Below are 59386 nucleotides of genomic sequence, written 5' to 3' on the forward strand. Positions count from 1 at the left end.
TTGTTTTACTATTTTTGATACAGGACCACTCTTAATATATTGCACAACACACACTCACTCGTCCACAGCTACCGAGCAACTGGTCATTTACCCGATAAAAATACAGTAAAAAACAGTAAACATGCAATTGTACGTAAATAAACCGATGTATAAATTGGAAAAATAAACTAACAATTCAATAAGATCAAATGATAGATATTTAGTCTAGTCAAGATATGAAAAAAACCCCTTAACCTTAAAAAAATTGCTCTAAAAGGTTTTTTGATGGTTTTCATTTCCAAAAAGTATGTTAAATTACATACTAAAAGTCTAATAAAATTGGAGTCTCGGAAATTGGGTTTTTCCAATATGGCATCCAAAAATATGAAAAAATAATAAACCTTACTATTTTCCCTGTAAATTTTCTTCTGAACATCCAATTTAGACCGAATTTGGTACAAACCTTTGAAACTGTATTATCTATAAACTATTCATGATTTAAGATAAATAATATACAGTAAACGTGTTGTATGGGGTTGAAAATAGGTAAAAATCTGTCTTAAGTTGTTAGTAGTAAATAACTTATTTCAATATTAGTAACTATAGGGAACAAAACTTTTTATCCCTAGTCTGTGCTATACTCATGTTGTAAATCCTTAAAAAATATATGCAATTTAGTATTTTTAATCATTAAATTATCCTAAGTGGTGGTGGGATAGTTATAAAAAAACAATGTAATTCTTATGGGTACTCTGAAAATTACCATATCTTAATTGTTAATTGGTACGCTTGGATAACAATTCATCGTGGCCTGTATCGTCTCCACAGATACAAACACACACATATTTGTCATAAGCGAATTCTGTGTTGAGTCAAGTAATAGAATTTGTTTCAATACTTTTTTTACGCTCATTTAATTCTTTTATTTTGTAATAGTTCACAAGTAGTTTATAAACAAAATATATGTATAAAGTTAACAGGTATATTTTGGTAATACTGTTGTTAATCAGCTGTTTTTAAACTCCACAGGATTCGCTTCCGCTCATTCAATTGTAGTTTAGTAATAAAACACAAATTAGGGATGGACGGGTCCCGAAATTTCGGGAATTTTTCGGGAAAAAAATATTCCCGATTATCGGGACGGGATTACATTTGACTCGGGAATTTTTCGGGACGGGATTTGGTCCGATCGTCGGCGATTTTTCCGCTTCGCGAGTGCCGATAACGCCGTTATTGCGAGCGATAGGTCCGCGAACGCAGGAGACGAAGTCATTTCGACGATTACGCCGTGACCGCGGAGTCATAACGACGATCGCGCCGTGGCCGCGATTATTGGACCGACGATCGCACCGTGACCGCGAGTCATAACGACGATCGGGCTGTGACCACGGAGTCATACCGACAGTCACGCCGTGATCGCGAGTCATACCGACGATCATGCCGTGACCGCGAGTCAAACCGACGATAGCCCCGTGACCGCGAAGTCATACCGACGATCGCGCCGTGACCGCGAGTCATACCGACGATTGCGCCCTGACCGCAAGTCATGACGACGATCGCGCCGTGACCGCGAGTCATACCGACGATCGCGCCGTGACCGCGAGTCATGACGATGATCGCGCCGTGACCGTGGAGTCATAACGGCGATAACCCCGTGACCGCGGAGTCATACCGACGATCGCGCCGTGACCGCGAGTCATGACGACGATCGCACCGTGACCGCGAGTCATGACGACGATCGCGCCGTGACCGCGAGTCATGACGACGATCGCGCCGTGACCGCGAGTCATACCGACGATCGCGCCGTGACCGCGAGTCATGACGACGATCGCGCCGTGACCGCGAGTCATGACGACGATCGCGCCGTGACCGCGAGTCATGACGACGATCGCGCCGTGACCGTGGAGTCATAACGGCGATAACCCCGTGACCGCGGAGTCATACCGACGATCGCGCCGTGACCGCGAGTCATGACGACGATCGCGCCGTGACCGCGAGTCATACCGACGATCGCGCCGTGACCGCGAGTCATACCGACGATCGCGCCGTGACCGCGAGTCATGACGATGATCGCGCCGTGACCGTGGAGTCATACCGGCGATAACCCCGTGACCGCGGAGTCATACCGCCGATCGCGCCGTGACCGCGAGTCATGACGACGATCGCGCCGTGACCGTGAGTCATACAGACGATCACCCCGTGACCCGCGAGTCACAAGTTTCTATAGGTACCTGTAAATTGTTACCCATTTTTTGGTTTTTATAGATCAGTGCCACAAATGGTAAAAATTGATTTCGTATGTCTTTTTTGGTAACTGCAATACAGTACTTTCTTTTTATGCACAGAAAAAAATCCCGTCCCGTCCCGTCCCGAAAATCGGGAAGGAAATAAAAATCCCGTCCCGTCCCGTCCCGAACTAAAAATTCAATCCCGTCCATCCCTAACACAAATAGTTAATTACAAAAATAATTACATGTATAATGTTTACAGGTTTATTTTGGCAATACTGCTGTTAATTAGATGTTTTTTTTTTTACTTCATATGTTTCCAATCGTATTATTGTTCATGTTTACAGTTATTTAGATCAAATTTAGTCTAGCCAAGATATGAAATAAAACCCCTTAACCTTAAAAAATTGCTTTAAAAGATTTTTTGAAGGTTTACATTTCCAATAGGTATGTGAAATAATATACAAAAAGTCTAATAAAATCGGAGTCTCGTAAATCGGGTTTTTTTCAATATGGACAAAATTTCCAAATTTCACTAAAATACTTCCATTGACAAGCAAGCTTTAACACACTATTTATTCTTCATAAGAATAACATGGTCATTTTAAATGTACACTTTTTTATTTTCTCCGTAACCGTTAGGCACACAACAACGCGTCTGTATACTAAATTATTTTTTTTATGATCTCTTCAAAATGGTTTGGAAATAAATTGCAACTTTTTACAGTGAAAAATGGGAAAATCCCATTTTTACCCCGTAAAAATAGGAGATCTTAAGCATACTCAATTTTTTGGCTCAACCTAGACACAAATCTTAAATATACACAAATCATAATACAAAAACTTTCTTCAGGGTTATATGTTTTTAGGCCAGTGTCACTAATGTAACCTGGACATTCTAAAATAAAAATATTTTGTCTTATGGTCTGGCAATCTATGGAGGAACGCCCAAAAAATTTAGATACAGTTCTGAAACTAAAAATGCTATAATAATCATGCTATACTTAGACAAACGATAACTGTAAAAGATCAATTTTCAAAACTACAAATTTTGACTGTCTGATCAATAAATATGTACTACAACTAGTGGCCTCTGTAGGGGCCATAGCCCCTAATTTAGACTACAATAAAAAGCCATAAGACAAATATTCGAAATATGTTTTTAAAATTATCAATTTTATGTTACTTAAAATTAACAGTGTTTCTTTTTTTATATCTTGCTTTTCCTTCTGTTGGAGTCGTATATTAGTTGCTTCTGATGGGTCAATGAAATTCAATTGTAAAATAATGATTAAATCAATAACACAACATAACAAATGGAAACGTGCACACGGTTTGGCCTGAGCCCGGAGAACGACGAATCAGAGCTGCAATCATACTGCCAAACATTGCACATCTTTTCTAGTTTAAAATTGAAGATTTGTTTTGTAATCTTACGAATTCTGTTATAGTTTCCATTTCGAGAACCAAATGTATGTAAAGGTTAAAATTATTATTAATTATTATGAAGGCAACTGCCCTCATACCTTTTCCATTTCACGGTAGTAAGTCAGAAATATATCTATGAATTTGTCCCTGAATTTTAAAACAAAATTTGGAAATTAGGAAAAATGTCCATCCATATGAACTAGAAATAAAATTTATATAAATTTATCAATCTTAGCTTCTATGAAAAAACTAAAAAAAGGAAACCTTCATGGGATCAAAATTTTTGAATAATTTTCCTACCAAATTAAAAAGTAAAATAAACCAAAATTATTTCATACATCTAGTGAATCAACTGCTAAAAAAAAGAACTATTATTCATTTGAAGAGTTTTTTCAATTAATGTAAAAAAATGTCGAGATGCTCTGCTGGAAAAAAATAAACAATAAAAACAACTCGATGACCCAAAGTGCCGCTCCAGAGATTTTTAAGATTTGCTCACTGCAACTACTCTACTGGCTGCAAGAATTTGCAATGCTCCTGCAACAAAGTATGGGTTACCTTGTACTACAGCCAGCTTGGAGAACAATGTGCCAGTTCGTAAAGTGATCATAACAGTGTACAACTTGATGAAAATTATGAATTATTATTTGTATAATGCTCTACTACTAACCACAAGAAAGTGTGACTATATTATACTATTACTAATATTATAAATGTGACAGTTTGTTTGTTTGAAGTTCAATCACGCATTAACTACTGGTCGGATTGGGCTGAAATGTGGCTTTATGATAGCTCAGATTCCCGATTAATACAAGCCTATTCTTATCTAAAAAATCCTTTCGGGCTAAAAATGTATAGATATTTATTTAAGTAAATAACATATGTATGTTGAATTTTAGCTAGCTTGTGATCTTTATTTTAAGACCTATTATTGGATTTTTCAAGAAAAAAAATAGTCATAAATTAAAACACCCCCACCGCAGCAAACCTGCACCCTAAGCGAATTTCAATTTGCCTGATTGAATTTACACTAAAATATCACATTAAAAATATCATATTAAAAATATCACATTTATTCCCTATTTTAATAGCACTAGTTTAACTAGTACTTCAGTTTGCTGCGACAGAGAGGGTAAAAAAGTGTTTTTAGTAAAATGTTAAATAGTTTAGTATAAAACAAATGCATTTTCCAAATTTGATAAAAATATATTCATATACAGGCTAACTACAACAAGTTTTCTTATTCTCCGTAAGAAAAACATAGGAGTTTGAAATTTAATTTTTTTTTTTAATTTTCTCCGTAACTATGTATTAGACCCATGACAACGCTTCAATGTACTAATTTTTTTCTGAGCCCTAAAATGGTTTCAAAATAAATTGCAAAATTTTACGTTTTTAGGGTCAAAAATGGGGAAAACACATTTTTACCCCGTAAAACCCCCCATAATCCCCCGTTCCCATGGTCCGATCATGCTGGTTCGCGAAGTCGTTCAAATAAATGTAGGTTTACATGTTTGTACCAAATTTCATCGAATTCGGATAATTTTTGCTTGAGTTATTGTGCTAACGGACACATTTGACCAACATCTTGGACGCCATCTTGAATTTTGGACTTCCGAGACTCCGATTTTATTAGACTTTTTTTCCTGGAAAATACACATAATTTTAAGTCAAAATAACCAATAAAACAATTTAAAGCAATTTTTTTAGGGTTCTCGTACGGATTTACTCGACTAATTCTAGACTTGGTTGATTTCACAAGAAACGTATATAATTAATTGTAATTGTGTTAATCCTTTTAAACCTTTAAACCCCTTGATGTTCCTTGTTGCAGGAATATCACAGTGGTGTGCTGGTGTCTGCCAATCAAAAACGTAGCATGAGATTTAACGCAGCTGGATCCTGCCCCACGTCAGGCTACTCGAACACTTTTGTCCCTTGAGGTAACTATCATACACTTGATTTACTATTTGAAACAAAGAAATAAATAGTTGTCAAATACATAGACACTTTAAAAGGTGTCTTAAGCTTTTTTTAGTTCTTATCATATTGAGCTGATTTCTTTCCAGTATGAGGTTCAAGAACAATCTTCTTGTTACAAGTAGAATTGAAAATATATTTCTAACAGTGCATTTAGAGTGGAGTCAATATTTTAGTGGCCCCAGTTACCAAGCTTTTGTGTTTTAAAAAAATACACAAATACCAGCTGCTTTGAAACAAAACAGCTGTTAGATTAGAACCCTATTTGTGGTGCCACTTCAATGGCTGTGGCCTGGAGTTAAAGGGGGCATGAATGTAAAAGAATATAAAAAAAAATTCAAAAAGGTAAAAGGTTTAAATTACCTGTATCCGTCACGTTTGTAGTTAATTAACTACAGCCGTTTCGTGTTGTAAAAACATATCTTCAGTTCAAACGTACATTGATTTATTCCATGGTCGTCATAAGGTTTAAAGTTCACAGAAATAACACATACACGTACACAAAACACTAAACATAAATTGGCCAATACAAAACGTACGAAAACGCCTATGACCTACCTTCTACCGGCACCGTACGTGTCCGATGTCTATTACGTGTTTTTCGTATTTTTTGTTTTGGCCAATTTATGTTTAATGTTTTGTGTATGTGTATGTTATTTTTGTGAACTTTAAACCTTACGACGACCATTCCATGGAATAAATCAATGTACATTTGACCTGAAGATGTGTTTTTACAACACAAAACGGCTGTAGTCAATTAACTACAAACCAGGATCACTTGACGGATACAGGTAATTTAAACCTTTTATTGTAATATTCTTTTATCCAGAGGCTATAGGCTACCATAAAAATGAAAAGAATATTCATTGAAAGAGACTATAATTAATTAGGTCCCAGGTCCTAATATCAGAGTAGTATGTATTATATAGTATGTATTATGAGCGACTTATCAGTATTCAAAGTATCAGGTAGTATGTCCCTGATACTAGTGATGATGTTGTCTTTCTTCTGTTAAGATGGAGGGAGAGTACTAGATGCCGACATGGACCTGCTCTGTGTCGCCGTCACAGGAACAGTACAAGCTGTGCAGACCGACTCGCCACTCTGAACGACTTTGGAAAGCGAAGAATTGGCACATGCTCTGTATATTTCTAATCTTTTTTTGTATTAAACTCCGTTTACAAAATTTTGGTGGTTATGGGGGTTCTTTAAATTTAATTACCTATTAACAATTCATTAGACTTGACTTGATGAAAAAGTATATTTTTAACTGAGATAAAATTACAATGAATGAACATTAAAAGTAAAAAAGTGTATTTTATTTATTCATGCAACAAAAGATTATAAACAAAATACATTTCATAGAAAGCTTCAAACGCCTCAGTAGGCTTGTTTGCTTGTTTCACTCATATCTTTTTACAGGTTTCACTAGTCTTTCAAACTTTGTTCCAATTTCTTCATTAGGATGACTAGATCGTGAAGCAGGATGATTATTGTTATTATTATTACAACAGAAACAAATAGCTGGACAGATGTCAATAAGCTCAACCGCTTAATCAGCTGTAACATACATTTAGAGAAAAGTGGTAGGGAAACCCAGAAAAACTTCCCCTTAAACCGCCTGCATTTTGTAAACGGACTATTCTGATGTGATTATTGTTTTTATTGAATTATTGTTTGGTACTGTGTTGTCCATTTATGTAATTGTATAAAAAATATGCTATACTCTAACATCGTTTGCACAGAGTGTTCCGTTTTTTTGTTTGTAACAATATTTTGGTGCTAGACTTAGTTAAATAGAATCGGAAAAATTCCCAGATGTATGGCTGGAATGGAGGAGCTACGAAAAGGTTAATACAGCGCTGTGCCTCACTAACTCCCAATACCCTTTCCTAACTTACCTGAAATAACAAGACTGGATCGTAGTCTCCTCTATTCCCAGTTTGAGCTCTGAGAGGTAAAATATAAACAATAAGTAAAATGTTTAGGGAAATAACTGGCGTAAGCCTAGATGAATAGATTGTTTAGAGAATAGCCGGCTCTCTAACCCTGGCTACTGAACCGGAGCACTCCATTATGTTTTTTATTATTTTTATTTTTATTTTGTGTAAGTTGTTACACGAGTAGTTTTGGGTTACCCGATGTCTTTTATGTAAAATAATCATTTGTACGGTCTCATGTAGCACATATACAATGTATAATACAGTACTCTAGTTTTTTGTGTTATAGTGTATTTATGTATGACTGTTTTTAAGATAATCAAGTTGATACAAAAGGGACTTAGTAGACTAGCCATGCACATGAGTCCGGTGAAAGCTCCTGCGGTGTGTGTGTTCTTCACAGAGGGAACAGATAGCTTTCAAAATATAAACTGAAGCGCTCGAACTCACCCATTAAGTATATCTTTTCCGACTGTTGCCAAATTTCCGTTTTCCAATATAGGGGATAAGCTATTACCGTAATATCCGGACCTGGGACAGGTTGACTTATTCGTTTTGATGTTCCCAGAGAACAAAAACACCATACGTTGAAATGCATTCATTCCATTAGGATGATAACCGATAACTTGAGTAACTGTAACCCGATTTTGATCATATTTGATATAAATAAACATTTAGTAAACCTTACGTTTATTCAAATGAGTTTGCGAATCAGCATGCTTAGGCTATGAGGACGGAGTTCTAGGGAGCCGCGGTAAAAATTGGTTTTTCTTTTTCATTCCTAGAACATAAAATGTTTGAATTGTTTTTCAAACATTTTTGTAAAGCTTAGAAACTCAAATGATGATTTAGTAGATTAAAGTGTACTTTATATGGTTCTAGAGAAAAACGGTAAATCTGAAATTTCCATGTTATTTTAAAAATAATAAATAATCTTAAGTAATTTTCTTTTATGGCAAATTGATTTATTTCATACTCGACTTTTAGTGTTTCTCTAAAAACACACTTTACTGTCCTGTAGCAGCAAACCTAAGCACTCACTAAACTTAAGGTTTGATATAGGAAATACATTTTACAAGGTAAACGACATATTTTAAATATCTTTTGCCATCCCAGATTCAAGAACTTGAATTATACGTATTAGATTTACGTTTGTTGTAGTTGCCCGAGTTCTTCTAGGTAAGAGATTTTTATCACCCCATGAATTTCTCCACCTTGTGTTTCATCTTCAGGTGTCTTCTTGAATTCATATTCTATAACTACACTAATTTATATTTACAATAATATTTACACACATGGTCACTAGTACTGCGGTTGGGTCAATCGGACAGCGACGATGTAGACTTGGCGGAATCATCGTGGATGGTCTTTCTTCCTCAGTTTCATTTCTAGACTTAGGGATGTCGGCATTTGGGCCGATCGACGGTTGAGGTTAATTTGACTCTCCTGGTTTATGGTCGGTGATTTGATCTCTGTTGTTGCTGATGGTTTGGTGCTATGTTTCCAGTTTTGTTTGTTTCAATGTCGCTTTTGTATATTAATTTGAAAATTGTAGGACTGGTGTAGTCTTCTTTTTTGTTTAGGAGGGTGTTCGATCCATTTATATTTTGTAGCTTTCTTTTACTTTTGCCATGGGATTTTGAGTCGGTTTTATTCTGAATTGTGAGGGAGTCGGGAATCGTAGAGTTGTTATGATGACTTGTGTCATGCTCTTTAAATAGTTGATAAACTGTTCTGTTGGTATAACCTGTGGTATTGGTTGTTAGATGGTGGTTATAGGAAATATTTTTGTGACTCTCCCATCTTTAACTAGCCTGTCTTTTATATAAGGAATTTTGTAATTTGGAATGAGGTTGGTTTTTACTTTATAGGTAGGTGGGTGTCCAACTCTTTGGAATTTTTAGGTTGATTTGTCTATATAGTTGGTGGATACGTACGTATCTTTTGGTTGGGTCATGTACGTCTGGTTGTATCCTTTTTCATTTGGCTGGTAATCGTGTCAAACCTCGAATGGTCTAATGCTGACAATCCCAGTCTAAGAATTGAAACGGAGGAAGAAAGACCTACTGCCATGATGACTACGCCACTTATTCATCGACGTGTTGTCCGATCGACCCCTACCGCTATTGTACTAGGGACCGTTTATGTATCAATATTTTTGTAAATTTAGACAATAGGTTAGTAATAGGGAGATAAATTCAAGAAGACCCCTGAAGACGCCGCACAAGGTGGAGAAATCCATAGGGCGACACAAACATCTTACCTGCAAGAGGTCAGGCAACAACAACAAAGGTAAATGGGACAATTTTTTGTCAAACACCAATCAGGCAAATAAAAATGTTCCTAGTCTGTAGGTTTGCTGCGGCGGGGGATATTTATTCCTCACAATTTCTTAGCGATTTACTGGTAAGTCTACTGGTCCTTGTGGAGTGTAATTCAATTCCTATCTAGATTTGGGGCATATATACGTTTTTCTGTTTTTGCTGTTTTTCTGTTCTGTGTAATGTAGTTATTTTTGTTATTCGTTCACAATATTTAGGCAGTTTTTGGGGAAGAATCCCCTCTACTTGATCCTTACCTTTGAAATAATAGCTTAACAGCTGATTAAGTAACATACTGTACATTAAATACAAAAAAGTAGTGGGGGAACTTCCCCTCAAACCCCTTAATTATTGTGAACGGAGTAGTAATGCAGAGTCAACAATCATGTACACCATGTAGTTATAAGTTTCTTTTCTCTTCGTATCATTCTGTTAACATTTTATGCTACATGACGGTGCTAGGAAAAAGTAAAGTTTGTAAAGTCAGTAAATCTTAATGTGTTATTGTAGTCTTGTAGAATATAAATGTTAAGAAAATTGTTCTTGTTGGTTTATTTTTTGTGGTATTCAAAGGAAAGAGTAAGGGGTGTAAATTCAAAATTTGAAAGGGGTCAGATATTTTGAAAGAGGGCAGAATTTTAATCTGCCAGGGGCATACATCATATACCAACCCTATCCAGAGGTATTATTAATTAACTTCATATAAGTATCCCAAGTAATTTTTAAAACCTTCCAGCCTAAACTTGTATATAAAAAAACTTTTGCAAATATTATGACAGCTAGCCTACTACTGGACGGAATTACACGAGGGTTGTACCAAAAGAAAGGTTATCGGTCCTATGCAGATGGTAAATAAACAGTACTAACATCCACCGATGGTCGTGATAGAGGCTCATCTTCAATAGCCATAAATAGCGACTCTGCCATGTTCCGTTTCCTCCAATCCGGTTCTTTGTATAGAATTTTGCTGGAATCCCATTTTACTGTATGATTTGTCTCTAATACATGTTCACAGATTCTCGAGCCATACCTATCCTTATTTTTAACCTTTTTAACGTGTTCGTTAATCCTCACCGTCACTGGCCTTGACGTTTGCCCTACGTAGTTTCTACCACACGAACAAGGAATTGTATAGATAATATTTTATAGAACTTCGTATCGCCTAAGTTATAGGTTTCCCCTAAGACAGACCGATGGAAAGAAAGTACCGTTACGTTTAATTTTCAAGATGATCTCGTTCGCATCGCTCAATCACGTCCTGGTTGAAGTTCGTTCGCTACGCTCACTCACCTTTGGGTTGGAGCTTGTTCGCTACGCTCACTCATCTTTAGGTTGGAGCTCGTTCGCTGCGCTCACTTGCCTTCAGGTTAGCTCGTTCGCTACGCTCACTCGCCTCCAGGTTGAAGTTCGTTCGCTACGCTCACTCACCTTTTGGTTGCAAATTAGCTGTTGTCATAAATGTAAAAGAAATAATAGTGCTGCACCCTGTTGGTAATCCTTGTAACTTTAATGCTATTGAACATCATAGAACAGAACCAACTTGTTTAATTGAAACAGCTGTTAAGATTCATTAATTCCATTTCTGATAAGGTTAACATGGGAAACTCCAGAGCCACTGGGGCGAAGCCCTTTTAAGAATTTCGAAACGGGAAATAGTTTACTTCCTATTCGCATACCTACAGAATTTACACACCAAATTTCATAACGATCGGTGAAGTCGTTCCGGAGGAGTTTGCAGACAAACACTGTGACACGAGAATTTTATATATTAGATTTTTTGTGTTTTGCTGTTCATTTTCAGGTTTTAGTTTGGTGAGACGGCTACGAATTCCTAAATTGCATAAACCAGGCATCCCTTTGCGTCCGATAGTAAGTGCAATTGACTCACCGTACTACCAACTATCTAGGTTCCTCTTACCATTGCTGACACCTTACTTTGGTCAATCTGATAGTTTTATAAGAGACTCAAAAGATTTTATTGACAAAATAAACCCACACAAACCCAGCAATAGCACTATGCTCGTCAGCTTTGATGTGACGAACTAATTCCCTAACGTTCCGATCGACCCTTGTTTGACAATTGTGAGGGAAAAGCTTGAAAACGACGTCAATCTAGAAGATAAAACTAAGATCCCCATATCCAACATTATGGAACTACTAACAGTCTGTACTAAGTCAAACTACTTTCAAGTTGAAAATGATTTTTTTGAGCAAACCCAGGGTATGGCGATGGGCGGGGTTCTAAGCCCCATCTTAAGCAATATTTTTATGGATAAATTTGAGCAGGATGCAATTAGATCATTTCAAACCAAACCAAGAATCTGGCTGCGCTATGTAGATGATGTGTTTTGTATGTGGGAGGATTCAATGGAAGAGCTTATGAAATTTAAAGACCACCTAAATAATCAATTAGACTCCATACAATTCACTATTGAACTTGAAAAAGACATTAGGTTACCATTTTTAGACGTACTAGTTGAAAAATTGGATCAAGGCTGGCTTACTAGCGTCTACCGAAAACCCACTGCTACAGGACAATATCTAAACTTTGCTTCTAATCACCCAACTCATGTCAAAACAGGCTTGGTTATCGGTCTTATCAAACGGGCTAAATCTATTTGCAGCAACGACAGCATACTTAAAACAGAACTAGACAGTATAAAACAACATTTAAACAACTGTGGCTATCCCCAATCTATTTTTAATAAGGCCCTAAACAAAGTAAATAACTCCAGATTAGAAGTGATTAGAAGCAAAGTTTAGATTTTGTCCTGTAGCAGTGGGTTTTCGGTAGACGCTAGTAAGCCAGCCTTGATCTAATTTTTCAACTAGTACGTCTAAAAATGGTAACCTATTGTCTTTTTCAAGTTCAATAGTGAATTGTATGGACTCTAATTGATTATTTATAGCCCTCTATATTATAGCCCTCTTGGCATTGAAATAATCAACCCCAACGTCAATACAGTATGATTATATAATTTTACATTTAATTTAACAAAAAAATATTATATTTGAGACCGGAAGGGGGGTTCGGACCACCAGTGTTGCTATGCTGAGTGCATGGAGTGCCTTGATTAGATTTTTATGATGGTTTTGCCCTTTTATGAACTCTTTTTACCCAGTAGAGTGGTAGTTTAATTTCAACCTAACTATAAAGTAACCTATGAACTGGTAAATTCAAAAACAAGATACAAAATGCACTTAGTAATATTGCAAATCACTTGAAGTTTAATTTGGTGTAGTAAAACGTTCAGTTAACCTTGTTAAATAGAAGTAGGTAATTTTTACATTTAGAGTATTATGTATCCATCTTTGCTACACATATATCACTGAGATGGTACATTTAGGTTAACTTCTAAACTTTCTTTAATCGCAAGTGTTAACAACACTTATAATCCTTTGGAAGCAGAGTAATAAATTATGAAATGGGAAAGAATAAAAAATAAGCTGTCTGAGTAATCGAGTGGCTATATAGTGCTTGCCTTCAAATCAGGCCCCTTACACAAAAAGGTAAAAAAGAGTAGAAACACAAATAAATAAAATAATGAATGTTTATTAGGATAAAAAAGTAAAATCACAGTATTTACAAAACATCAGAGAGCATTAAAAAAGTGTAGAGTAATAAATATACAAATAGGCTACATTAACCACATTTCACAAGCAAGAGATAAAACTACATTGATACATTTTTTTTTAATAATAATATTTTTTCAAACTTAATATCTATTAACTATTATTATATAAGGTTTTGTACAGATTTTTCAGGCAAAATTTTGTGCAGGTCCCAGGATATTCTTCTTCTTTGGAATGGCAAGGTCCGGTATTTTGGATTTGGTTGGTCTCCTTGCACTCCTAGTTCTCATGTTTTCTTTATTCTGTAAACACAAATAACATGTTAGTTGTGACAGATTACACAGACAGGCTTACACACAACTACTTTGGGTATAACTCAGAAAACAAACTCATCACTTGCTTACAAAACCCGACTTTTTCGTTGTTTTTTAGTATGGCGTTTATTGAAGGTTGTAAAATATCGTTTTTGTTGATGAAGTTTGTTTGTTTGGTCATTGTTTCGTTGTTTTATAATGCATTTTTAACACTAAACGAATTAAAGGTGCTCAGAGATGTACTGCACTACCGACTGACTACCACGACTCAAATGTCAGCGACCCAATGTCACAGAAATCGGTAACAACTGTTAGCATTATCTGGCCTCTCTTATACCTGTACTTGATGTCCCAATATCGAAAACCCTTAAAATTGTCGTACCTGGATCCACTTCAACCCCCCCCCCCAAACCAGGCCCTTTCCGCCACCACTACACACAAAACTAACCCCCTGAATCGAGTACACTGACCTACTTAAAGTCACAGCCTTCTGTAGATCAGCACAAGAGACATTTCCTATGCCAAAATTCACCGCCGGTGCAATTAGTGAGTGAAAAGCACCAAAATGGGTTAGGGAGTGTAGAAACTGCTGTGAAAACCTTTTTCTTTGTGGTCTTCTGTGAGATGTCTGGGTACCCAAAAAAACACAATCCCTTGACATTTGATGGAAATATTCCACTCTTTAACCCATTACTGCACTTTACCTTCTATCATTTGCATTAGGACCATAAACTATCTAGTCATATGCCGCTGAATGTCTGAAGGCCTTATTTAAACAGCCACTACTTAAAAAAATGTATTTATTTATGAATGAAGAATTTTCATACGTACAGCATATTTGTTTAAGCAGTTTTTAAACTATGTACTTACATCGACGGGTGAAGGAACGACAAACTTGTCGTCTGTTACATTCAAGTCTGGCATGGAGGTAGACCTGCGGCCCAGTCCTGAGCCAGCCCTCGGCGTGGAGTGGGTGGAGGAATCGGTGCGTCTGTCTCCAGTAGATCCAATACTGCCAGTGGATTTTTCCTAGAGAAAATCAATCGAAACGGTTAGTTTGCACTACAAATTAAGACGACACAAGGAAGATTACGATGGAGTTTGTAATTGAAGACAATCTTTCTCTGTGATTGACAAAGTGGTCTGTGGTCCCTGACCAAGAAAAGTCTGAAGTTTGAGAGTATATTTGTGAGTCACAGTACCTCAAAAGACTAACCAACAGTGCGGGTAAGCCTGTTCCTACTATAAAAAAATTTAAAAAATACAGTGTGATAACTTACAGTTGTAACTGGAATGTCTCCATTGAAAAACGGGTCTGCAGGCAAATACTCCTTAAAGTTCAGGTTTTCATTGGGTACAGATTCAGCTTCTGGGTACTTCTCTCTCAGTTTCCTCACCAACTCCATCCTCGGTGCAGTGGCGACAAACTTCCTCGGATACTGGAGTTGGTCCTTGCTGATCCTCTGAGGAGTCGATCCTGAAACACATGTGAAAACTGTGTTTGAAAACATCCCTGTTGTGTATTTCGTCAAGCATTCACAGTAGAAACTTGATTACAAGCCTATCATGGGGATTACCAAATATGACTTGGTTATCAAGGTCTTGTTAACGAGGTTCCACATTTAAGTGGTCAACCAAAAATGATTTTACTCAACAAAGTACTAATGTTCATTTAACTTACATCATTAGATAAGATCTTATGGTATCGTATCAAAATGTAACAGAATATTTATTTATTCATCTCGGCATTACAGTAAATACATGCAGTTTCAACAAATCAGGTTCCTGTGTCAACAGTGACCAGTGGTAACGAATCAGTGTTTCTCCACAACAATAAAATTCTTAAAACATCTTCTGATGGAGATGGATGTATATTAGGGAAGTATATCATCCAAAATGTGAAGCTGAAGAAAATGATAAATGATTCTATCAGTACGGACAAATTAAACAAATTTGTCAAATATTCAATTATTAAACACATATAGTAATATTTGAAGAAAGGTTATAGTGCGAAGTAAGTAAAGATAACAATTCATTCTATTCAATTTAAAAAAGTAGTTACACGAAGCAGAACTGGAACAAAACGACGAGCGATTTCTATTCTTTGATGACTTTTGTAACATAACTTCATAGAAGGAAATAAAATAATAATGCTTGAACAGAAAATTATTACAGAAATGTGTACATGAAATAGGGATACAAACCTTGAGGAACATATTGTTTATAGCTGATCGATTTTAAATTCTCCTCCAACGCCTGAACCACTTGAGAAAGCTCAGGTTTTTCATTCATATTCTGCAGTTTAGTTCGAGCCACGTTATTCTGTTCCCTTAGCGTTTTTTCAAAACGTGTTTCATTCTCAATAAGTTTATCTGTGATTTGTTCAACTAAATTCTCAACTTTACTTTCAGACGCCTGCAAAAAATTCAATACTTAAGTATAAAAAACACATCTTGATTTCACTACCATACAAATTGTTGATATACTAAACGAGTAAATAAATACAGTAAATTAATGGTAAGTGATAAGAAAATTCTGGAAAGAATAGGCAGAAACATTAAATAAAGCAGTATAGTACGCTCTAATTTATACAGATTTCGCTTTCAACCCAAACAACCATTAGATAGAAGCTAGCTGTTACCCACGGGCTTCATCCCCGTTTGACTTCATAAGTATTAATAAAACTATTGATTGGTTAAGTTAAGGGGATTTGCCACTGAAAATAGGTAAAAATCATGAAAAATGGTAAAAATATTTTTTTACATTTCTTTGTACATTGGACCCTATTGCATCCAAAAAGTATGATATAATCCATGTATGAATGTTATTATATGTTATAACCAAGGGGTTTCGCTCTTTACGATAGCTACAAGATCATAGGACACCTTCTCATTCAAACGCGGTTTTCCGCAACATTGAAATTTCACATTTTTCAATACAAAATTTTATATATCTTGAGAGCCACTAAAGGTACATTGTTGAAATTTTTACTACTTATTCTAGACAATATTAGAAAAATATTTAGGTAGAATTAGGTATCTAAGTTAATTAGGTACTGAACAATAACGTTTTTTTTTTCAAACTAATTCTTTTTTCTGAAGAAAAATTATATTTAATGTGTCACAGCAAAAAAAGTATGTGAGATATTACTATGAATCTACCTAAATATTACGTTTAGATAACTGTCTTTAAAAAAACACCAAATTTATCAAAATCCATAAAGAACTCTCTTCAGAATATCGATTTATAAAACCCCTAACAAATTGATCGAAAAACCTCTATTTTTTTTTTTTACCACCTATAATTTATATTTAGAAGTAGCCTAAACCAAAATTTTTCCATTTTTTGTTAAACAGTACCCTAGTAGAAAAAAAAATAGTTTCACGACTTTCCTCATTAAATAAAAAAATTCACCCTTTTCAGTGGTGAATCCCCTTAAGCTGAAATAAACATAACAGAATACAGTACAAACAAATAATCACCCTTTTAGAAAGGAATTACGATCTTAACACTAATCCTGAAACCCTACCCAGACTGACGCTAACCGAAACATCCGGTCTGTGAGACCCCATTTGAAAATAATGGACCCCGCTTAGAAACACAAACCGAAACACTGGGCCTGTGAGACCCTGCTTTAAATAAAATACACTAACACTGGGCTTCTGAGACGGGCATGTTATGAACAGACAACCTGTCAAGGTGTCGGCACCCACACAAAATGATGAACAAACAATATATCAACAGGTAGGGAAGGAAAAGGGGTTGGGGGAATGGAATCCTCCAAGTAAACAGTGTTGCCAACATACGTTTGTGAAAATTCCCATGGGGTTGTGAGACCGGGGTTTGCACAAGGTTTCTCGTCATGACAAACATTTTAAGTGTTTATGGGGGTGTGACTTTTAGTTTCCTAAAAGGTTCATGGGTACTTTGGGATTTATATATGGATTTGTAAAATTTAAATAAAGCTAAACTTTTTTTGAATTTGTGATGATAGGCTTACCAGAATGGGAAAGAGTACAAACTGGAACAAGACACACATAACTTAAAAAAAAAACTTTAAACAAAATAAAAATATTTTACAGGCAACAATTCTAATTAAGGAAGATAAGCCTGCTATCCACACAAAAATCCCAAAAACCTATTACTAAGTTTTGTTGCACAGTTTTTTAAGTCCAATTCTTTACATACCTAAGCTTTTTTATATAAAACTGAATTTAAAATATACAAGGGATACCTACAGTCCTGGAATAGTGCTCACTTAGGACTTTTTTATTAATGAATATAGATATAATTTTCTCATTTAGAAAACATAGGCCTATATGCTCTATTTCATATCCTTAACTTGAATATAAATACAGTTTTACGACACTTATTGTTTCAGTAGACAATTCTTATACTTCTATTCTTTCATGCGTTACCTAAACCTAAATAAAATTCATAGTACAAAATAACATGATACAAAAGTAAACTTACCACAACAGTTTGAGACACTTGTTCTGTAAATACGCTAACACTGTTTTCCAGTCGTGAGAGGTTTTGTTGTTGTTTTCCACATAGTACTTGTACTTGCTCTATGTTCTGCTTGACTCCATTCTCAATATGTTCAACATGTGTGTTTACTTCATTCACTAAACTATCAACATTTTCTTTGATCTGTAACAAATTAACAAATGAGTTTTTTGTTAGTTTAAAAAAATAATAGTTCTGCAGCCCTGTAAGTCTTATGATAGTACCAACCCCTATATTTGCTTAACCCTTCCCGGACGGGTGACGGATATATCCGCCTAAGTCTTTGATGGTAAAGGACGGGTGACGGATATATCCGCTTATGGTTTTTGATGTTCCGGACGGGAAGCTGATATATCCGCCTTCTCTTCAGACAGACTGGCAAGTGCTTGAGCATTAACCAGATGTTTTGCGGTACCAAGGCACCACTTTCCTGCCCTCTCCATGGCTGCGCTCTCTCCCACACTCCCCCCTCTCTCCCGCGCCTACCCTCTCCCGCGCCTACCCTCTCCCGCACCTCCCCCTCTCCAACGCTCCCCCCTCGACGTTTTGCGCTCAACACTACGTTGTCGTTATTTATTGTTTACATGTTGTTCTTTATTTGTTGCCTAACGTTGTCATGGTCATATCTTCAAAGACGGGTGGCGGATATATCCGCTGCTTTTCTACTCATCCGCAGCAGTAGCGGATATATCCGTATAGTTAAAACCGAGTAAAAAATTATTTTTACAGTATGAAGTGTTCCATTGTGTTTATTTTATGTATACTTGTATAACAAAACACAAATGAGGAAAATTAATTTTTATTTTTTCCTATAATTTTTCCCCGTTCTATGTCACGATTTTGCCCGTCCGGGAAGGGTTAATGTTCCTAGTTCCTACATCAGTATAATTTCTCAGTGAGTTTGATAGTAAAGAGTTCCGTATCCTAAGTCTACTTAAGTACCGTTCAAAATTGATGGTAAAGTAGAAATCAATTGTCCAAACTCCCAATTATCTGAATCACCTAAAACAAAATTTATTTTGTTTACCAGAAAAATTAAACTCAATGCAGTTTCTGATAATTGAGTACATATTTTAAATTTTGTCGATCGTATCAATTATGCTTGAGATATATTAAACTGCATGTAGCAAGGTAAGATCTAGACCACCAACCGATTTCTATAAAATATAGTTTTGTGAACTGAAGCGTTGTTGTACAATGAAATACTACAGAGAAAAGATATACATTTGCCCATTTTATTCTTATAGAGAAAGTAAATAGTTTGCTTGTTTATGGATGTATTTTAATAAAATTTGGCTAATTTATTTATTTCATATCATCGTAGTCTTCCGCGATCACGACGGAATCATTAATATCGCCTGCGGCTGTGTAGACATCATCATTGTCTCTCCCAGTCACAGAAACGTTGTTGTCATCTTGCGCATTCGCAACAATAGCGGTAATACCATGACAGGTATGGTATTGGTATCGACTTTTGACGATCGATTCTTGATACCAACACCAACGTCTGAGTATCAGGTGGTATCGAGAATCAACACACCCCTAATTTAAATATAGTGTCCATACCAGCGGAAATTCATGAGAAGGAAACACAAACGTTTTTTGGGAAAGCAATCCAAACCTCTCAAGTAATTCTGGTTTTGAAGGTTCGCTGCAGCCTACTACTGAGCTTACCTCGCTCGATAGAGTCTTCTCCTGTTCTGATTGTTGTTCACTAACTGTTTTCACTTCCTCAACGTTTGATTGGATAGATCCGAGTATCTGCAGATTAGACATAGCTGTTTCTTTCAAAGATTCCGCTCCCTCCTCTGTGGCTGTTGCGCCCGCCAACACTGAGGCGGATTCAGACTTGATAGATGCACAACTGCCTTGTGCGGCTGTCAGGATTGACATCACTTGCTTGATATTCTGAAAAAAAGAAAGGTTAGTGGTAGTTGCCACACGCTATAAATCACTCACCAATGGTTTAGAAACATTTTTTTTAATAACTCACTTTCTCCCATTAAAATGCACAATGGTCCAGATTAGCTTCTAAAATATTTGTTCAAAGGCTTGTGACGGTGCAATTTCGTCCTGGGACAAAATTGTACTGTCGGCCTCGGATAGCTAATCTAATTGAGTTAGTCCAGGGTTAGTGGTAATAATAATAGTATTTAGTTTTTAAAATATGGGCTCAGATATGGTCGTTAAAGCATCAGCTTTCAGTAAATGACACATTCATCACTGCCCGGGTTAGGCCTTAATTTAAACAAATTAGTAATTTGGCGTTAATTCTGTGAGTGAAACACTGGTCGTAATTAACTAAAATCTTAACTTCGAAAATAAAAACAAACCTCTACTTAATGGATATACCGTGTTTCACTTTTGGAATTAAAACCAACTATACTTACAATTAACCGAATCGATTGTCGCGGGTCCACGAGCTATTTCGCCCTGGCCTAACACCTACTATTCGACGACACCAGAGTTATTTCACCACTGGCTAATTACCAGGCTATTCCGCCCTCGACCTACGGTTTCGCGGTGTATATGCGCGGATCCGAGAGCTTTTCCGCCCTCGGCCTAACCCTAGTATTCGACGCTTCCAGGGTTATTCCACCACTGGTTATTACCGGGCTATTCCGCCCTCGACCTATCGTCTCGTTATATCCGCGGGCCCGAGAGCTATTCCGCCCTCAGCCTAACCCTAGTATTCGACGCTTCCAGGGTTATTCCACCACTGGTTATTACCGGGCTATTCCGCCCTCGCCCTACCAGGGAGATGTTGCTAGCTATTCGCCCAGCACTCAAGTCCGACTGTCCCGTGTCCTGCGCGGCTTTTATAGGGATCGCGACGCTAGCGCAGTACGTGACCGCTCGGAGAACTAATGACCTTGCGCGGGACATTTGAAATCGTCTGAACGCTCGCTTTCTGATCTCGTAATATTTTTACCGTTACAGGCTGTTCCAAGCTTTTAGTTAAACCCTTAGAATTTTTTAACAATTTAAACAAAAAAATGGAAAACTAAAGTAAATTTTTAAAAGTGGCAAAAAATGTTAATGTTTTAAATTATAGACCAGTGGCAGTATTGTCTATACCATACTGGTATAGACCTATAGAGGAATCTCGATCACATCCACATGACAGATGGGCTAAAATACACCCAGTTGCGTTTGGGTGAAGTTCAAGAAAAAAAATTTAAAAATTTTAAAAATTTAAAAATATTTTAATAAACAGAGCGATTGACAAACTCCAAATTTCACCAAGTCCAATAGCAAAAAAAAAAAATGTTAAATAATTATTGTTCCACAAGCTCCAAAATTCACATATATCAAAAGAACAGTCCTGGCCAGCAGTTGCCACGGTCAGATATCAGACTCCACACAATATACGGTGTAAGCCACGCGCCGCAAAACAAAATTGTTGGTCTGTTAATGCTTTGTAAAGAATGTAGAATTGAAAACCTAATCCAACCCAACCTAACCTAACCATGGCGGACAGTGCCTGCAATGTGACCGTGGAAACCCCTGCAGCAACTTCTGGCCGGGACTGTATTTGGTGAATTTTGGAGCTTGTGAAACGCGCTGCTTATTAAATTAACGTCATTGGAGTTTGTGAAAAACTCCCTTGTGTTTTGATACCAATTGATGATAGTAATAAAATACTTAAAACTCCACACTCACTTCGTTGAACTGGTCGACAAGGTTGTTGATTATGATCGGTTTAGCAACAACTTCTTTATTTTTACGTCTTATAGCTTCAACTTGATCAACAATTTTAGTGGAAAACTGCATTAACGACACATGGTTCTCTGTGATTTCAGAGATCAGCTTCTTCTGTCTGGTTTCGAACTGAAAACATATTTACACTTGTAATTAAGTAAATAAATACACAGGAAATACTTTCTATCTGATTCAGAATTATGTCACAATGATATGATTTGATTTAAAAATCAAATAAAACAGACAACATAATATCAGTTTTAAATTGTAAAATATTTATTTCAGTGGTATCAGAATCAGATATAGATAATTTTCAGAGAAGCACATAGTTAGGTATACATTACTTAAGAGATACACAACTAAATTGCCTAAAACAAATTTCTGACAGTGATAGCACAAAGTCAAAGAGTTAACAACAGATTAAACTAGATATTTTGACCAGTAATGATAAATAAGTAAATTCAGTTTTTGTTTCTACCCTGGCGAGATTATTGCTTCCCTCCTCAGTGATTTTGGTGATGAGATTCAGCTGATCTTGAATGTTCTTCATCGAGGGCAGAATATGTGACTTGATCACGTCTTTGTAAAGGTTAACCGAGTGTTGTATTATTTCCTCCCCTCGTGACTTGCAAGAATTGACTTGACCAGTAAACTCCGTTTGCTGGAACGAAACAAAAAACGACACCTTAAAAACTATTAACTAAAAAGATCAATGTAAAATATACATATGACTTTCATAGTCACCTGCCATCGTATATCTACAGGGAGTCTCCTTAACTACCTTACAAACTCCAAACTGGCACATGAAACACAATCTTTACACTATATGCACAAACATGGGACTATGTCACTGTCACTGACAGCATTTTAAACTAAGAAGAGAGGTTTCAGGCCTACTGGTCCATAATAACTACTATGGTCCATTAGGCCAGAAAACTCTCTCTTCCTTAGTTGAAAATGCTGTAAGTGACAGTGAAATATTCTAATGTTTTGTGTATATGGTGTAGTTTTGTGTATCTTGTGCCAGTTTGGACTCTTTTCCATTCAGGTAAGCCTGCTACCTGTGGAGCTTAACCTCAACAATTAAAATGTCCCAGTAAGAAGGCACTCTTCAGGTCACGTGAGTGCTAGCGCATGCGCGAGAGCGAGGAGACGACGAGAGATGACTAGAAGTTTTGTCTTGCCGCTGCCATCGAACATCCAACATGCGTACGTGCTAGGACGCTAGGGACAGGGGGTAAGGACCCCACATTAGTTATGGTGTTAGGTGTTAGTAATGTAATTATTCTGAATTCACATAATTGTTTTCAGGTCATGTAGTCAAAAATGTTCATCTAATTTCCCGTGTCATTATTGTAATATTAATATTTCTGTATTTAATGGGTTATTATTTATTATTATTTAATGGGTTAAATCATCAAAGCTGGCTTTTTGGGCCAGTGACTAGCGGTAAATTGTCTCCTCAGGTTGAATAAATGAGGCCAGTTTTTGTTTCCAACACGAACAGTTTGGTTATGGTAATCATTCACATGACCAATTCACCCAAAATGTAGCCGTGTGTACCACATGCTACCCTCACTAAATATTCAAATAGTCTAGGCCTCTGTACTCTGTGGCACAACCTTAACATACAAAAATTGGGGAAATTCAGGTCTGGTTAGCTATTTATTATGCTTTACGCTACAGTGGCAAATTTTCTTACGTTTACCTATGTGGTAGTAAATTAAACATATACATACATATTAGTCATATTACAACAAAACACGTGTTATCAGCTGACAAGACAAAAGTTCGTTGACTTTGCACATCACAGTAACAGCAAAACCTCCAGCTTGTAACCCCAGTAATTGTGCTCAAACTTTCAACAACAAAATTTTACAGAACATAAAAATGTTGTAGTTTACCAAAATGATTACTTCTTTTATAAAAAAATATATTAAAAAATCTGGGATACATTATAAAATTCTGTAGGGTTTTCAGGACATCTGTGATCTGAAATTGGGGTCTAATCTTGAAGAAGAGGTTCAGAGAGCTGTAGACACCCTATACTAGGATGAAGATGAACAAGAAGTATTTCAATACATACCTTATTGTGAAGTGTTTCATTCCTTGACTGTGCAAGGGCTTTCATCTGGTGTTCAAAAGATTTAATGGTTGATAAAACATTATGGTTCTCTTCTTCAAATAATCTGTTCACAGTACCTTAAACAAAATCAATTGATAACTTAAAAACTTAGGCTCCATCTTATTGATACTAATTTACAAAGATTTTAATGGGTTCTTGGTATCAAATGCGCTTTGCTGATCAGTCTCAAAAAGAATTTATAATTGTATTGTTAATCGATTTGTATGTCAAGTATTCAAACAAAATGTACCCATTTACGTTTTCATGTGGAGTTTTTTAAGAGAGCATATAATATTGAAGATAAATGTAGATTTCATCTAGCTTATAAATTTAACTCTGATACTTCATCACAAAAACAGATCACAAAGCTTACTGGCATTTTTGATAACTTCTTTCACAAACTGCTTTTCTTCGTCAAGGAACAAATCAAGCTTGCTTTTGAAGTCCGCAACCTTCTTGCTAGCATTTTCCTTGTAGCGACCCAACATCTGCAGGTTGTCTGACTCGTTAGACCTGTGAAGCACAACAAGTTTGCAATTTATAGGAAAAATTGAAATTTCATACATTATACCTAAAAAGAACTAAATCAAGTAAATATACGATTTTCAAATATAGCAACAATGTCTTATCAAGGCTAAACAAAACTTAAAACATTTATTCTTACTGTAAAAACATACTAGACCTAATGTTTACAATAAAGTTGATCAATTTTAGTTTTTCTATTTTCAAGCCCATTTCATTATTACCAAACTTGTCTAATTGAAATTTTCTTTAATATTCTTTGACGTTTAAACCATCTGACATTCACTATATTAAATGATAGGCTGAAATAAATGGGTGACTGCAATAAAAATATAACATGAGGTTTAAATTATTATAACGTCTTCAATCACGTTTCATCTGCATAATTTTTCTCTGATAACAAACACAGAGGATGATTTGGACAAATATTTACTTACTGCTTTCTATCAATTTTGTCGTGCAATCGATTGCTCTGGTCTAAGAGGTTTTCCAGCACAGACTTGCAAGTTTTTGCTTGCTCTGTCAGACTGCCTTCGGTCTTTTCATATTCTTTGATAAAATATTCCCTGACAACGACTTCCTTTGCGAATTCTTTCATCTTCTCTTGACATCTTTGGCTTTCGATTCTGAACAGATTATCAAGCTCTTCATATTCGGCACACTTGTCGTCAAAGTCGGAGCTTAAGGAACTGAACATTTCCTAGAGCAAAAATACTGTATTAAATCGAGCTATGAGTACTAATACAAATATTATAAAAACTAGTGCACCTGTTGCTCGAATTCAAGCAATTGCATAGTTAGTATTACAGGCGTTATTTCAAAACGAATAATCCTGACAGTCATATAATTTCCGATGTAAAAGAGTCAACTCCACGATAATGTAATCAACCACTCCACTCCAGTTTCCGAAACTGAAAACGAACTCACTCTGAGTTCAAGCCCGAGGACTTTTAGCCCAGGCGCATATTGAGCTGTGCGGCACGATCCGGGCAGTGCAGCACAGCACAGGGCAGAATTGGGCAAAAAGTCTGTGTTGCACAGTTGACATCGCATATTGGGAAGCAGAGTCGTACAGTTTTCGTATAGGAGTGACACAGTTTCTTGTGTGAACACGTTGTTAAATATTAGGATTTGAGTTATGAGTCAGATTCAGGTGCTGATTTAGATTTATTGTTTCTTAGAACAAGAAAGAAAGGGCGAAAAATTTGCAATGTTTAGTGATTTTCGTATTTTCTCCCAGATTTCACTCCTGTAATTACTCTTTATATACTTACTATGAATGGTAACGTAAAAAATTGATAAAAACGCACAATTTCTATTAATTATCCTCTAGATCCGTCACAAAACACTAGTCAACCCGGCGCAGGTGAGCAATGCGGCACAGACACTTGTGACTCGACCACAAGTGCGCGCAGTCCACGTGCGGGACTGCACTGCCCTGCGCTGCGCTGCGCCATAATATGCGCGTGTCCTAGCAAATACATGGTTTACAAAACACTGCCCTGCGCTGCACTACGCTGCGCTGCTCCGACTGCGTCTCAATATGCGCCGGGCCTTATAACAGGAATTGGTGAAATGGGGCGTCTACACAAAAAATACTTTCATTATTAACGGAGGAGTAGTGTTTTGTAGAAATCACCTTCACGTATTATATATAAGGATAATAGTGTGCAGGCTATTTCCTGCAAACACAGTTAAATTAAGAGATTTAACTTATATTAATTTAAATTGACAGCTTTGAATTTCCAAACAAATGGGTCTTAGGACTCAACAGTTGATTTGCCACTAAAAATCTTTTTCTCTGGTCACAATATCAGGTTTTGGATAATAAAGAATGGTTTTAAAGGACTAAAACTAAAATATGTATCTTCTACTGCGTTAAACAAGTTCAAAGAGTCAACCATTCCGTTATCAACACCATCTTTGAACGTCCTTCCTGCAAGAAGCGGATTTTCAGGATTTACGAGACAATAATTTAAAATGGAATTACCACAGTAAAGAATTACATATATTAAAAATTGAAAAAAAACTTTTTTCAATCTCAGAAAAAATTTTGGTAGAAAAACAGAATACTACACTTTTGAATTTAATTGTTATGTTATTTTAATTACCTTTGATTGTTCGTACGACTCTTTGATTCGTGAATATTTTTCATGTGAGTCTTTCACTTGGTCGTCCAGCTCTTTCATTCGGCTTATCATTTCTTCATGAGACTCTTTAGAGATATAGAACCCCTCTCCTTGCCTGACAGCTTCCAGGTCTTTTTTGAGCTTCATTATTTCTTCAGACGCAACCTATCAAAACAAAGTAAGTGTAACAAGCGAGAACAGGTCTGTTGAAGACTACATGAAGGGTATACCCAGAAACTGCTTGAAATTAGTTAAGCACAGCTTTACAATAAAGACTGTAGGCCCTACTTTGAAAAAAAATGTTGCAGAAAAAGTGTGAAGCAAAATAAAGTTTTATAAAGTTTCACCTGCATAAAGTCCTTCTTGGAGATGGTCTGGTTTCTCACTGGCTTGTTCTTGATGGATCTCGCTTTGGAAGCATAGTTCAGTGTGCTCTCCGTTTCATCCAGGTTGGCCTGCGCTGGAGATATTGTTCCGATGATGCAGGTCTTAGTCTTGCCACCAAGCGAGTCTTGTAAAAACCTTGTCAGTTTTGACTCTCTATAAACAAGAAAATCCTTCACACACCGATATCCTTAATTGTTTATTGAAGTTTATAAAATTAAATCCATGAAATATAGTGGAAATGTTAATGTTTTGAGAGTTCTATAACCAAGAAATAATTATTATTTGCTGATTACTCAAGATGTATTTTTCTTTTTCATGCTTTTAAGCACAAATGGTTAACTTTTTGCGAGAAGCACTTACTTTCTTAAGCTTAGGTTGCATTCTGAATATTTGTACCTGTAAGGGATGTGTGGGTTGTTCTCCGTCAAGCATGTTATGACTCGGCCTAACGTCAACAGAGACTTGTTTATGTTTGAAGCCTCTGCAAGTCTCTTGTTAACCCCCGTTGCAGATTTGTGTATGTTTTCGCTGGCTCCGGACTTGGACACGTTTTCACTTCCAGCCAAATCCACGAGGTGGAGTTTGCCACATCGCAGTACATCATCTTTGCCAGCAACTGCACTCTCCTTGATATTCACGTTGATCGTAAAAATTGTGTGTGATCGGCTGAAACATTCCATCATATGTTAGAAGCAAATCAAACCGATCAGCATAATAGGATCATGAGATTACTTATATGATTTGAACAACATTAACTCACCATCATCAACAATGAATTTCAAACGTACTTATATGAATTGCAACAAAAGATCATATTAGAATAATTTAAGTTTTTTTTTACACTGGTATCAAGCTCATATCACCCTAAAAGCATCTATAAAGCTTGATTTATTTCAATTAAGAATCAATAATTACCATCAAGATAAACTTTCCTATTACAGTAGTACTGTACATCTGTAACAAGTCTATCATTGGGATTGGGGATTGTCAAATATGACTTGTTATCAAGGTAGACTTCTTATCAAGTTTTGCAGTAAGTTAGGGGTGGTAAAAATCAAGAGCATCTAAAATGACACTTGTTATCATGAGTGACTTGTGATTGAGGGTCTTATCGAAGTTCCTTTGTACTACAAAAGCATAGTGTGATACAAATTATGAACTTCATTAAATTTTAATCATTAACAAAAACTGACTTGTATCTTACCTTGAGTTGAGGTTCATCTGAGTCGCAGCCACCTGTCTCTTCTCCGCTCCATGCTGAAGGAGTTTAAACACCTCCTCTTTGCTTTTGACAGGTGTTGGCAAAAGACCTTTCACAATCACTCCTCCTTCCAAATCGTCAATCAGTCTGGAAGTAAAAACACTGTGTGTGAAATCCAGCAAATTGTACATGCTACTATTTGAATGTACCCAAAGCCTTAATAAAGAGAGAAGGCAAGGAAATTAAAAATCAAAACACATCTTCAGTGTTTGTTGCAACATCTACGATCATGGGAGATGGTCATTGCAACATTGTGGTGAGTCGGTGGCTCAGTTGGTAGCGTCACGGACTTTGGGCCCAAGGCAGAAGTGTCGTGGGTTCGGATCCTGGTCACTGCCACAAACTTTTATCAGTACAGTTCACCTTTGTACTGTACCGGCTCACCCCTTGCTTTGCTGGATACGTTCCACGCACAGATCTGTAGTCTATGTGGACGGGCAAATGCAAGGTTAAAAGAGGCCGCCAACCTCTTTAAAAAAAAAAAAAAACATTGTGATCATCTCTCCAGATTGCAGCAACATTCATGAACTTTTTTTTGTGTTCGGAATTTTTAAAGGCTCGAAAGCATTGAAAGAGAATGAATGAAACGCTGTACGTGAATGGACCATTATCCACAGGCTAATAGTGTTTATCGAAAACCGAAAACTAACTTCCCCGTCCTAAACAAAATCCAAAGACGTGCTCCTCCATAAAAAAAGTCACTTGTACTTTACATTTCCAGAAACACCTGACATGATCTTTTTGGATAATATACATGCAAATCTATATACATATTTTATTTTGCGTTTCAGATCATGTACAGTTAAAACGTGAAGCCACAGAAACCTTTTCAAACTTTAGAACCACGGTAATCAAACGATCAACCAAAACCCATTTATCCAGAGGTTGATACTGCTACAGTTTTTATTTGTAAATTTCTAACATTGAAACTTGAAAGTACTGTAAATTACAAGTCCAAAAATGGTGGCCATTTTGCTGTCTGAATAGAATCGTTTTATTGAATAATGAATATACATGTAATAGACAGAGTCACAATTATTATAAAGACGCATTAATGTCTAATTATCTAGAATATCCACTTTAGGATCATTTATTTAAAAGTCCAATAATCAAGAACATCTAGATCCGGTTTAGAACTATTTAAAGATTATTGATAAACTGACTTTTCTCATGATCGAACCGGCAACCAACTAGATTGAACACTCCGAAACCTAAATAAACTTAAGTTGTTAAGAATGTACCGTAGAACACAAGGGCCAATTTAAAAATTTTAAGAAATGTTTGTGAGGATAGCAGGCTTACTTGAATGGGAAGAGTCCAAACTGGCACACTAGACGTAACACTACAAAAAACATTAAATTCACTGCCACTGACAGCACTTTCAACTAAGAAAGAGAGTTTTCTTCAGGTATAAAATGGTGGCCGGGGAGTTGTTGAGACTAACAAGGTAAAAAAAGGCTGTGTGTCTTAACAACTCCCCGTCACCATTGGACCTGAAGAAAACTCTTTCTTCCTTAGTTGAAACTGTTGAAAGTGCTGTCAGTGACAGTGAAATATTCAAATTTTTTGTGTTTACAGTGTAAAGTTTGCTATCCCTTTTGCCTGTTCGGACTCTTTCCCATTCAGGTAAGCCTGCTTCCTAACAAAAAATCTTTAGTAGAGTATTTGGATTCATTTTCCCTGCTGCTTTCTGCAGACATCCATCCCCTGACTACTTTACCACAATGTTCCACAATACTTACTTAAGGTCTGTTTCTTCATTATCCTTAAGGAGACTTCGCAACCTTTCATTGTACAATTCCATGTACGACACCGACACTTGGTATTCACACGCTTGAATGGAAAGTTCATGGAACAAGTCGTGCATGGCTCTCGGGACAATTCCTGCGTGGACGCTCTACAGTAACAAATGAGTGTAATTACTCGTTGGTTAGAGATCAAATTTTTTTTTTCTTTGAGAACTTAATTTTTTGCAGTTATTTTTGTAAGCAAAAAATGTTACATAAATAGGCTACATTGAGTCTGGTGTGAAAAACATTGAGTCTTTATGCTGGAAATGTTTCCAATCCATTACGGTTCATCATCAACAGCAATAGATTGTAAATCAGCAAATGGTTCGATATTTTGTTAAACTCAAATGGACTAATAAACAAATCAACACAAAACATATTTACATCATCATTAGTTGGACGTACAGAACTAACAATCAAATTGGCTACAGCTGTTCCATAAGGATGACAAATCTACTATCTTTTATCTATGACTTAACTTACCTCTTCCCAACATGCATCAGGGTCCTGGTCCCCCGTCATGGTGTAAGTTTTCCCAGTTCCAGTCTGGCCGTAGGCAAACACTGTACAGTTGTAGCCCTGAAGCACTTCTTTGATCATCGGCTTTACAACCGCATTGTAAATGACAATCTGCGAAAATCAGCAAGCTTAAATATCTCACTGCCGGTATAAATATTAGTGGTAGGATGCATCCAGACTTGCTAAAGTAATAAAAACAACATACAATCGGTTTAACAACTGCTTGGCCAGTTTTTATTCAAATTTAGCATGTAATAACTTAGTCTTTTTTTAGCGAATTTCCCTATAGGGAAGTAGCTATTACCGTAGGTGGCACGGTAAGACCTAGACCCGGGACCGATTTACTTTTTCATTTTGATGTCCCCAGAGGCCAAAAACACTATTCGTTCAAATTTTTATATATGTATATATATATATATATACTTATATATATATATACTTATATATATATATACTTATATATATATATATACGTCCGTGAACGCGATAACTTGAGTAATTTTTGTCCGATTTTGATGAAATTTGGTTTAAAGGTGTAAAGCGGGATAAACTTGAATGAGTTCGCGAACCAGCACGACCGGACCATGGGAACGGGGCTTTACGGGGGGTTTTATGGGGTAAAAATTGGTTTTTCTCACTTTTGACCCTCAAAACACAAAATTTCCCAATTTCTCTTTAGACCTTTTTAAAGAGCTTAAAAAAACAAATAATTTAGTATATAAAAGTATTTTTGTTCGATTATTAGTAACGGAGAAAATTGTAAATTTAAAATTCCCATGTTATTCTTATGGAGAATATTGTCAAATGTTGTAGTTTGCTTGTTTATGAATATATATTTAATCAAACTTGGCAAATTTATTTATTTTCTACTAAGCTATCAATATTTTACTCAAAAACACACTTTATTAGTTTCCTTGTAGCAGCAAACCTAGGTACTTGTTAAACCTAATGTTATTAAAATATATTTAACTGAAAATCAATTCAGACAAATCGAAATTCGCTTAGTCGGCAGGTTTGCTGCGGCGGGGGTATTTGACTTAAAACAGTAGGCTACAACCTCTATTTCTGTAAAATTACGGTTCAGAACTTATTGCAACTTTTTGTGATTTTCTGCCATAAGAGGTCATAGTCCTCACACCGCTTACCCATGAAAAGGGTTGTTGACAAGCTAATGAGAGAATGTACAGTATGTCAGATTGGTATTATTATTTTTTTATTTAAGTTGCAGCACATGTCAGGCAGGTAGGTAACAAGTATTGGTCTTTGACTAAACAACACCTCAACCAAACATTTAGAAAAAATTGTAAATTGACGCTACTACTATTCTTAATGAATGTGTAAATAAAGATTATTTGTCTATTGTCTATTGTCTATTGTCTAGGTACTGGTAGGCCTATAGGCAATGTTTTTTTGTTATACTAACTCAGGTAATTGTAAACTTGTAAACTTGCATTTAAGATATATACCTACTGTATTGGTTGGCCATTGGAGCTAAATATAGGGTCAGTACATAGGAAATCAAACTTTATATTATTTACCTGTTTTGATTGCTCATCAAAAACACGATCGTACAACAGTGTTTTGTTCAACTTAGAACTTTCAGCACCACTTTTGATGGTCACTTCTTTCTTGCCAAACTCGAGGACATTGGCTTTCTTTTCCTTTGAAGAAAGTGGTCTGAAACCAGTTATGAATAAATTAGTGAAATTTGATTAACTACAAAAAACAAATGACAGGCTAGCCCACTCTCATTATAAATTACAGAAACTTTATCTAACGTCAAGTTATTTTTATTTTGTTTTAGTTTTATCTTTATCGAGGATTTTTTGTCTGGTCACTATTCCGCCTGTGACCGTGAAGTCTAGTGTAGTGCTTGTTCTATCAACTTCCATACATCAGTGTTTACAACAGTTTCCTGGAACACAACCTACTAACATGTTTTCGGAGAAACCTCAAGTTTAGAACATTTAAAAGAATTGATGATGTTATTTACTCACAACTAGGCTTATGTAAAAGAATTTGCAAATCAGTGTTGAATAGGTGCTACATGTGTTTAGACAATGGGGGTGTTTACTTTAAACAGCTTCTCTAACATGTACTTACAATAATAGGCCTACTGTTATAGCTATGTTTAATACCAGCTGTAGTTTAGCTGCATTTTCGGTACGCTGACTTTTGCCGCACCCTGTATATATATATAGGCTATATATACGTAGGCTAAAGGGGCTCATGAAAAAAAGAAGAGATATGGCAGTTTATATTTTGTGCAAAATCACACAGATTCCCCCAAGCTTGGTTTATTTTACGAGGCGACATCAGTAAAATGCTTACTTCACACAAAAATAAGAATTTACTCAAAGATTGCAAAAAAGGATTAAAATTTGTATACAAATTATTAAATTATTGGTTTTTCATGACTTACCTCACTCTAATATATGACTGAATGTTAATGGCCTGAGCATCTGGTTTCTTCAAGTTCATCTTGCCAGCCATGTTGTACTCAGGGTTTGGTCACAATATTTTTGAATCTGAAAACAACAACCACAATATTAAATCACTTTTAGACAAAACTATAATTTTCTTACATAGCCTAGGTAATAATACTTATGTTCTGACTACCGCCCGGTATCAATTATTTATGGTTATCATGTTAAATTTAGGAACAGTCATTTCTTGTTAGGACCCCCTTAAGTTTAATCCCAGCTGATTTTATTACATAACTGCCAAATTTGTTTTCTTCATCCTTGGAACACATATGCAGGCTTTCTAGCTTCAAGTAGGATAAACTTAACCAGATTATTCGGGAGGTCAAAACAATTAAAATCACGCAACAAGGCATGTGTCCTATCTTGAACCGTTTAGCGTTCAACCCCTGTAGCTCAAACTGTTGAGGATATGAATATATTTGTAAAAAACACATATACAGACTTGTTAACGAGTTCAAAATAGGACACATGTTGTATGGCATTTTTCGCTTTTTTTGACCTCCCAAATAATCTAAGGTACAGTAGGCCAAAGTTTGTTATTGTTGAAGCTGGACACCCTGTAATAAAGGATATGGTAGGTAAATACTTATTTATAACCTACCTTAACTTATCCATAACTTACCCTTAACTTACCTTAACTCATGGAATTTACCAACATCTATTTAATATCTAACGGTACCAGTAATGAATAAACAAAAAGTGTGATCAGAGATGCAACTCGGAAATAATGTAGGCCTAGTCCTACACAGTAAAAAATAAAGTCTACCTTACCATATTCTCAATTTTTTTTTGACGGGTCTCTTAGTAACAGCTCTGCTACAAAACAGACAAATGATCCTACGAGCTGCATAACAGATTCTAAAATAAATTGAACCATTCATTGAGGCAGGGGCCAACTCTCAATCAAGGGGAGATCCCCCCCAGGCCAGGAAAACACAAATAAATTGCTGTTGTGTTTATTATACTGACATTTTTAAAAAAAGATTAGAAAATTCAGCCATTATTATCCATGAGTAGCCTATATATGCACATGCAATAAGCCTAGGCCCTAGCCATCAAAAATATAAAATAGGCCTATGTACAATAATCTCACAGCAAGTGGAAACAAAACCAAACCATGTTCAAAAATTTGTGTGGCAAAATCTTAAGTTACATAACTTAGGCCTAAGTTAATCAGTAAAATGACCCCGTCGCAGCAAACCTGCAGACTAAGCGAATTTCCATTTGCCTGATTTGATTTAGACTAAAATGTCTCCTTAAAAATATCACATTTATTCCCTATTTAAATAGAATCAGTTTAACACATACTTAGGTTTGCTGCAACAGAGAGGGTAAAAGTGTTTTTTTATGTAAAATGTTAATAGTTAGTAAGAAATAAAAACATTTTCCAAATTTGGGCAAAATATGTTAATAAACAAGCACACTACAACGGTTTACTTATTCTCCATAAGAATAACATGGGAATTTTAAATTAACAATTTTTTGGAATTTTCTCCGTAACCATTAGGTGCATTATAACGCTTCAATATACTAAATTATTTGTTTTTTTAAGCTCTACAAAATAGTTTGGAAAGAAATTTCAAAATTTTATGTTTTTTGGGTCAAAAATGGGAAAAACCCATTTTTACCCCATAAAAGCCCCCATAAACCCCTGTTCCCATGGTCCGATCATGCTGGTTCGCGAACTCGTTCGAATAAACGTAGGTTTACACGTTTGTACCAAATTTCATCAAAATCGGATCATTTTTGCTCGAGTTATCGTGCTAACGGACACACATATATATATATATATATATGAATTTGAACGGATGGTGTTTTTGGCCTCTAGGGACCTCAAAACGAAAAAAAAAATCGGTCCCGGGTCCAGGTCTTACCATGAGTACTACGGTAATAGCTTATTCCCTATATGGGAAATTCGCTAAAAAAACTTTTAACTTACTGCCCCTTTTGAAATTATCTAAATAAAAATTTGTAGGAAAAACAAAAGGAACAGCCAATAAGAAAAGTAAGTAAATGGATCATAAGAATAATAGGCATGGTACTTAATAACAATACTAAGAACGGTTTATAAGGGAGTATTATTTACTTACCAGCCCGGCAACAACAAAGCAGGGATAAAAACAAAATCAACCCTTTTGCTGTTGGAAAAATTATAAAAAATAACCATGAAAAAATTGATTTCATAAAGCGAGCTGGAAAGAATGTCGTAGTTACTTGCAAAGATGCACATTCAGCCAACCAGTTGGTAGACTCCCCCCACCTAGTACACTATAATGTTTTCATACCTGCCTCCCGGGTTGAGGTAACCGGAGTAATATTTGTTGAGCCTGATATTAATGAAGACGAACTTATAAATGAGGGCAATTGTGTCTATCACATAGTACATGCCAAGCGTATCACCAGGTACATAAACAGGGAAGTAATCAACACTAACTTCATGATGATAACTTTTGATTCCGACAAACTCCCGGAGTACGTTTATCTAAATTATGTAAGAATGCCTGTAAAACAATACATGAGGCCTATTAGGCAATGTTACAACTGTTTCCGCTATGGGCATGTTGCCAAATCTCCATGCGATAAAACCAAAACTTGCCGAGACTGTAGTCAAGAGTATCACGAGGGACCTTGTACTACATCGATTAAATGTGCCAACTGCGAGGGACCCCACCCAAGCAACAGTAAAACTTGTCCAGAGTACATAAGACAAAAAAAGATAAATGAAAGAATGAATGACTACAAGGAAGATTACTACACTGCAAGTCAAAATGTATCGAAGCTGAACAACAGCAACAAATCACTCCTGTCTGATAGGCCTAGAGCCACATATGCTGAAAAGGCTGGACTCCACAGTCAACAAATCATGAGCCCAACGTCATCTCAATACCAATACAGTGAAACAAGCACAGACAATAAATATCTTCCTCTACAAGATGAATATGAACACGATATCAGCCCAAATAGCCTACCAGTTCCCTACAATACCAAGCCCAAATCAACTCCAACCCCTCGCAATCTGCAAGATCACACTTACCATAAAGCGCCTAGGGCTAGAACCCAAAACAGCTCACCGACACCCCCACCCCCCGTCTCAAACACCCCCCAGCAACATTCCTTTTCTGGCGGCAGCAATGTAAACTTAAAAAAACTTCTGAGTGAGAAAATAAAAGAAATGAGAAACAAGATTCAAGGAGACAACACAATCAGTAAAAATAAATTTGATGATTTATTGAACCAGTTTCAGAAAGATATAGGCCTAATAGAACCTACAACATCCAAACAAGTGGCTTCTAAAAATTTACGACAAACAACATTAAAAACTACTATTGGAAACAATAGCAATAATAGGAAATTACAAAATGCACGTTAAGATAATTCAGTGGAATATAAGATCTCTACAACAAAAATGCAAAAGCCGACTCAAACCGTTGGAAAAAATTCAATGGTAAAAAACACTGGCCAAAGCAAAATAGGCCTAAATATTGTACAGTGGAATGCCAGATCATTGCTTCCAAAGTGGCCTGAATTTAACAGGTTACTTTATCTTCATAAGATACACATAGCTGTAATACAAGAATCTTGGTTAACTAAAGACAGTATTATAAGAGATAGTAACTACACAATAATTCGCGAAGATAGAAAGGATGGGTATGGAGGTATTGCATTTATCGTACACAAAGAAATACTCTTTGAACAGGTAAAAATACAAGTCGACCTGGTAAAAGAACCTATAGCCTACAAATGAGCGCAATAAAAATTAGGAATTATAAAGTGCCAATCACTATCATTAACCTTTACTGCCCAAATAATCACATTAATACAAGATTTTGGAAGGAAGCTCTTTTTACAGATGATAATACATACAAAATTGTGTGTGGAGATTTTAATGCTCACCACACATTTTGGAATTGCAACAATATTGATGCAAGGGGCAAAGCAATTTTTGAAGCTTACGCTGACTCACAATTTATCATCGCTAACGATGAAAACCACACAACTGTACCCTCAGTATACAGAGCACCCTCAACCATTGATTTAACTTTCATCACCCCAAAACTATATATATTGCTTAACAGCTGGGAAGTACACAATGATGCTATCGGCAGTGATCACTTTCCAATTTTTATAAGCTTTGACACACAAAGTATTGACAATGATTCATGCAAAGGAAGCAAATTTAACTCAACTAACAATAGGAGAAATTTCAAACTAGCGGATTGGAAGGGCTATAGTAACATAATTAAAGATGAAGTACATGCAGTAGAGCAAAACAATATTGACTTAACCGACAACGTAGCTAATTTGTATACAATTATAAATAAGGCAGCTGAAGATACTATCCCGAGATATAAGAGCTTTCCTGGAAACTCACACAAATTTCAGGCAAAGTCATGGTGGAATCAAAACTGCTCCAGAGCAATAGCCGAAAGAAGGCTATCGCTAAAATTGTTCAAAATAAACATGACACCACTCAACTACCATAGATATCAACTAGCACAATTCAAAGCTAGAGAGATTATTAGAATAGCAAAGAAACAAGAATGGGAAAAATTATGCAAAAATATAGGTGAAAAAAATGCTCACAATACGCCTGGAAAGTTGTTCGCAGATTAAAAACCAATCAGAACCATGATAATAACCCATTACACAATAAACCTGAACTTAAAGATAGTGTTATCAAACAATTAGTACCTGATTATGTCCCCAACCAACCTGAACTTGTCATATTGATCAAAGAAATCAACCAATCCAAACATTTCTTGGAGGAAAATTTTACAATAAATGAGTTGAACGTTGCATTATATTCCAAAAGTAAAGACACATGCCCCGGAAATGACAATATCTCCTATAGTATGATTAAAAATCTACCTATGGTAGCTCTGGAAAAATTGCTAATTATTTATAACAAAATATGGAATAACAAGATTCAAATCCCTCCCCAATGGAAACAAACCAAGCTAACTGCATTTCCTAAACCTGGCTATGACGCAACAAAAGCTGAATCTTACAGACCAATTTCTCTAATCTCGTGCTTCATGAAAATTATGAACACCATGATAAAGAACAGATTAGAATGGTTCATTGAAAACAACAATCTGATTCCAGATAGCCAATATGGCTTTAGAAAAAGGAGGGGATGTGGAGACTATCTAATTCATCTCTCCTCAGAAATCAATGTAGCTATGACATATAAAGAATATATGCTTCTAGTATCTTTAGACCTGACCAAAGCCTACGACAGAGTTAATGTTGGTGTACTTTTGAGAAAAATGTACATATTTGGCATCCCAAAACGGTTCATAAATCATTGTCACAACTGGCTCATAGACAGACCGATAAACATGGGTTCAAGCAGCTCCGATCACACCAGAACTACGTGTAGGGGATTACCGCAAGGCAGTGTCATCAGCCCTATCCTATTTGCCCTATACATTTCAGACATTAATGATGAATTACCTTCTAATGTCAAGTCATTACAATATGCTGATGACATAGTGATATACAGTTCCAATAAGGATCTTAACACCATTAACTCTGACATCCAGAATTCACTTGAGCAACTGGAAAAGTATTTTTCAGGACTGAATTTAGAGGTCAATCCAAACAAAAGCAAAGCAATTTGTTTTACAAGAAGTAGAAATTACAATAACAATACTGTAAATCTATCAATCTGCAATGAAAATATACCTGTACAAGATCACATCAGACTGTTAGGCATCACAATAGATAGAAAACTAACGTTCAAAGAACACATCAACAACATCCATCACCAAACTTTGAAAGACCTAAACATACTCAAAATAATATCATGTGGGAACAAAGGTGCACATCCACGCTTTGTCTTAGATATTTACCAAAGCCTTGTCAGACCAAAACTGGAATATGCAAGCTATATATTCGGACATGCAGCCAATTGTACACTGAAAAAACTAGATATGATACAAAATCAGGCTCTACGAATATCAGTAGGTGCTCATAAAACCACGCCTATCATTGCCTTACACTCAGAAACAAGCAATTTGCCACTTACTGCTAGAAGAATAATGATCACTGAAAGGATTATCTACAAAATTCTCACAAATAGCGACCATCCTGCCTACTTCAACCTACTCTATCTGCATGCTACGGCTATAAACAACAAGTATTGGGCTCACAAGAACTGGCCTTTGTACATTAGTATGGCTAATGCAATAATAACAAACATAATACCTAATATTCATGACATCCCTAGAATCATGAACGAATATGACATGATAAAACCAATTTCTATGATAGAAGATAAGATTCTATGCAAAACAACCTATGATGCAACATTAAACAAAAACAAAAAGGAGGGGAATAATCATAGCCTAAAACAACAACATTTTATTACTTCCAACATAACCTATAGCAAATTTCTACAGATATTTACAGATGGATCAAAAACAGCATCCACAGTTGGCGCAGCCTTCTACATCCCGCAACTACTCACGAGCTACACGTACAAATTGAATAACATCATGTCAAATTATTCTGCTGAATTATATGCCATATATAAAAGCATTGTCTTCAGTGAGACATTGCAAAACCAAAATATAATTATTTTCTCTGACTCTCAATCAGCTATTTCAGCAATTGAAAACTATAAACACTCCAGAACAAGTGATGATATTATCTACAAAATTATCTCCAAAGCCCAGCAAAGCCCAAAACGCTATGTACTCCACTGGGTACCTAGTCACATAGGCATTCAAAATAATGAGATGGCTGATCAATTGGCTAAGCAGGCAGCTAATGATGGGGAATCTGTTACGGATGTACACGTTCCTTTCAATGACTTCAAATCGTACAGGAAGAAAAGACATAGAGAAGTTTACAGTAATACAATTTTGTTCTCTGCCAAAGCCCAGTGGCACAAGAAAATTCAAAAGGAAATTCCCAAAAGACCATGGTTCTATGAATCCAAATTACAGCGAAACGAAATAATCAACATTTGCAAACTCAGACTAGGTCATGCCAACTTCAACAAACATTTACACTCTAAGAACATGTATTTTACACCACTTTGCCTTCGATGCACGTTAGGCCAAGAAGAAACTCTCCAGCATCTATTTTGGGAATGCCCAAGCTATGAAGTCTTCAGGAAATCTTGCCTAAAAGAAATCTACAAAGAGTATAAGACTAACCTTGCAGCAGCACTCAGCTCCAAAAACGACAAAATTTATAAGGAAATTAACATATATTTGAAATAAATAAATAAGAGACTTTAAAGAAACAAGAAACCTTCCAAACACCAACTGTACATAATTGTCACATTTATGTTGTCCATTCTTGGGATTCTTCATCCGTGGCCCCCCTCCCCATTTCTGGGTTAGGCAAGCCTGACGGGCCCCAGGCGAAGAAGATACCTTCTCTCCCTTCCCTAAATCCCAGGAACCCTAGATTTCCTATTTGTTTTACACATCAATGAAAAAAAAAAACGTAACAAACCTCAAAAAACCATAGTGTGCTCCGAAACAAAAAAAGAAACATAACAATCAAAATAATAACAACATAAATGTAAACTGTGTAACTAACATAACCTAACCTTTGTTACAGAAAGTGTCAAATGCCCAAAGACAAGACAACCACAGAAGGATTCAGTGAGTAATAGTTAACATTAGACATCGAACAGGCTGCGTGGAGCAATTATCCAAGCCTTGAGCCTTAAGAGCTCAGAATAAGAAAAAAAAAAAAAAAAAAAAAAAAAAACTTTCAAAATTTCAAACACTAGAGTGGAGAAAAGAAAAAGAAAAAGAAACTAAAAAGGAGCAGCTATGTACAAAGAGGTTTGAATGGGGATTTAAACATCATACCTAAGGGAGCATGTTTTATTTGGCATGATCATACATGATTTGGCATGATATTTTTTGCGGGGTCGTGACTGGAATAAACCCAGCCAGATCCACCCTTAATGAAAATCGTGCTGATTCCACTTCCCCATAGCACTCACGAAAACCCTGCTCAGCATAAGCCAGCTTTGATAGGTCTCAAATAAATAGATTAACTACATCTTATTCAACTCTAACTACTCCTCGCCATTGTGAAACGCCTGCAGCAACTTGCCCTAAACATGATATCGATAACCGTAAAGTTTAATTTAGTTACTTGAATTAATTTATTGTTGGTTGGTTGATCTTGGTCTAATTTAGAAAAAGATATGATTCCCCTTACCCCCCAAAAGATTAATTAACTACTTAGACATTATGGGTACCTTACTAACTGTAGAGTAGACCCAGGAGTCCTTTTGCGGTGTGTGGTACAAGCAAGACAAACCTGGTTGCCGGCGGTTGGTCCTTTCCGGCCGGAGCGCTAGTGTCGCTCCGAGTAGAACTGTCTGCTCGCCTTTGGATCAGCTGATGGGGTTGACTCTTACCTTATACCATAATTGTTGGCGGTGATGTGGGTTATCCCCACATTTTAGACATTCTTTAAATTACCAAGTGTCATGGAATGGATTTCAAATATGTTACTTGATCGTCTCCCACGGTAACGATGGAATCGGAAAAATGTCCTGCGGTCAAAGCGAATTCATTAACCCAAAGCATTTCCCACATTTTCACGGGAGTTCATTTCCCGTGGTTGCTACGAAATATTGTAGTCATTTTGCTTTGCGGTCTCGGTGATATTGTGATCGTCTCCTGCGATCGCGATGAATGGTTAAAATTTCCGTGGTTGTGGGTGTCATATATGAGAACTAACATCGGTAGTTAGAAATATGTGTGTGGGGGCTGCACTGCCAACATGCGATTTCAGCGGCAACTTCTCAACCCTCGCTCTCCTCACTCCTCAAGTCTACTACTTCAGGGCGGTTGCTTGAATGCTTGAATAAGTTCAAGTTGCTTAGTCCCGTAAGTAATAGTGGGCAAATTCTGCATGTCTCCTGTGGTCACAGAGGAGGAATCATGAACGTCTTCTGATGTCGTGGTAAAATCATGAATTTCTGCCGCGATACCGTACCGCTGGAATGTCCCCTCCTGCGATCGTTGGTGATATAGAGTGGACGTTATTTGAATCATGCATATCTTCTACATTCATGGAATCATCACCAATGTCTTCCATGATCGCAGTGAAAAAGTTACCGTGTCTTGAAATCGCGAAATTTTGTGGGGTTTCTGGGAACAACCTTTCGTTCCAGGAAAAAATCTCAAAAATAACCCGAACGATTTGATTAAAATGTAGTATGATATAGCCCTTTAAATTCTTAACAGAATGGTATAACTCCCATTTTTGTAAAAAATGTAAAAAGTAAAGTGTTTAAAAGGTATTGTTACTTTATTTTCGCATTAAAACACCATAAAATACATGATGAAAAATCTTATTAAAAAATCTGGTTTGATTAAAATTAGTATGGTTCTTCATCATAATTCTGAATCGTGTAAACTTCCGTGATTGTTTTAAAATTACGGTTCAACAAAAGTTTTTGTAATTTTTCATAAAAAATACCAGAGTTACTTCCACCGCTTACCCATGATAAAGGTTGTTGAGAAGCTAATGGTAGAAAGTTTTTATTTTCAAATCTGACACAGTTTATCCAGTGAACAATTGTAAAAATGAAGGCATGGTATTAAATAAATTAATGTAATATACCTCACCTTGTTAATATGACTGTAAAGGTTGGGGTTTTCTCCAGGTTGACGATAGCACAGTAAGTAACATCCAACATCCCTGGAGGCTCAGACCAGCTGTAAGTATGCAGATACAAAATCAGCAAAACATAGCATTTTGAATGCATATATAATTAAAATAATGACAAATTATATAATCATAATAACTGTAATAAAAACTCTATTTAACCATTGGCTAAACTACATTCTAAGTGGATTCTAGTTAAGTCTGTGTCTAACACGCTCAACGTAATGGCGGCAAATTTATAGCAGACGGTTTTACAACAAAGATCCTGAATTCGGATTCCAAAAAATCCTAACGTCAACCAACGTCGTGAAGTTAGCGGCTCTTTTCATCGGCGCTTTTTCGGTTTGTAATAGATGTGGGTTGGTACGCCTGTGGGTGCCACAAACGTGTTTTGCAGGGATGTCGGAAACACAATTCAATGACAATACGGTGCGAAATGATGTTTTTCATTTATATAATGTCAATTATACCTTGATAAAACGTGTATACACGTTAAAACTAATTAATTGGCGTATTTTAAAAGGATATTTGAGACCGTACTGTACATTATACGTAGCTATGGCTTATCATAACGCGATCAATTAAAACTCCGAACATAAAAAAGTGCATAATCGTTTTCCTAAGCCCATCACACCAACTTTAAGCTATTATAAAGGTAATATACAATGTCTAGAATACTCAGTATAAATATGATTGAGGCAGTCCCCTAAATTACGAACTTATATGGCAAAATGTATATGGTTGATAGGAACTTGCATCAGGAAAATGTGCACAATGTTGACCCTAAGCCCATCACATCAAATTTGAGGTATTCTAATGGTAATATACAATGTGTAGAATACTCAGTATAAATATGATTGAGGCAGTCCCCTAAATTACGAAGTTATATGGCAAAATGTATATGGTTGATAGGAACTTGCATCAGGAAAAAGTGCACAATGTTGACCCTAAGCCCATCACATCAAATTCGATGTATTCTAATGGTAATATACGATGTGTAGAATAATCAGTATGAGTATGATTGCGGCAGTCCAGTAAATTACGAAGTTATATGGCAAAATGTATATGGTTGATAGGAACTCGCATCAGGAAAAGTGCACAATCTTTTTCCTGAGCCCATCACATTAACTTTGAGGTATTATAATGGTAATATACAATGTGTAGAATAATCAGTATGAGTATGATTGCGGCAGTCCTGTAAATTACGAAGTTATATGGCAAAATGTATATAGTTGATAGGAACTCGCATCGGGAAAAGTGCACAATCTTTTTCCTAAGCCCATCACATCAACTTTGAGGTATTCTAATGGTAATATACAATGTGTAGAATACTCAGTATAAATATGATTGCGGCAGTCCAGTGAATTACGAAGTTATATGGCAAAATATATATGGTTGATAGGAACTCGCATCAGGAAAAGTGCACAATCTTTTTCCTAAGCCCATCACATCAACTTTGAGGTATTCTAATGGTAATATACAATGTGTAGAACACTCAGTATAAATATGATTGAGGCAGTCCAGTAAATTACGAAGTTATATGGCAAAATGTATATGGTTGATAGGAACTCCCATCAGGAAAAGTGCACAATCTTTTTCCTAAGCCCATCACATCAACTTTGAGGTATTCTAATGGTAATATACAATGTGTAGAATAGTCAGTATGAGTATGATTGCGGCAGTTCTGTAAATTACGAAGTTATATGGCAAAATGTATATAGTTGATAGGAACTCGCATCGGGAAAAGTGCACAATCTTTTTCCTAAGCCCATCACATCAACTTTGAGGTTTTCTAATGGTAATATACAATGTGTAGAATAATCAGTATGAGTATGATTGCGGCAGTCCAGTAAATGACGAAGTTATATGGCAAAATGTATATGGTTGATAGGAACTCGCATCAGGAAAAGTGCGCAATCTTTTTCCTGAGCCCATCACATCAACTTTGAGGTATTATAATGGTTATATACAATTTGTAGAATACTCAGTATAAATATGATTGAGGCAGTCCAGTGATTTAAGAAGCTATAAGGCAAAGTGTATATGGTTGATAGGAACTCGCATCAGGAAAAGTGCACAATCTTTTTCCTAAGCCCATCACATCAACTTTGAGGTATCCTAATGGTAATATACAATGTGTAGAATAATCAGTATGAGTATGATTGCGGCAGTCCAGTAAATTACGAAGTTATATGGCAAAAAGTATATGGTTGATAGGAACTCGCATCAGGAAAAGTGCACAATCTTTTTCCTAAGCCCATCACATCAACTTTGAGGTATTCTAATGGTAATATACAATGTGTAGAATACTCAGGGTAAATATGATTGCGGCAGTCCAGTAAATTACGAAGTTATATGGCAAAATGTATATGGTTGATAGGAACTCGCATCAGGAAAAGTGCACAATCTTTTTCCTAAGCCCATCACATCAACTTTGAGGTATTCTAATGGTAATATACAATGTGTAGAATACTCAGTATAAATATGATTGAGGCAGTCCAGTGATTTACGAAGCTATAAGGCAAAGTGTATATGGTTGATAGGAACTAGCATCAGGAAAAGTGCACAATCTTTTTCCTAAGCCCATTACATCAACTTTGAGGTATTCTAATGGTAATATACAATGTGTAGAATACTCAGTATAAATATGATTGAGGCAGTCCAGTGATTTACGAAGCTATAAGGCAAAGTGTATATGGTTGATAGGAACTCGCATCAGGAAAAGTGCACAATCTTTTTCCTGAGCCCATCACATCAACTTTGAGGTATTTTAATGGTAATATATAATGTGTAGAATACTCAGGGTAAATATGATTGCGGCAGTCCAGTGAATTACGAAGCTATAAGGCAAAATCTATATGGTTTATAGGAATTTCCGTCAGGAAAAGTTTCGGTTTGTAATAGATGTGGGTTGGTACGCCTGCGGACGCCACAAACGTGTTTTGCAGGGATGTCGGAAACACAAATCAATGACAATACGGTGCGAAATGATGTTTTTATATTTATATAATGTCAATTATACATTGATAAAACGTGTATACAAAATAAAACTAATTAATTGACGTATTTTAAAAGGCATATTTGAGACCGCACTGTACAATATACGTAGCTTAGGCTTAATATAACGCGATCAATTAAAACTCCGAACATAAAAAGTGCATAATCTTTTTTCCCAAGCCCATCACATCAACTTTGAGCTATTCTAATGGTAATATACAATGTTTAGAATAATTAGTATGAGTATTATTGCGGCAGTCTAGTAAATTACGAAGTTATATGGCAAAATGTATATGGTTGATAGGAACTCGCATCAGGAAAAGTGCACAATCTTTTTCCTAAGCCCATCACATCAACTTTGAGGTATTCTAATGCTAATATACAATGTGTAGAATACTCAGTATAAATATGATTGAGGCAGTCCAGTGAATTACGAAGCTATAAGGCAAAATCTATATGGTTGATAGGAATTTGCGTCAGGAAAAGTGCACAATCTTTTTCCTAAGTCCATCACATCAACTTTGAGGTATTCTAATGGTAATATACAATGTGTAGAATAGTCAGTATAAATATGATTGAGACAGACCAGGAAATTACGAAGTTATCTGGCAAAATGTATATGGTTGACCTAACTATTCAATAATCATGCTCTAACCACACGATCACTGGCGATAGGATAGATGAATACCCATACATCTATATATATATACATCTAATCAATATATCATATCTATACATCTATCCTCTCGCCTGTGATCGTGTGGTTCATTGAGGTAAGTAAGTGAGTTTACTTTACTCAAGGAAGCCTTAAATGTCTATTGGTAGTCCATCATAATATTATTATGGTATAACGTCTTATTCGTCTGTTGTTTATAACATATTACCATAAACTAACAAACTTAGCGTAGGGAAAAAAGATTTAATTCAACCAAGGTCAGGGGCTTCATAAGGAAGTGTTGAAATTGAAAACGGCGCCACGCCCGGCTTGGAATTTCTCCCCGAGACTACAAAAAAAGTATGAAATACATGGGCTGACGGGGCCGTCTCACAGCTTTGATCTAGCGCTGACCGACATGGTTTCGCTCCCGTCCCTACTTTCTCTCCCTATAGTGTCACCGTGCGAACACCTGTTAACAGCCAACCCTTAAGGAAAACCCGAGACAGCGGCATCTCTTTGACGTTCGTTGACCTTCGTAGCTGCTAGCCAAGAATTTACAACCCCAGACATATTTCGGCGTTTTCCAAAGACGACCTCCTTAGCTCTCAGTCCATCAGAAGAGGTCGGTAACAAGGTTATAAATATAAATTCACATTGATTTATTCGTCACTACAGTTTTTGCAATCATGACAAAATAATAGAATATTTGTCGGTTTTCCCAATTTGAATACATTTGTCCAGTCTCTGTACGATCAAACTCGTATTTAACTGTAATCAAATAAAAACAAAACTAATTCATTTATTTAAATTCAATCAAGTCGTTTTATTTAGGTTAGTGAACACCAACATCACTTCGTATATAAACCACGTTTAGGGCTCAGGATTCAGAATAGTAACTAATATATAAACTAACTTAAAAGGTTTTGACGAAAACAATGCCAACGTAACTTTTGCCGGTAGCAATAGGCTGCGTTTGGAAATATTGATATATATGGAATAAGTTACTGAAATATAATTCAATGTAACTTACTATGTGTAAACTTCAATATTGATACTACTGTATATGAAAAATCAAAATCAAGTAGTTTATCAAGAATTGAACTTATCTCAAAGTAGTTCAATACATCATAAACAACACGGTGACTGACCAATTTATGTTTAATTTTTATTTTAATATCTTTTATTGGTAAGGACATATTTTGTATCCCATATCACTGGAAACGGGATACAAAATATATCCTTACCAATCATTACAAGCAATACATGGTTTTAAGGCGACAACATACGGTTCAATAATGAAATTGTTGTCTACCATTTTTGGGTGAAGGTTGAATGCTGCGATAGCACCCTGGCCAACGTTAGTGATCAATTCAGTGATTCAGTCACACACAATGGAACATTAGAACAAGAACACAACAGATCGCTCTGAAACGACCGTTGGATAATATTTTTAAATGTTGCCATTGCCACTGACTGACTGATCTGGGCCGCGCTCTACTGGTTCATGTTTGAACTACTGTACGTCCACGTGGCTCGTGGCGGTTGGCATGGCAACATACCTACACCAACGATATAAACAACTCATGGATCGCTGGCTCAGTGTTGGCCGCGCGGTCTAGCTTCCCCCACCATCGACTGGCAGAAGCCGACGCAGCCCATACATTCACCATTATAAAACACACCTTTTTAGCTGCCGGTCTGTTGAAATATACAGAGATATTATGTTGCTAACGCATGTCAAACTCTTTTTACTATTCAATGCTTTATGTCTGTTTCGTTTCTTGCATAAAATAACCCATTTTATTTCTGCAAAACTAAAACATTCACTATACTGAATTTTGGATATTATAGAAAACTACTGACATTGCTAGTTCCAAAATTTACATGGTAAAATAATAATTAATCGCAAAGCAATTACAGACAGTACAATATTTGTAATTTCAAACATATTTATTAAACGGAAATATATTACATATTAAACATTTATGAATAGAACGATTTTGTTAGGTTTTTGCCGCAGATATTTTTGACTTTAATACATACTTTTTTCATTGTGTGATGAGAACGTATCTTACAAAATATATCACAAAAAAGCGAAAGAAAAAGATTTGCGTTTACGCAAAAAAAATATATTCAGCAAAAACTGAACAGGTTTATTCTATTCATAAATGTTTAATGTGTAGGCCTAGTACGTTTTCGTTTAATGATGGGTTTGAAATTACACATATTTTATTTTATATCCTTTATTTGCTATTACTGATTATTAATTTACCATACATAATTTGGTAGTAGCAATATCAGTTGACTACAAACATCTAAAATCAAATGTAGCGAATGTGTAGTTTTAAAGAGTTCCCATGTGTTATTTTCTGCAAGAAACTAAACAGACATAAAGTTTAGAATAATAAAAAAAGTTTAATATGCGTTAGCAATAATTTATCTCTATATATTTTAACAGACTTGCGACTAAAAAGGTGTGTTTTATAATGGTGAGTGTATGGGGCTGCGGCAGCCTCTGCCAGTAGGGAGTGGGGGAAGCTAGACCGAAAACAGTGCCCGCTACGCCACTGAGAGCGCAATCCAGTAGTTCTTTACATCGTTGACCTACACAGCCATACAGTCACAGTCACTCACACAACTAGAAACTCGCAATCAGCCTGGACCCGGCTTCCTGTTCCTACCAAAATTCCGATATAACTCAGTTTTCTAGATACTTAAGGCCCGTTTTGCCAGAAGCGTCTGGTGCGTCTGACGCTCAGCGATGATCGCTAGAGCAATAATCGCTCAGCGTCTATCGCTCGGGCCTATTTTGCCAGAAGCGTCTGTTCCTTGCGATTATTTGATCAGTAAGTGGTTTACTTTGGTGGCAAAAGGAGTGTTTCTGAAAATGACCTATAAAAAGCAAATAGTAAAGTATTTGTTAGCTGAGGAATTCGACGATGATGAGATATTAGAAATGTTGTGCAAACCAAACCTAGGAAAGAAGTGCGTACTATGTTTTTAAAGAGGCCTGAAGAAAGATATTTTAAATTGTTAATTGAAAATCAGTTAACGATTGACTTAACAGTCGTGTGCTGAAATGGATTCAATCAGTTTTTCATCTTCTTCACTATTGAATCCCCACTTTGTTTGTGACATGTCACTAAACTTGAAAACACAACTTATTTAAAGAAACAAAAGTTAAGTCAACAACTAAACACGTGCTTATTCCAGTAATAATCGCTAGCGACTGCGTCTCCGTCTGCTCCAGGAGCAGTGGTCCGCGTCAGACGCTTGCGTCTCAGTTACAGACGCTGGCGGCTATAGCGATAGACGCTTCTGGCAAAATAGACTTAACTAAAACAATGCAAAGCAGTGGGCAGCGATTGACGCAGAGCGATAGACGCTGAGCGTCAGACGCACGAGACGCTTCTGGCAAAACGGGCCTTTACTACGCCTTGTTAATGTTAACTAGTGTATCTGTTTCTTGAATTCGAGCAATTGCTAAGTATTACAGCACAGGCGTTATTTTAAAACAAATAATAGTTATAATTTATGACTTTAAAAAAAGATTCGACTTAAAGATTATGTAAACTAGTAGAGCCCCGTCGAAATCGACGGTTAATCTTGAGGTTTTATGTAAATTCAGCTAACTGCGATAGATAGAGTGAAGTCATTAAAATCTTAGTAGAAGGGAGGATAAACATAATAAGTATGACGATTGTGTTCCCTAAAAAACGTGATTGATGAATTCGTTTATCACAATATTTCCTACCTTTTTATCGGCTTTAGGTTGCCCAAAAGGTTTTTTAGGAGTCTTATAATTGTTTGTTCATGAGTTTGTTTCATACCAAAGCCACTTTCACTATATGGGAGAATGAGTTCATATAATTAATCTATCATGTTACGGAAAGAGTCAATATTTATTACTAACAACTAATTCAATCTGCTTTAGGAAAATCATTCAGATTGTATCCGGATTTATAAGTAAATCTTCATCTTTGGTCATAAAAAATACAGAATTTTATCAGCATATTAAATCAGTTTTTTTTTGTATTTGATAAAAATATCTGATTCTCTAGAAAGCAGTAAGATTCTTACTTCGATCTAAGCAATTTTAATTCCTTCTCTTGCCACATCGACCCATGTATTTAATCATCCTGTTCTTACTTGATAATTCATTAACTTATGGGATAGTTTCGCCTTGGCCAGATCTATAACATAAAGCTGTGCACGTATTTCGTGGATGGAATGAACCATAATTGTAGGAAATTTGATCACAAATCTTGAACATTTGCGGAACCAAATCCATAACCTAGTCCAGCCTTGGTAACAAATTATGCAAATGCGATTAGATGTGATGACACTGTTGTGTTTCCGAATGTTTTGTATGTAGTGAGGTTTAGATGCGTTGTTACATGTGTACAGCAAAGTAAAAACCCTGTACACATTCTTTTAAATACCTGAATTGACATTAGTTCACATACTTTACAAAAACCATAGATGAAACATACTCCGTAGTTAGTCTATTCCAAAACTTGAACACAGCTCTCATCCTCAACGTACTCATCTATGACACAATTTTTTACGCGATTGTCGAAAACTTTTATACCAATAAATGAATTTCTAGTGTTCTTTCTTGAATTCAAAAATGAATGGTAATTGAAAGTACTGTAGGCAGAAAAAGGCACGTGCCAACCTTACAATATATCTAACTCGATAAGGAATAATTATGTTCCTTTAAAATTGATATGTCACACTTATTTCATAATTTAAAATGTTCTAAGAGCAATAAAGCATATATCTTTGATAACAACATTTAAAACGTATCATAAATTCATCATTTTGTTGAAACTATAAAAAACTTGCCATGCAGTGGAGAATCAATTTAAAATCATAAATAATAATGTAAACATTTAATTTGACAGTTTCAGTAGACCTTTGAATACAATTTTAATATTAACAGCTGGTTCATTAAAAGTAGTGTACATAGCATTATCCATATGGTCGTAATGTAAACAAAATTACTGAGTGAACTTTAAAGGCCTCTGGGGCAGAGTCCCAAGGAAATTTACCTCGTTTCTCTTTTGAGGGCTCACCTACAGACCAATAGAATTCTTTAGACACCCCTACCAAGTTTCTACACCCAGCCGTTCTCTCAAATTAGCTGTGACAAAACCCCGTTTTTCTCCATAAGAATAACATGGGATGGAACTTTAAAGGCCACTGGGGCAGAGCCCATAGGGAATTTACCACGTTTCTCTTTTGATGGCTCATCTACAGACCAAGACCTTTCTTTAGACACCCCTACCGAGTTTCTACCCCCAGCCGTTCTCTCAAAATAGCTATGACAAAGAAAAACAGTTTCAAATTAATATATAGATACTCAAGATGTACAAAACAGATCAATATAATCAACATTTCTTTTATATATCTTATAATTTTTTAAAAGCTGATCTTGTTTTTTAGTGTTTTCTACAAATAGCCTTACTTATAGCCGCATTAGGTCGTCCAAAACATAGATAAAACATACTAGTTCCCTTAGTTAGTTGGTTAGTCTATGTCCAAAATAACGATTATAAATTCAAAACAAAAAAATATTTCTATTTCTTCTCCTTGGTGGTGATCTATGACTTTCCTATGTTTCCATAGTTTGCAAATCGGCTCTTTCAATGATAACTTAGAAATGCAGCATAGTGTTGATTCAGTTTTCTTTTTAGTAGGCCTATATCAAATTATCCAAGCCCTATCGCTTTTGACCATTTTAATATTTACGCCAACCCAAATTCAAATACTTAGTAAATATTTAATTTTAACCAAGTAAGTAAACGTTTGTAGCAAACTGTCAAATTAGCAAACCTATTGACTGTTTACAATTAACATTATTATGTTCTTCTTCTCACTTTTCATATCTGACAACAGCTGGAGTTTCATAACAATGTTTGTTTCCCATGTTAATCTTATGGAGGAATACGAAACTTTAAAGGACCTCAGGGCCTCACTATCTAATTATTTTCCTAAAAAGAAGGTTTCCTGCACAGCTTCACGTTGCGCTCTTTCCAATAACACCAAAAACATTTACAACTTAATTTGTAAAAAAACGGAAACCCTAAAAAAATTATGTTCATCAAGCAATGTTCAAGGTTTGCTTAAAAAAACACAGGACAGTGATACGTTCATGATATTATCAAGTAAAAAATAGATGATTTTCAACTTACATCAGAGCAGTAGAAAATGTGAATTTATTAAAATATCACGAAGTTTAAGACGTCCATGTCACTGGCCCGGCCATGACGGAATTAGTACATAAGAATTATGCTAATATTTAGTACCTATTTCGTACTATTTAGTACCAACAAACAAAAAATTAGTACCCCACTCGGTACCGGATAACTAATTAATTTAGGATTCCGGGCCAGTGACATGCTGGCCCGGCCATTTTCGAATTTGATCCTAATATGTATACCATCATTTAGTACCTATTTTGTACCTCCATTAATATAATTTGTACCTCAAAGAATACCAAGCTACGGGCCCGTTAAATGTACAGGTCAATGACCCCTCAGCCCGGCCATATCGGAACCTATGGTTATAAGCTATACTACTATTTAGTACTTATTTTGTACTATTTTGTACCTCCATTAAAATAATTTGTACCTCAAAGAAAACCAAGCTACGGGCCCGTTAACTGTACAGGTCAATGACCCCTCAGCCCGGCCATTTCGGAACCTATGGTTATAAGCTATACTACTATTTAGTACTTATTTTGTACTATTTTGTACCTCCATTAATATAATTTGTACTTCAAAGATAACCAAGCTACGGGCCCGTTAACTGTACAGGTCAATGGCCCCTCAGCCCGGCCATATCGGAACCTGTAGTTATAAGCTATGCTACTATTTAGTACCTTGTTCGTACTTTTTTGTACCTTTCGAGGTAAAAAAATTACCTCAAAGATAAACAAACTACTTATGTTACATATTGTATGTGTAATCATGTTATTGTTAGTGGTTAATTACCCCTCAGCCCGGCCATGTCACAGTTTCTAGTTATAAGGTATGCTATTATTTAGTACTCAATAATTAACAAGTGATGCAGTTATTTGGTGGTTATCTCCAACTATTTAGTTCTTCATATTAAACAATATGTACTACTCATACAACCCAAGTAATCAATGTGTCGAGGTTTAGGCTATTTTGGTGCGAGGGTACTGTGGTGTTTTTTTTTATTTCATTCAACATTAAGTTCACAACTTTGTTAATTTTTTCTTTCTTTTTTCTTAATTAATTTATGTTGTAAAACTTAACGAGCTGTTGGCCCGTCCTACGTACGGGAATTTAGTAGTCAACTAAAACTGAAGTAATATCAATATTTCTAGAATGTAGAATGTTAGCGTCGGCTGCTAGACTTTTTACAATTTTAAACTTATCTTCTAAAAAACTGAAACCCTAAACTAAAATTATGGCTTCAACATTCCCTAGTTTTCAAAATTATTTGTCTTTCAGTTTTTTTAGTAGTTTTTTTAGAAGTACAAATTATATTAATGGAGGTACAAAATAGTACGAAATAAGTACTAAATAGTAGTATAGCTTATAACCATAGGTTCCGATATGGCCGGGCTGAGGGGCCATGGATATTTACAGTTAACGGGCCCGTAGCTTGGTTTTCTTTGAGGTACATGTGGGAAAATAAAACTCTTCAGAACTTTCTACAACTTGGTTATATTTTACACTTAAAAAAAAAAAACAGGACAACAAAACGAACCTTCTTTAAACATTAATTCAACTCAACACCCATTAGTCACCATGACAACCGAAATATCCAAAATCGTAAACATAAAGGACACTAGTCAGCTGATGCTAGTTCACAGCTACACGCCCCCGTGGTGTCAACACCACCACACGCCCTCGAGGTGCCGACACAACTTACACTTTCATTTTTACTTTCAACTACTTTTCGCACATCTGCTATGTGATGAGGCCTGCCATTTACTTCAACACTTCTGGGTGAAAACTGTCCAGTAACCACTCCTTCCTTCCATCTCGAAGTACAGGATGGGTTTGGCGGCTTGACATACACACGTTCACCTACTGTAAAATGTGACCCTTCATACACTTCACCTTTTACAGGTTCACCTTTACATCGCCATTGGTACGAAAAAATCTGGGAACTCGGCGATGAATCGCCACCTAATCCTTCTTTAGGTGTCAAATTGTACCAATAGACCATTTCTTGGATACTCCCTTTAGTTCTTGCGGCCATACGCTTGATTGTTCTGTGGTTTCGCTCAACTATCCCGTTTCCACTTGGCCGGTTGACACACCTAAACACAACTTTAATACCCCATTTATCACAGAGCTGAGTAATCTCTTCGCATCGAAATGTTGCACTATTGTCCATCAAAATCTCATGTGGTGGCCCTCGATCAGTAAACAATTCCAACAACACTTTAGAAATCTGATCTTTCGTCTCTTTTGGGATCCGGCGCCAAATGCAGAACCTTCTTGGACCACAGTCCACAATGGTCATGAACTTGCTTTGACCATAGTGTGTTACGTCAATGGCAAGCCTATACCAATTGTTCTGGCAATCCAAATACCCAGGCTCCCATTTGATGCTGGATGGATCAATTGACAGACACTCTTTACAACTTTTCACAACTTCTTCAACAACTTTTGTGGTAAAGTTAATGTCTGGGTGACACCGTCTGGCGGTGAATAAAGTACGGTTAACACCAAAATGATGCAAGTCATGAACCTGTTTCACCAATGTCTTTTGGTCCACACTCTCATTCTCACACACAAGTGCAATGCTAGTCTCTTTGTTTATTGCTAACCATTTTTTTGGCACTCTTGTAAGAAGATCTGCTTTGTTGAACTGTGACTTAATGAGTTCTATTTGTACATTGAGACCGCATTCCAAAATAATGTCTTTAAATAGGCTTAATCGTCTTCTAACCAAAACTTCACTTAACCCATGTGTTTTGATAGGACGGTCCCCCGTCAGTATAGATGACACCCAAGCATGAACTGTCGCTGAATCCGTGATTAATACGATCTTCTTTAACCCCCAACGCAGGGCCAAATTTACTCCTTTTAGGATAGCTTCAAATTCTGCTAAATTGATATGTGCTGAATCATGCTGCTTCCTCAGCCACGAAGCATCTTCGACTATCTCACCTTCAATTTCTAGACAAACTCCGATCGCTAGACTGCTTGCGTCACACGCATCAGCTGACTAGTGTCCTTTATGTTTACGATTTTGGATATTTCGGTTGTCATGGTGACTAATGGGTGTTGAGTTGAATTAATGTTTAAAGAAGGTTCGTTTTGTTGTCCTGTTTTTTTGAGCCTGTAAACACTTTGGAGCATAATGTCCTGCCTCTCCACAGCGGAAACAAATTACATTCGAGGTGCTACTCGGCTTTCTTTGTGGGCATGATCTTGCTAGATGTCCTTCCGAGTTACAGATAAAACATTTTTTACTATACTGTCTTTTATTTACGGACACTTCCATCTGAGCGGCGGCTCCAACATTGGATTCACTTCCATTCACTAAACTTCTCGCCCTTTCTAACACTTTTGACAGCTCCATGTCTTGCAAGCAACATGCCGCCTTTAACTGATTTTGAACTTCTCTGGGTAGTCCGTGAACAAAAGAACTCTTTATCCACTCGTCAGAAACTGAAGAATCTATTAATTTAGCCAACCTTTTCAAATCAGATGCGTAGACATCAACAGATTCTCCTGGAAGCAAACGTCTGGATATGAACTCCTCATACGCTTGGAAACAGTTAGCAGAGAAAGCCTGCTGCAAAGCTTGGGTTAGGGCGGAGTAATCACTCTTAACTGCGTCGGTAAGCCCATCGTAGACGGCAAATGCTCCTCCAGACAAAAACAAGGGAAGCACTGATTGTAGTTCTTTAACCTTCTGAAGTTTACATACAAGCTCTAACTTTTTCAGCCATTCCGAGAAGTCTCCTTCGCCATCATACAACTTTACCAAATCCGAAAATCTTGTACCGTTTCCAGACATGCCGAAATAGCTTGTGGGAAAATAAAACTCTTCAGAACTTTCTACAACTTGGTTATATTTTACACTAAAAAAAAACAGGACAACAAAACGAACCTTCTTTAAACATTAATTCAACTCAACACCCATTAGTCACCATGACAACCGAAATATCCAAAATCGTAAACATAAAGGACACTAGTCAGCTGATGCTAGTTCACAGCTACAGTACAAATTATTTTAATGGGGGTACAAAATAGTACGAAATAGGTACTAAATAGTAGTAAAGCTTATAACCATAGGTTACGATATGGCCGGGCTGAGGGGCCATTGACCTGTACAGTTAACGGGCCCGTAGCTTGGTTTTCTTTGAGGTACAAATTATTTTAATGGGGGTACAAAATAGTACGAAATAGGTACTAAATAGTAGTAAAGCTTATAACCATAGGTTACGATATGGCCGGGCTGAGGGGTCGTTGACCTGTACAGTTAACGGGCCCGTAGCTTGGTTTTCTTTGAAGTACAAATTATATTAATGGAGGTACAAAATAGTACAAAATAAGTACTAAATAGTAGTATAGCTTATAACCATAGGTTCCGATATGGCCGGGCTGAGGGGTCATTGACCTGTACAGTTAACGGGCCCGTAGCTTGGTTTTCTTTGAGGTACAAATTATATTAATGGAGGTACAAAATAGTACGAAATAAGTACTAAATAGTAGTATATTTTATAACCATAGGTTACGATATGGGCGGGCTGAGAGGTCATTGACCTGTACAGTTAACGGGCCCGTAGCTTGGTTTTCTTAGAGGTACAAATTATATTAATGGAGGTACAAAATAGTACGAAATAGGTACTAAATGATGGTATACATATTAGGATCAAATTCGAAAATGGCCGGGCCAGCATGTCACCGGCCCGGAATTCTAAATTAATTAGTTATCCGGTACCGATTGGGGTACTAATTTTTTGTTTGTTGGTACTAAATAGTACGAAATAGGTACTAAATATTAGCATAATTCTTATGTACTAATTCCGTCATGGCCGGGCCAGTGACATGGACGTAATTTAAAGTCACTACGTGACGCTGGCTACTATAATATAATAATGTAGTTATAATAATCTATATATTTAAATGCGAAATTCCGATCAACGCACAGGCCAAACCACAGCACCTACAAGTATGAGATTTTGCATACATATTCCTCTCATAGCGTAGGCAGAAAATAAGAAGCGATTTTGCCAAATGCCCAATGGGCCTCACCCCACAGAAGGTCAAAGTTAGCATGGAGTTCGTATTGGAAGAAAAATTTGTTTTGGACAACGTTTTGTTTACATTTGTCTGCAATTTATTTAATCGTCAGCTGTCACAGTAAAAATTAAGTTTTAGCGAATTTCCCATATAGGGAATAAGCTATTACCGTAGTACTCATGGTAAGACCTGGACGGGGGACCGATTTTTTTTAGTTTTGAGGTCCCTAGAGGCCAAAAACACCATCCGTTCAAATTCATATATATATATATATATATATTTATTAAGAAAACTGTAGTGATTAGGGCTACTATTTTGATATGTAAAAGCATAATTAAAAACTAAGTACCCTTTTTTTAATTCATTTTATTTAACAACTATAATAAAATGAATTAAAAAAAGGGTACTTAGTTTTTAATAATGCTTTTATATATTTATATATTTATATATATATATATATATATATATATATATATATATATATATATATATATATATATATGTGTGTGTGTCCGTTAGCACGATAACTCGAGCAAAAATGATCAGATTTTGATGAAATTTGGTACAAACGTGTAAACCTACGTTTATTTGAACGAGTTCGCGATCCAGCATGATCGGACGTGAAGGCACGTTTCTTTGTCAATTTATTTGTTTGATGGTAACTGTAGGAAAAATATAATGTGCAACTCGAGTGCAAAGTGCAATAGCTTAACTTGAAAAACCATTTCTCACTCGCCTACGGCTCGTGAGAAAGGATTTCTCTCGAGTGAGCCAATTGCTAACTTTGCTCACTAGTTGCACAAATAACTATTATCTATGATAGTATTTTACTGAATTATCATGTAATTTTAAAATACAGAATAATTTAAAAGTATTAAATTTTTACAATATTTATGTTAATTAATTATAAAAAATTAAAAGGGGGAATTATTTTATCATCAATTTTTTGTTTGCACCATCCAAGGCCGGCTATGGTGTTTACAGTTGAAATCTATTTAAACTTCGATATCTATCTCCACTGATTTGACAGAATTTTTTAAAAGAAGAATCGTCTTTATTACCTTATATAACGTATCTATTAAATTTTGAAGTAATACAAATTTTATATAAAATTCTTTTCAACCCATTTTTAATGTCTTAAAAACAAATCATTTATTATGTTGAATAGTTGCTAAGGCTTAAAGTTAAAGAAAAACATTTATAAAAAACATGCAAAATTTAAATTTCCATGTTATTTAAACATTACCTACGTAGAATAATTAAACCGTTGCAGTTTGCTTGTTTATGAACACATTTGTATAAAATTTGGCAAATAAATTTATTTAGTAATAATCTATTAACATTTTACAAAAAAAATTACCCTTCGTTGTAGAAACTCGCGTGATAACTCATTAAACTTAGGTTATTATTTAACTTCGGAATAAACATGACTATTTAAGGAGATATTTTGATGAAAATCCAATCGAGCAAATAGAAATTCACTTATTCCGCTGGTTTTCTGTGGCTGGGGTATCTTGTTACTTCAGTTATACTACTTAAAACATTGATTAAGCAAATAAAATTATCCAACTATTGTAATACAGTGGAACAGTAAAGCGCTACTCATAAAACTCACACAGAAAAATAAAATAATACATTGTC

General features: G+C 36.1%; 1 protein-coding gene and 1 long non-coding RNA gene across 9 annotated transcripts in view; one reads left to right on the top strand and one right to left on the bottom strand.

Annotated features, from left to right (window-relative positions):
• LOC128983234 (uncharacterized) overlaps positions 1-6813 on the top strand; it is a 13154-nt gene extending 6341 nt beyond the window's left edge. Inside the window, exons 3-4 of the long non-coding RNA XR_008489823.1 lie at positions 5470-5578; positions 6632-6813. This is a non-coding gene — a long non-coding RNA (uncharacterized LOC128983234). The remainder of the gene's footprint in view (positions 1-5469; positions 5579-6631) is intronic.
• Positions 6814-13409: 6596 nt separating this feature from the next.
• Positions 13410-41742, bottom strand: LOC128990576 (kinesin-like protein Klp61F). 8 transcript variants are annotated; one of them, XM_054413015.1, is made up of 20 exons: positions 41427-41742; positions 33130-33235; positions 32246-32384; positions 30672-30818; positions 30141-30295; positions 28342-28485; positions 27534-27803; positions 27098-27290; positions 26733-26915; positions 25059-25321; positions 24473-24612; positions 24061-24176; positions 22453-22635; positions 21936-22103; positions 19947-20180; positions 18237-18416; positions 15968-16178; positions 15044-15240; positions 14634-14792; positions 13410-13751 (listed from the first exon to the last, which is right to left on the bottom strand). In XM_054413015.1, the coding sequence occupies exons 2-20, from the start codon at positions 33198-33200 to the stop codon at positions 13638-13640; spliced, it is 3267 nt and encodes a 1088-aa protein (XP_054268990.1). In that variant the 5' UTR covers positions 33201-33235; positions 41427-41742; the 3' UTR covers positions 13410-13637. The 8 variants fall into 8 exon arrangements, with proteins under 8 accessions (XP_054268990.1, XP_054269047.1, XP_054269021.1 ...); XM_054413072.1 differs by lacking the exon at positions 41427-41742 and adding an exon at positions 40761-40779; XM_054413046.1 differs by lacking the exon at positions 41427-41742 and adding an exon at positions 40664-40688.
• Between the last annotated feature and the right edge of the window lie 17644 nt (positions 41743-59386).

Source organism: Macrosteles quadrilineatus, unplaced genomic scaffold (assembly GCF_028750875.1).
Source record: "Macrosteles quadrilineatus isolate MER2022 unplaced genomic scaffold, UCM_ALF_1.0 Scaffold_1__1_contigs__length_201487025, whole genome shotgun sequence".
NCBI classification, from domain to species: domain Eukaryota; kingdom Metazoa; phylum Arthropoda; class Insecta; order Hemiptera; family Cicadellidae; genus Macrosteles; species Macrosteles quadrilineatus.

What these genes read in the sequence shown, in the direction of transcription:
- LOC128990576 (XM_054413015.1), bottom strand. Translation starts at nt 33,200, where the DNA reads ATGGCTGGCAAGATGAACTTGAAGAAACCAGATGCTCAGGCCATTAAC. An exon ending in CCAAGAAGGACTTTATGCAG is followed by an intron (nt 26,916 to 27,097) that starts GTGAAACTTTAT and finishes TTGTTTTGATAG; the next exon opens with GTTGCGTCTGAAGAAATAAT. An exon ending in GACAAAATTGATAGAAAGCA is followed by an intron (nt 24,613 to 25,058) that starts GTAAGTAAATAT and finishes TGTGCTTCACAG; the next exon opens with GTCTAACGAGTCAGACAACC.